This window comes from Triticum aestivum, chromosome 5B (genome assembly GCF_018294505.1).
Source record: "Triticum aestivum cultivar Chinese Spring chromosome 5B, IWGSC CS RefSeq v2.1, whole genome shotgun sequence".
NCBI classification, from domain to species: Eukaryota; Viridiplantae; Streptophyta; class Magnoliopsida; order Poales; family Poaceae; genus Triticum; species Triticum aestivum.
Window position 1 is genome coordinate 676,668,035 of NC_057807.1, and position 71,758 is coordinate 676,739,792.

Below are 71,758 nucleotides of genomic sequence, written 5' to 3' on the forward strand. Positions count from 1 at the left end.
CATCGAATATTTGCCGACGGAGATTTCGGCCGAGGCGAGTTTGTTTTGGCGCCCATCCTGTATGGATCTGGGTGAGAGGCGATTTCGGCCGAGGAGACACTGTGTTTCGGCGCCAACCGTGTATGAATCCGGGTGAGAGGCGGTTATGTCACGTTTGAGTGAAATTACAAACCTGCCCCTATCAAGACCTATTGAAATCGAGCTGGCACGTGTTGCATGTCAGGGACAGGCGGTAATCTCCATCTCCCATCTTTTGGTTTCGGGCGGTTACTGCGAGTTTGGCCGCTTCGTTCAATTTTTTTAGAAAAAGCTTGCACATTTACCGTGACAACTCAATTCCAATCCATTTTGTATTCTATTTTTGTTCGGGCAGGATCCATTTTCGATTGGAATGAAATTCTATATGCATCATTTCTTATAAACTTTCAATAGCACAACAAAGAATTCTGCTCCTTTATATATATAATATGATTTACAAATACAACGATCTCAAAATCATAAGGTTGAATTCAAAAAATTTAAACCAAATTATGTTCTACTAAAATGTATGGATCAGTAATATCAACATATTAAATAACATAGATGCGAGTGAATTCATATGAGTATCCATGTTTGATAGATCAATTTTGGTTCGAGTATGAATTACATATATCATCATCTCGAATTCAAATATTTGGATCCCTTTTATGCTGACATTTTATATACACGCAACTAAATATTTGAATCTCCTTTCATGCCCATCTCTCTCGCATGCTCCTTCATGTAGCTATCACTCTCTTTTCTCCAGCTCACCCACACGCTCACTTCATGTTTCTCCTATTTTCGCAAACATGGTCTCTCGACGTTTCCCTTGAGAAGTGTCACACTCTCCCTATCATTATACATTACACGGTTTCATTATCTCTCACGTCTCTATCATTCTCTGGTATCACTAGGTACCTAAGCATTCTTTTTCACCGCCACACACACACTCTCACTCGTCTTTCACTTTGTCTTTCTCTCTAGGGTTCTCTCACGCACCCTATATGTCTCTAGCTATGACTCCTACCACTAAAAATTACTCTCTCCCACACACACAACGTTTGTTGCAGTCTCCTTTCCATCTTCATCTCGGTTATAAAACTGACATTATTCATTTGTTTACCGATCAGACAAACACTACTAGGAAAAGGGCTATAGATAGGACTGATTCTAATGGCGCACCAGGTAAGCAGTGCGCCACTACTATATACTAATGGCGCACCGGTTGCTCGTGCACCATTAGTGTGGAAGACACTAATGGCGCACCGTGATCATGGTGCGCCACTACTATTGATTTTTTTCCCATTTTTTCATACAAACTAATGGCGCAGGAATGGCAAAGTGCGCCATTACTAGTTAGAACTTGTAATGGCGCATGACCAAGACAGTGCGCCATTAGTATATAATTTTTTTTTACTTTTTTGCAAACCTACTAAGGGTGCACTATGCCAAAGCCCAGTCGTGTTTATACCCGAAGCCAAATCCAAGACCGCGGGCGCAAACGTCACCGCGAAAAATGAGCCATGGGTACTGGCTTCCCAAGTGGACCAATGCTTCTTCATTACTGACCCGCCAAAGCTCAGTCATGTTGTCGTGAGGAGAGGAAAAAGGAAGATCATCGGAATGGATGGAGTAGCCAATGAGCAAGACTTCGACAAGTACGGTGACCCGAAGATCGAACATGACGATGACGATGAAGTAGCAGCACACACCACAAGAAGAAGCAGGACCACCCTACCTAAAGGACGTCCGTTCCACAGAAGAACTCCATTTGCGAAAAAGAAGGGCAAGAAGATTGTGAACAGATAGCTAGCTAAGATCGATTGTATTTAAATCGTAGTCTTCATTTCTCGATTGTATTTCATGGGCACTTTTTGATATCATGAATATTTTTAAATTTCATGGGCACTTTTTGAAATCATGAGGACACTTGATCTCGATCCCCCTCCATCTCGATCTTGATTCCCCCTCCATCTCGATCTCGATCCCCGCACCCTCCCCCGCTCCACCGCCGCCGCCAATGATATTTTCAAGTAAGAAATTTGAACATATTTTTTAAAAAATTATTACTATTTTTATAAAAAAATATTACTGTTATGATTTAAACAAGTTTGAACATATTTAAACACAAATAAATATAAAACAGCATTTAAAATGCATAAAAAATATTGGGGAGCCTGGGAATCGAACCCAGGACCTCCTGGTGTGTGTGCTGCATGCTGACCAGTCAGGCTAGTGGGTGGGTTCTGTTGTAGATAGGGTTAGGTTGTAGATATGGTTAGTGGGCTAGATTAAAACAAAACTCTAATGGCGCACCGAGGGGTGGTGCGCCATTAGAATAGTCATACTTATGGCGCACGATAGGACGGTGCGCCGTTAGAACCCTCCCCCTAGCTATCCTCCCTCCCTCTCGCCAGATCCCCTTCGACCCTCTCTTCGGCCCTCGCCACCAGATCCACCCGCGCGCTGCCCCGACCCACGCCGCCGCCACCCCCGCGCCTCCGTCTCTGTCGCCGCCCCTAGTCAGCCCCTGCCCTGCCCCCCATCGCCGTCCGCTCCCAATCCACCCCCACCCTCGCCTTCACCGCACCCACCCACCCCTTCCCTCGCCTTCCCAGCCCTCGAGCTCCACCGTGCGAGGCGACAGGCAAGGCGGCGGGCAAAATCTGCTTCAACACCGGGCCGGCGAGCCGCGGAACCAGGGTGCGACGGCGCTCGACCCCTCCACCCCCCCACCTCCACCTCTTCTTCCTCGGGTCGCCGCTGTCTTCCTCAACTTCGGCCACCTCTGTTGCTACTAAGCTATCTCAGGGCCTCCTTGCGCCTCCCCGGTGAGCTCCGCCTCCTCTCCCCTCTTCCTTCTCGCGTGCCAAGAAATGCATAGCAATTATTTGCTTCACTTAGTCATTGATGGTCATTCAGTATGAAATTACAACCTACAGGTATTGGTTGGAATGTGTAACTACAATTTACAGGGGAAATGTTTGCAGTTAAGTTATGTGGTTGGAAAGATCATGTGTCATTAGAAACTTGGAAGCTAAAAACATTGCGATCCTCACCATAAGGATGATTATATCTTCCATGCCTGAATAGCTCTGCCTAAATAATAAATAGATAAAGGTAAAACTAAACCATGCTCAGCGATGAGTGATGTCAACTGACAACCAAAGCAAACTTGTTCATCATTACAAAAGCAAACTTGTTCAACATAACAAAAGCAAACTTGTTCAACATAACAAAAGCAAACTTGTTCAACCACATAACTACAAACTGAGACACAGTAGTAGGGGTCATCCCAATACCACAAACAACTCAATATCCCCAGTAGTAGGGGTCATCCCAATGATCCTCCGCCTCTTGCCAGAGCTCCAAACCTTCTTTGGTGATTTCGATTTTCTTCCATGCCTCGTAGGTGACGTACGCATCTTTCGCGGCGTACTCGATGAGCTTGTTTGGCAGTGGGCTATCCCCCCATAGTAGGTGGTCCGATTTACTGTCGATCTTCTGCTTCATGTCCTTGTAGGATGGGTGGATGAGGCTGCCTGCAAACTCAGCCAAAGACTGCCACTTCTTTCCATTGTTTGGAACTCTCCATTTGCACTGCAAGTCAACGTACTTGTCGGGGTTGATCTCTAAACCAGACAACTTCAGCTTATCCTTGTCGCCTCCAATGGAGAAGCCAACAAAGGTGTACAGCTTCTTCTCCTGCAGGAGCGGGCGGAGTTCCTTGGGCTTGCATCAAATTAATCTGGTGCATCAAATTCATCTACTTCAAAAACATCAGAAACTACAGAATTAAAATGGGTTCAGTTGAAGCAAAATTTAGTTAAAATAGCATCTTCAGTTCTGACCAAAATTCAGTTAAAACAGTATGATCACAACAACTACTAAATGATCACAACAACTACAAGACAACATTCTATATGATCAAAATAGCAAGCATAACATCTCAATGATGTATTTTTTTTGCAATCTTTTGCATTACAAGACAACATTCATAACAGCTACTAAATGATCACAAAAACTTCTAGACAACATTCTGTACTTCGGAACTAGTATTGCATCTACTTCAGAACTAGTATTGCATCTACTTCAGAACTTCAGAACTATTGCATCTACTTCAGAAACTTCAGAACTTCAGAACTACTATTGCATCTACTTCAGAACTTCATAACTATTGCATCTACTTCGGAAACTTCAGAAACTTCAGAAACTACTAATTAAAACGAAACTTCAGAACTTCAGAACCAGTATTGCATCTACTTCAGAACTTCATAACTGTTGCATCTACTTCAGAAACTACTAATTAGACAGAAACTTCAAAACTGGATGTTTTTACCATTTGGTTGCTGCGGTGATGTGGTATACCAGGATGAGATCCTCCACGCATAACTGCAGAACTGCAGCAATTTGCGGAGGTTTGTCTTCCCTGGTATACTCGACATCAATGCTGATATTCCGAGGAAGCATGCCGCCGAGCCTCCTCCTCATCTTGCGGATCATCTTGTCGGCTTCGTCTGGATTGCTGGTGCATACGACATCCAACGGCTCCTTCAGGTGGATATCAACCTTGAGTGGCACGGTGTAGTCCCGCTTCTGCTCGGGGACCGGAACGTCATCGTCGACCACAAGTGGCTCCTTGCCAGACGCCTCACCAGGGTGATGCTTGGCAGACGGAGGGGAGTTGTTCCACGATGCCTCCGCCATTCTCTTGGCAGACGGAGGGGAGTTGATCCATGATTCCTCCGCCATTGCCCTCCTGGCCAGCGATGGTGGAGGCAGAGGGGAGTTGCTTGATGCTGGAGGCAGAGGGAGGTAGAGGGAGGAAGATGGAGCGGCAATGGAATGAGGAGGGAGGCAGAGGGAGGAAGATGGAGCGGCAATGGAATAGGAGGGGAGTTACATGGACGTGGGAAGAAAACCCCCTCTGCGTCGTGGGGAGTTGCCAGTGGAGGGGAAACATGGGGAGTTGCCTCGAAAACTCAAACGTCCTGCCCTTTCAAGGGGAGATGTGGGCCCTCGAAAACTTTGGAGGGGAGACGTGGGCCCTCCTGTTTCTAAAACGTCCAGGAGGGGAGACGTGGGCCCTCCTGTTTCTGAAAACTACACCTATATCTGACGAAACTGAAGGTGTTCTTCAGCAGCTGATTAAAATTCAGTTAACAACAACATCAGTAAAATTCAGTTAATTAACTGAAGAAGAGAAGAGAGAAAGTAGAGAGCAAGAGGAGTACTTGCATTAACTGAAACGTTTTACTTTAAACTTGCATGCATTCTTTGCTTGTTTATACATATTCATACTGATGCAGTTACTTGCATGGGCCTGGCTGATGAAGAAAAACTTTATATATATTCATACTGATGTTGACTCTATAAATCATACTTATTGGACATGTTTTATGTGTTGATCCATCAATTGATCACATTGAGAAAGACCATCATGTCTCCGACCATTTTGCAAAGGTCATGTCTCCGACCATCGTGTCGTGATGAATTTGCAGGTACCCCGAGAGGCCCTTGAGTTTGTCGGAATGTTGATTAACTTCCGTTCCGGCAAATTCGGGTACTCCATATGTTCTATTTTCAGCAAAGGTCATGCTGAAATTTTCCTTGCTGCATTAAACCATAGGTGGCAATAGAGCCAAGTGATTAGGCCCAACTTAGAATTCTCCTTAGCATCGATAAACCCTAGATGATAAACCCAACATAGGTGGCAATAGAGCCAAGTGATTAGTGCCAAGTGATTAGGCCCAACCTAGGGTGCCTCGGCATCGATAAACCCTAAATGATGAAAACTTAACTTGGCTGCCCCGGATGCCTCGGTGTCGATGAGAACCTAAATGATGTACGCTTAGGCTTTTAGGGTGCCTCGGCATCGACAAACCCTAAATGATGAAAGCTTAGGCTTTTAGGGTGCCTCGGTGTCGACAAACCCTAAATGATGAGACCATGATCTTGTTCCTTGACAATAACCAACTTTTTGACCAAACTTTTTTCCTATTTAGAGCGAAACATGGCCCACAATGATGAGGCCGGTGGTTCAGGCGGCAAGCAATTCTGGGAGTTGTCCCAGGAGATGGAGGAACAACCTCACTACTATGAGGATGCCGCGGAAGACACCGATCCTGATTACACAACCCCTAGTGGCGTCGGGGATGACATCACTGATGGTGCCGCCGAGGATGCCACCACTGATGATGGCGACGCACACACAGATGGCAGCCAATCGAAGAAGCAAAGGAAGGACCGGCGTCCGAATGCGCTCCGCACCGTCAAGGAGGAATTCACTCAAGTACAAGGGTAAGGTTCCCGGAGTCTACGATGACTGGGAGGAGTGTCGGAGATAGGTTCACGTTTCAGCGGTAACAGTTACAAAGGGTACACCACTAGGGCGGAGGCCGAATCTAGATATGTCCGCTATCTAGCGGGAGAGAGGAGGGAGCGTTGGAGGAACCGGATGAGGCCCAGTTTGATCGCGATGATGCTCATCGTGATGACCACAACTCTCTTTTATGTGATGGTAGTTTAGATGATCGATATCGACTTGTAATGTGAAGACAAACTCAATACTCGCGGTCTTGAGACTTGTAATGTTTTATCTTTGTTCGGTCTTTTGAATTCGGAGACTAATATGATGAATTGTATTCGGAGACTAATCTTCTATTGTATTCGATGAATCTGATGTTGCTGTGTGCTGCTATCTATATTCTGTCCAATAATATATTTTGTAACCTGTGCAAAAATCAGAAAAGCAAAAAAAACCAAATATTCAAAAAAAACAAATATTCATACTAATGGCGCATCAAGGCAGAGTGCGCCATTAGTGTACCAAAGGATACTAATGGCGCATCAAGGCAGAGTGCGCCATTAGTGTGACAAAGCACATGGTTACATATGGCCCCCCGGGAGGCATACTAATGGCGCATGGAGTTACACACTAATGGCGCACTACCAGGTGCGCCATTAGTATACCAGATACTAATGGCGCACCAGTGGTGCACCATTAGTAAAAAATTCTAATGGCGTGCTACTAATGGCGCACCGGTAGTGCGCCATTAGTAGGCAAAACCGGTGCGCCATTAGTAGGCCTTTTCCTAGTAGTGAAACTCTCTCCCCTCCCATTCTCTCTCTCACTCTCTCTCTCTCTCACACACACACACAACTCCTACTTCCACTCCCCTTCCAGACTACCGTCTCTCTCTCACAAACACAAAACTCTCGCTTTCGCACCCCTGACCCATATTTCTCTCACAAACATTGATCGACTAGCCTCCACATAATTTTATACACCCGCACACTCTTGCTTCCACTATCTCATACATGTCTCTCTCGCGCTCCTTCTATCTATGTAGATATTTCGTCCCTTCTTGGGATACGCCCTGTCGATCGTGCACACACACACTATTGCCTCATTTTATGGTGATACCTCTCGCGCACACACTCTTTGTGTCTTTATCACACACAGGCACTCCGTCCTCCTCTCTCCCTCTCTCTCACACACACCACACACACACATGGGCTTTTTGCAACAACTAGCAAGATGCCCATGCATTGCACGGAACATCAAGATGCATTTGTATGAGTAGTTTATCTTGTGGGAGAAAAGGATGAACGAGGGAAGGCCTTATTTGCAAATGTGGAGATGGGTGTGGGCATCTTTTTGTAAAATTGCCATAGTTTCCTTCCTATCCATCAAATATAAATTGGACAACCTATATTGCAGGATGGCGGGCACACCATCATCACCAACTCTGTTTTTTATAAGAGTAGAGATATACCACTTCTCGAATCTTTAAACGAACCACATTTCTCCCTTATCTCATCAAAACCGCCAAAGGAATATATTTTGAGTGAAACATAACATATTTTTACTGATATACGTATTTCAAAACTAGACACTTTTCCATCAAATAAGTGAATATGTATTAATCTACTTTGATCGTGTGGCAATACGCTGGCACATTGCTAGTTATTAAGAAGTATTCAAAGTAGTCAGATTGCTACAGACTGTTCTGTTTTTGACAGATTCTGTTTTCTTTGTGTAGTGTGCTTGTTTTGATGATTCTATAATTTTCTTTGAAGAGTTTTTGCCATAGAAAAGTTGGAATACAGTGGATATAATGCAAAAATAAAATATTAATGGGTTTGCAACAGTACTTATAGTAGTGGTTTGCTTTCTTATACTAACGGATCTCACGAAGGTTTTGTTGAGTTTTGTGTGATTAAAGTTTTCAAGTTTTGGGTGATCTTACGATGGATGAAGTAATAAGGATTAGCAAAAGGCTAAGCTTGGGGATGCCCGAGGCACCCCAAGATAATATTCAAGAAGTAGCAAGCAACTAAGCTTGGGGATGCCCACGAGTGGCATCCCCTCTTTCTTCTAACAACCATCGGTATTTTACTTGGAACTATATTTTTATTCGTCACATATTATGAGTTTTGCTTGGAGCGTCTTGTATGATGTGAGTCTTTGCTTATTCTGCTTTGTGTTTTAAGTCTTGAAACCTGGCTGGACACTCCTTTTTGAGAGAGCCAAAAATTATGCTATGCTTGCTCTTATGCTTCACTTAAATTTTTAGAGCCATGGAATTGCTCTAGTGCTTCACTTATATCTTTTTTAGCACGGTGTGCTTTGTTATTTTTGAAGAAATACTCTCATGCTTCACTTAGATTTATTTGGGAGTTAGTAAAATTTTATGAAATTCTCTCTTGCTTCACTTAGATTATTTTGAGAGAAAGAAATATTATGCTCATGTTCTTCACTTATATTTGTTTGAGCTTATCAAAAGCAACATATGAAAATAGTCCCAAAGTGATAGATATCCAAGGAGGATATAATGAAAACTTTCATGAAGATCATTGGACAAAATAAACTTGATTCTTAGTAATGGTTTTGAGATATGACGATATGATATGTGAGTCATGATGAGTAATTATGCTTTAGTAAGAATATTGATGTTAAGGTTTGTGATTCCCTATGCAAGCACGAAAGTCAATAGTCATGCAATGAAATTTATATCCTACTTGTGGTGCATTATTCGGTGTTACTTATGCTTAATGCTTGGATACGAGATTTTTTGTTTCTTGGTTGGTCGCTTCTCAATCTTTTTGCTAGCCTTCATTTTGCACTAAGTATGATCACTACTTGTGCATCCAAAACCCTTTAAACCAGTTTTGCCATATGAGTCCACTATACCTACCTATATGTGGTATTTCCATGCCATTCTAAGCAAATTTGCATGTGTCATCTCTAATTTTCAAAATAAATTTCTCTTTTGTGTGCTCGTACCGCTCGCGAGGCGGTGAGGGGTGGCCAAAAATTTCCATGCTAGATGTGTTATTCTCACGATGAGTGTTTATTCACTTGTCATTGCACGAGAATACGGCAAAGGTATTAGGAATGCCCAGTCCCAAAATGAAAAATGAAATTACTTTATGTTGTCAAATAATAAATTCCTTGGAAAGTGTTGGTATGGAGGGCACCCGTGGATACGGACAAGCCATGCAAAGTGAAAGCAATGGTGGAAAAAGGAATAAACTTTATTTTCTGTTTGGGGACCGCCTATGATGTATCTAGCATGGAAAGTGTTGGTAGCTCTAAGTCGTTTTCGTTGGTGGGAAAAGTATGCCTCCCAAAAAAAAATTTTGTCTCTTAATTTTCGCTTTGAGCTCCGGCACCTCTACAAATCCCTACTTCCCTCTGCGAAGGGCCTTTCTTTTACTTTATGCAATTTTTATTTTGAATTTGAGTCTCCATCTTCTCTTATAAAGCACCAACTAAGGGGCACTATGATCGTATTTGAGCATTGGTGTAGCTAATATTCGAGTGTGTTTCATGAATGGATCAATGATTGAGCATAATGGGCTAGGGATAACTTGCTTTAGTGTTGATATTTTGAAAGACATGGGTGCTTGTTGGTATGCTTGAGTATTAAAGTCTTCATGTCAAAACTAGACTATTGCTTTGAACCATATAAAAGTCCAAATGTCCATGCTACAAAGAAAAGAAAATGTGATGAACATGTTAGGCAGCATTCCACATCAAAAAATTTGTTTTTATCATTTACCTACTCAAGGACGAGCAGGAATTAAGCTTGGGGATACTGATACGTCTCCAACATATCTATGATTTTTGATTGTTCCATACTGTTATATTATCATTCTTGGATGTTTTACAATCATTTTATAGTCATTTTATATCATTTTTTGGTATTAACCTATTAAAATAGTGCCTAGTGCCAGTTGTTGTTTTCTGCTTGTTTTTTACATCGCAGGAAATCAATACCAAACGGAGTCCAAACGCAGCGGAACTTTTTGTGGATTTTTTTTTGGACCAGAAGACATTCAGTGGGCCAAGAAAGTACCTGAGGGGATCTCCGAGGGGAGCACAACCCACCAAGGCGCGCATACACTAGCATGACCCTAACATTACTACCTTACGTGCATGCTACGGGACTTGCCAACTTCAACAAAAGTATTTCTCAATTTCATAATTATCCACTAGCATGACCCTAACGTTACTACCTTTATATCTCAAAACAATTATCAAGCATCAAATTGATCCTAGCATCCAATTCATTTTCTATGATAGTTTTTATTAATACCCAACTTGGATGCTCATCATTCTAGGACCAAGTTTGTAACCATAGCAAATACCATGCTGTTCTAAAAGACTCTCAAAATAATATAAGTGAAGCACTAGAGCAAAAACTATCAAGCTCAAAAGATATAAGTAAAGCACATAGAGTTTTCTAGCAAATTCTAATCAAATAGGATTCTCCAAAAAAGTGTGTACAGCAAGGATGATTGTGGTAAACTAACAAGCAAAGACTAATATAATTCACGACGCTCCAAGCAAAAACACATATCATGTGGCGAATAAAAATATAGCCCCAAGTAAAGTTACCAATGAACGAAGACGAAAGAGGGGATGCCTTCCCAGGGCATCCCCAAGCTTAGGCTTTTGGCTATCCTTGAATATCTTGGGGTGCCTTTGGCATCCCCAAGCTTAGGCTCTTGCCACCCTTTATTCCATAGTCCATAAAAGCTTTACCCAAAACTTGAAAACTTCACAACACAAAACTCAACAGGAAATCTTATAAGCTCCGTTAGTGAAAGAAAACAAAACCACCACATAAGGTACTGTAATGAAGTCATTATTTATTTATTTTGGTGTTAAACCTACTGTATTCCAACTTCGCCATGGTTTATACCCTTACATACTAGCCATAGCTGCATCAAAATAAGCAAACAACACACGAAAAACAGAATCTGTCAAAAACAGAACAGTCTGTAGAAATTTGTAACTAACGCAAACTTCTGGAACTCTAAAAATCCTACCAAAATAGGAAGTCCTAAAAAATTTGTTTATTGATCATAAGCAAAAAGAATCAATGCAAAATCTCGTTCCTGTGATTTATTGATTTTTTTCTCGTGAGCGCAAAGTTTCTGTTTTTCAGCAGAATCAAATCAACTATCATCATAATTTGTCCTATAGGTTCTACTTGGCACAAACACTAATTAAAACATGAAAACACGTCTAAACAGAAAGTAGAAACAAAATTTAACAATAAACAGGAACAAAAACAAAGAACATAAAGAAAAATTGGGCTGCCTCCCAACTAGCGCTATCGTTTAACGCCCCTAGCTAGGCATAAAAGTGAAGATAGATCTAACGAGTGCCATCTTTGACACTTGGCTCATAAGTAGCCCGCATGATAGATTCATAAGGTAATTTGACTTTCTTTCTTGGAAAGTTCTCCATGCCATTCATTAATGAAAATTGGAATCTAATATTCCCTTCCTTCATATCAATAATCGCGTCAATCGTTCTAAGGAAAGGTCTACCAAGAATAATAGGGCAAGAAAGATTGCAATCTATATCAAGAACGATAAAATCAACGGGCACCAAATTTCTATTTGCAACAATTAGAACATCATTGATCCTTCCCATTGGATTTTTAATGGTGGAATCTGCAAGGTGCAAATTTAACGAGCAATCATCAAGATCATGGAAGCCTAGAATATCACATAAAGTTTTCGGAATCGTGGAAACACTAGCACCCAAATCACACAAAGCAAAACACTCATGATCTTTAATTCTAATCTTTATAGTAGGTTCCCACTCATCATTAAGTTTTCTAGGTATAGAAACTTCCAAATTAAGTTTTTCATCAAAAGATTGCAACAAGGCATCAACGATATGTTTGGTAAAAGCTTTATTTTGACTATAAGCATGTGGAGAATTAACAACGGATTGCAACAAGGAAATACAACCTTTTAAAGAACAATTATCATAATCAAATTCCTTGAAATCCGAGATAGTGGGTTCAATACTATTTAAAGTCGTGACCTCTCCAATCCCACTTTTACCAAATTTAGCATCAAAATCTAAAGACTCCGAATTCTCGAGACGCCTTCTAGGAAAATTTGATTCATCATCAGTCCCATAATCATCAAAATTCATATTGCAAAACAGAGATCTAATAGGGGACACATCAATAACTTTAAGATCTTCATCATTGTTTTCATGGAAACTAGAAGAACATGCTTTTATAAAGCTACCTTTCTTAGCACGCAATCTAGCGGTTCTTTCCTTGCACTCTTCAATGGAAATTCTCATTGCTTTGAGAGACTCATTGATATCATGCTTAGGAGGAGAAGATGTAAGTTTGAGAGAATCAACATCAAGTGAAAGTCTATCAACATTCCTGGCCAAATCATCAACTTTGAGCAATTTTTCTTCAAGCAAAGCACTAAAATTCTTTTGAGAAATCATAAATTATTTCACACTATTCTAAAAATCAGAGGGCATCTTATTAAAATTACCATAAGAATTATTGTAGGAATTTCCATAATTATTAGAGGAATTGCTAGGGAACGGTCTAGAATTAAAGTTTCCTCTATAAGCATTGTTTCCAAAATTATTCCTACCAACAAAATTCACATCCATAGATTCATTATTATTCTCAATCAAGGTAGACAAAGGCATATCATTGGGATCAATAGAAGAACTCTTAGTAGCAAACAATCGCATAAGCTCATACATCTTTCCACTCAAAACATTAATTTCTTCTATAGCATGCACTTTTTTACTAGTAGATCGTTCGGTATGACATTGAGAATAATTAGCCATACTATTATAAAAAAAAGTTTTGTAGCATCTCCTAAAGTGATTTCCATAAACGTGCCTCCGGCGGCCGAATCTAAAAGATTTCTAGAAGCAAAGTTCAAACAGGCATAAAAATTGTGTATGATCATCCATAAATTCAAACCATGAGTAGGGCAATTGCGAATCATCAATTTCATTCTTTCCCAAGATTGGGCAACATGCTCATGATCAAGTTGTTTAAGATTCATTATATCGTTCCTAAGAGTGATGATCTTAGCGGGAGGAAAATACTTAGAGATAAAAGCATCTTTGTACTTGTTCCAAGAATCAATACTATTTTTAGGCAAAGACGAAAACCAAACTTTAGCACGATCTCTAAGCGAAAACGGAAATAACTTCAATTTGACAATATCATTATCTGTATCTTTCTTCTTTTGCATATCACACAAATCAACAAAATTGTTTAGATGAGTAGCGGCATCTTCACTAGGAAGGCCGGTGAATTGATCTTTCATAACAAGATTCGGCAAAGCAGTATTGATTTCACAAGACTCAACATCATTAATAGGAGCAATTGGAGTACTAAGGAAATAATTATTATTGGTATTCGAGAAATCACACAATTTGGTATTATCTTGCGCCATGGCAACAAGTAATCCAACACACAAGCAAACAGAAAATGGCAAGCGAAAAAGAGAGGAGATTGGGAAAGAGAGGGCGAATAAAACGGCAAGGGTGAAGTGGGGTAGAGGAAAACGAGAGGCAAATGGCAAATAATGTAAATGCGAGGGAGATGAGTTTGTAATGGGTACTTGGTATGTCTTGACTTGAGCGAAGACCTCCCCGGCAACGGCGCCAGAAATCCTTCTTGCTACGTCTTGAGCTTGCGTTGGTTTTCCTCGAAGAGGAGAGGGTGATGCAGCAATAGTAGCGTAAGTATTTCCCTCTGTTTTTGAGAACCAAGGTATCAATCCAGTAGGAGGCTTCTCAACAAGTCCCACGAACCTACACAAACAAACAAAGAACTCACAACCAATGCAACAAAGGGGATGTCAATCCCTTCACGCCCACTTGCAAAAGTGAGATCTAATAGAGATAGTATGATAAGATAAATATATTTTTGGTATTTTATAATATAGATGCAGAAAGTAAAGATGCAAATAAAAGTAGATTGGAAGCAAATATGATAAGAGATAGACCCGGGGGCCATAGGTTTCACTAGAGGCTTCTCTCGAGAGCATAAGTATTACGGTGGGTGAACAAATTACTGTCGAGCAATTGATAGAAAAGCGAATAATTATGACATTATCTAGGCATGATCATGTATATAGGCATCACATCCATAACAAGTAGACCGACTCCTGCCTGCATCTACTACTATTACTCCACACATCGAGCGCTATCCAGCATGCATCTAGAGTATTAAGTTCATAAGAACAGAGTAACGCATTAAGCAAGATGACATGATGTAGAGGGATAAACTCAAGCAATATGATATAAACCCCATCTTTTTATCCTCGATGGCAGCAATACAATACGTGTCTTGCAACCCTTTCTGTCACTGGGTAAGAACACCGCAAGATTGAACCCAAAGCTAAGCACTTCTCCCATGGCAAGAAAGATCAATCTAGTAGGCCAAACCAAACCGATAATTCGAAGAGACTTGCAAAGATAACTCAATCATATAAAAGAATTTAGAGAAGATTCAATTATTATCCATAGATAAATCAGATCATAAACCCACAATTCATCGGATCTCAACAAACACACCGCAAAAAGAGATTACATCGAATAGATCTCCACAAGAGAGGGGGAGAACATTGTATTGAGATCCAAAAAGAGAGAAGAAGCCATCTAGCTAATAACTATGGACCCGTAGGTCTGTGGTAAACTACTCACAACTCATCGGAGGGGCAAGGATGTTGATGTAGAAGCCCTCCATGGTGGATTCCCCCTCCGGCAGAATGCCGGCGATGGCTCCAAGATGGCATCTCGCGGATACAAAAGGTTACGGTGGTGGAAATTGTGTTTCGGGTGCCTCCTGGATGTTTTCGGGGTATGTAGGCTTATATAGGAGGAAGAAGTACGTCGGTGGACGCCCGAGGGGCCCATGAGACAGGGGGTCGCGCCCTACAGGGGGGCGCCCTCCTATCTCGTGGAGGCCTCGGCTGCTTCTTGACTTGCACTCCAAGTCCTCTGGATCATGTTCGTTCCAAAAATCACGCTCCCGAAGGTTTCATTCCGTTTGGACTCCATTTGATATTCCTTTTCTTCGAAACACTGAAATAGGCAAAAAAAAATAGCAATACGGGCTGGGTCTCCGGCTAGTAGGTTAGTCCCAAAAATGATATAAATGTGTAAAATAAAGCCCATAAACATCCAAAACAGGTAATATAATAGCATGGAACAATCAAAAATTATAGATACGTTGGAGACGTATCACGCGCACGGGGTGGTGTGAAAGTCTCTGAGTACCCCGTGCACACAAGGCTGACTTAGCCTGTGCGCATGGGGTCCAACGGGCAGAAACGGCCACCCCGGGACAAACACTATAAAAATCCCCCCTTCTTCTTCCGCCATCCCTAACCCTAATGTCTTGTTGAGCTCCACCATTGCTACACCTCATTTTGCTCAATACTCTCAATCCCTCCACCCAAACTTGTTGAAACTTTGAGGATTCGGAGAGCAAGACCCGATCTACATCTTAACCAAACCGAATTGCGTTCCCCACAACATTTCTTTCCCATTGACTTATTACTCTTGGAGCTTGGGCTCCTAGGCGGTTAGAGGTTCCTTCAGAAGCTTCCTTGCTTGTGGTGTGCTCCGGAGAAGTTTGTAAAGGTGTGGTGGTCGCCTTCAAGACCAACCCCGAGTGATTCGAGGCTCATTCGTTGGGGGTGACTCGAAACAGACTACGGTGAGCCTTCGTCGCATTCCACAAGCTTTGGCTCCAGCGACGCTCTAAACGAAGAGTAGCTCTTCCCCAAGGAAGAGTGAACTTCGGGATAAAATCCGCGCCCTCGCCTCACTTGTGGTTAATCCTTTCCCGTACCTTTATTTCCCTTGTATGCTTGTTGGCTTGTTAATTAGTTTGTTGCCTACCATATCTTGCTTTAAGCTTGCTTGTCACATAGGTTGTGTTCACCTAGTTGCATATCTAGTTAACCATATTTATCCGCTAATCCTTAAAATTGACAAGAAAGATTAAAATTTGTAGTCTCCTATGCAACCCCCCCCTCTAATCGACCGTATCGATCCTTTCATCAACGAAATGCGAGGTCGACCTAAGCTGATTTTCTTGAGCTAAGGTTTGGCAGCGTGATGCTCCTGGACTGCCTAGAGCTGTTGGACATGGTGATTTGGCCACAAGAGCAAGTGCCCAATGCAAGTACAGGAGATGTTTGGTGAAATGCTAGGGCCATCTAGTGATCTTTTCTGAAAGTGAAAATTGGCAGGATGATGTCTCTTTGGATGATAGATATGATACTAAAGTTGGTTTGATAAAAATAAAAACATGTTAGTGCAAGTTTTACAAAAGTTCAGTTCTGACCCAAAACTACAGGGGGAGTTATTTGGTGGGCTTATAAGGTGAAATTGGGGTTGTGCTTGTGGACTTAAGGGTTTGGTTGGATGTACTACAAGATGGAAGAGTTTCAGAATTTATTGAGCCATATTTAATGTGGTTGTAGTTCAATGCTCAATCTGGACCAAAATTGAAAAGAGGATGATTTTCTCAAAATTTCCAAAAGGTCATGATGGGTTTTTGTATAAAATTAATTTATTGTCATCATATGACCTCTTATAATTTTTGTGGGAATTTAATAGAATTATTTAAAATAGTTTTAGTGCAACAGGAGCATTTCAAAGTCTGAAAATGCTATTAAAAGGATAGGTTTGGGCAAGTTTTATTATTAAAGTATTTCCTACTGAATTTTTAAAAGTTAGATAAAATGATTTAAGAAAACTTTCAAAGCCCACAATACTTTCCCAAAATATCTATATGGAGGGAAGAATTTTAGAAAACGGAGAAGATTGTGAAATTAACAAATGATCTAATACAATTCAAAACTTTATTTCTAGCCAAATTTTACTTGATAAAAACCTGGTTAAAATTTTGGGGTGTTACACCTTGTCAAGCTCGGCTCGAAACCCGGCAGGGGGTATGATCATGTAGTTAGGAGATGCGAGTGGGGGAACCGAAGCCTAAGGTGACCAAAGGGAATGGAGTGACATGACGGTTCAATGGGCAGGAGCTGGTGACATGGGAGGAAGAAGAGATAAAACGTCGCACATGATCGAAAAGGGTAATTTCCTTATTCTTTTTTTAGGGGGAAAGGGGTGTGCCTAGGTTAACAAGTTAGAGTCGTACTCTAATCAGAGCAAGTACAATAGCCGGCTTATAGCCCGCCTACATGGCAATTTTGCCTATGTGGAGGGAAGAGACATTAGAAGATGACGGAAGTGGGCTCCATGCAAAAGTTTGAATATATGCGTACTTCTACGCAAATACAATAAATATGAAGAAAGAGATATAGAGAAGGTGAAAAAGGTACTACTCTTATAGTTAAACTCATTGTATAATTGATGATTATATATGACATGACAACATCATATAACGAGGAGTTGACTATATAGTATATTAACCATGCTTGAATCAGGAACGACATTCCTCTTTCTCCTACTTAACTATACTGCCACGTTACTTGGCGGTATGAAGAATCATCAGACACAAGATGAAGTGATATGCTTCGTTGGCATTTGGTAATGTGAGCCAAGGAGGGGGTCGAGAACTTGCAATGGGGATGAGTGTTTTTTTTCGAGCTGAGTGCAGTGAGGATCGAGCAGTGGGCCTTCATGATTAGTAGGCAGGCCCATCGTAGCTGAGGTTGCTGTCAGCTCACCCGAGTTCGAGTCCCGATTTGAACCCGCGGTGCTCGCAGAGTTTCTCCTATAAAAAAATGCCAACGAAGGTTAGCCCTTGGGTTGGTCTCATTTTTTTTTAGGCAGGCCCATCGATTCCTTGTCTTTTTTTCTTTCTCTGACGTGAAACGGAAATCCAAGTGGCCCGTGACATGGAAAATCAGGCGATCTTCTTTTACGGATCTGGGCGATTACCTCTGTAACCACGGCCCCCTAAACCGTTGCTCGATCTCCCCCAAATCCCAACCGGCCGATCATCATGCCGCCGTCACGGCCGCCACGCCGCCGCTGCGGCCGCCGCCGGCGCTCGACCACCGCCGCTGGGACGGATCCCTCCGCAGGCGGGAGCAGAGGGTGGCTCGCCGCCCGCCGCAGGCCGTTCAAGCGGCACGGGCCCGAGCACGGCGACCAGGCGCTGCCCCTGGGCGATGAAACCCTGCTCCTCGTCTTCTCCGCCCTCTCCGACGCCGGGGACCTCGTCCGCTGCGCCGCCGCCTGCAGGCGCTGGCGCCGCCTCGTCTCCTCCGACGCCGCCTTCATCTGCCGCCGCGGGCCCCCGCGCTGCGACCGCTTCGCCCGCCGCCTCGCGGTCGGCGTTTTCCTGCACAGCGACCGCGGCCGCGGCCGCGGCCGCCCCCGCCGCGAGGGATTCGTGCCCTTCACCAAGCCCGACCTCTCGATCGCCGACGGCGGAGTGCCGGGCTCGTCGTCGCGCGTCGTCGCGTCCCGCAACGGCCGCGTCGTGATGGACCTCCGCCGCGCCAAGAGCGCCTGCGTGCTGAGGCTGTGCGTGTGCGACCCCATGACCGGCGACGCCCACCTGCTCCCGCCCCTGAGCGGCAAGGACCGCCCGGGGCCGTACGCGTGCGCCCTGCTCACCGCCGACGACGGGCTCCACCTGTACGACGCATGCTCGGCCGGCACGGCCACGTCGACGTCCCCGTCCTCGTACCGCGTGCTCCTCCTCTACAACCACCGCAGCTACACGGCGCTCCGGCGCTACTCCTCGGACGACGGAAGCTGGGGGCCGGAGGTGGAGGTGACCGGCGCCCGGATCGCGAGGGGGCGGCAGCTGGGCGTCAGGGCGCACGCGACGCTGGTGCGGGGCGGCGCGGTCTGCTGGTACGGGCTCGGCATCGCCGTCAACCCCGCCACGCTGCACACGTCCAGCTTTGGCTACACCGTGCAGGCCTTCGAGTCGCCGCCGCGACGCGCCAAGGCCTCCCTCGGCGAGGTGGACCGGCTGCTGGGGCTGATGCCGGACGGGAGGCTGTGCGTGCTGGAATGCAAGGCCGACGCGGTGCGCGCCTACGTGGTCGTCTACGCCGACGTGGTGAGGAACGGCGGCGTGTCGGGGAGGAAGGAGTGGCGGTGGACGCTGAACGCGGAGCTGATGGGCCTGCAGGTGGTGAGGCTGCGGTGGTTCTGCGAGAAGAGCGGCGTGGCGCTCTTCACGGCGAGGAACAGGGGCGGCAAGACGCAGGTGTACGCCGTGGACGTGGAGACGATGCAGGTGGGCAGGGTGGACTGGTCGGGGGACGACGACCGCGACGGCGACGGGGACATGGAGGTGTGTGGGTACGAGATGGACCGGGTGGCCATGCTCGCCGAGCTCGACCGCTCCGCTGAGCTCCATCCTGCTCCTCGGCAGCTCTGATTCAACATTCTTTTCCTTATTTTTTTCCCTTCTTTTTCTACAAAATTTCATTGATTTCTTCAATGACTGCAAATTGTAGTATTTGTATAGGAGTATTACGATGCTTTGCGAAAAATCAGTACTAATACTGCAACCCAAACTGGATCCATTATCGCCACTGTCATTGTTCTCGCGAAAATTGCATCTGGATCTCCAAATGAACCAAGCATCTCATGAATTGTTTGCATATAAAACACCAATGAACTGCTGACTAAAATTGTCAAGTTTTATGGGGGAACAGAAACATCTTTGCAGCAGCATCGAAATATAAGTTCTGAACGTACCCTTATGAACAGTAAAATTGAAATAAATAGTAAAAAAATCAAGAAAACATGATTCTTTTTGGCAACAAACATTGTGAAAAAATAACACTCGTAATGCTCTGTCAAAAACAAAATCAATGCTCCAAAAAGAATAGTTTTTAAAGCATTTTGAGGTGCTGATTTTGTAAGTTTTTTCCTAAACCTCCATGAATGTGATTTCATCATGAAATTTGCATGCACATAGAAAACTAAGCAATGTTTGTTTAAAAAAAATGTGACTTTTACTGTTCACAACAGGAGCATTTGAGCTCGAGATTAGAAGGGACACTTTCGCGCATTTGCCTGGTTTTACGGACCGAACACAATCATCATTCATCAGCGAAGCAAGAACCGAATTGCCTTGTGTTCTGGGAGGGTGCTCTCTGCAATCTTCTTGTCCTACCGCACATTCAAATACTCTCTTTGTCTCAAAGTGTAAGACATTTTTTGACGCTTGCCACGGAGCGAGTATGGTTTGGAAGGGGCATTTGGAGCATTAGAGCATCTCCAATAGAAAATGTATACTTGGAGATATAAAAGCAGGTGATGTATATTTTTAAAAATCAAAAGGTGATTTTTACATCTCCAAAAAGTTCCTAACTTCAAGAGATGATGTATATTTGGTGATGTAAAACTACTACACGAACATATGGTGTATTTGAAGATGTAAAACTAGTTCAACTACTATATCATTTCAAACATAAATTTAAACATAGTAAGTTCATTTGAATCAAACATGGTTTTTAAAGACTTAAAACATAACTAAACATAGTTCAAACTGCTACTACTCTGAGCCTACTCGTCTTCGCTCTTGAACTGCTCCCATAACTCCTCCTTGTTGGGGTCGTCACACTCGTCGTCCTTCTCATCCGAGTCATCCTAGTCCGACTAGACAGGGATTAGTACCATCGAGGGGCCGGCCTCCTCCTCCTTCCTCACTCCCTTCTTCTTCTGCTCGGCCTCGCGCTTTCAGAAGAAGTCGCGCTCGGCCTAGACATACTCCGGATGCTCCCGCATGAACCTCGCCTTGCTGCCTTGTCACTATCGTCGGGAGCAACGAGAACCTCCTCCTCTTCCTCCTCCTTCTCGTCCATCCGCCAAATGTTGTGCTTCTTCGGCCCGATTAGCTCCGCGGTCCACCCAAGTATCGATCTCCGGGAAGTTCATCCCACGCCTCAGCCGGCCGAAACGCCACGCGGCGATTTCATACGCGCGCACGACCATGTCGACGGTCGAACGTGTCGATCCAGTAGCGGTAGCCATCGCACTGGGATTCTACGCTGAAGTTCCTGGACGGCTTCTTCTGCACCCCTAAGAAATTGGTCTTGCTCTTGGACACTTTCTTCGATGGCATGGCGGCGGCGCAGCTACAGTCGAGCGTCGAGTCGAGACGGACGCCGGCGGCCGAGCTTCAAATGCGGCGGGGCAGGCCGGCGGAGCTCGGATTGGGCGAGGGAGCTTCAACTGAGGCGGGGTGGGGCGGCAGTGCAAAAGCGGGACGAATGCAGCCGAGAGGGTGGGGGCTATCGAAGTGCGACGGTACCAGTGACGGGGTGGGGAAGACCGGATCTGACGGCAGTGCGGCTGGCGGCGGGAGGCATAGAGGTGGTTGCACGGTGGGTGAAAAAGAGGGGAACTAGTGGTTGGCACGTGGCTGCGGATTATACATCACCAGGCGGCTGGTGATGCAAATTTTCATCTTCAACTGTTGTATTTTACATCACTTGAATAAGGTAATGTAAATTGTTTTACATCTGCATCATGTGTGCCTCGGAGATGCTCTTAGGAAAGAAAGAAGCTACGGGTGAGGTTTCACAGGCCGCCTCAAGCTCGTTACCAAGAAAAGTGCTAAGTTTTGGTAGCTCAATAGAATTTAACTTCTATGTAGGTGCAAGCAACGCCTTTTGTTTTTACGTCAGAGACGAGGCCACCAAGTTTCAACAGGGGAAAAGTGTTTAGACCGATAGCATTCATCAGAGAAGCATCGGTATAGTTTTTTATTTATTTTATTTTCTGGAGGTCTTGGAAGCCCCAACAAATTATAATCCCCAGAAATTGTCTCCTGAGTTTCAGTCTTTCTTATAAAAATTGTCCCCTGAGTTTTGAAACCCTGTCCTATTCTACTCTATGGTCAGGGCAAAATCACTGCTTTGATCTTCAGTGACAAGTTTAGCACTGAAACTATTTTACGACTGAACCCTCTAATCTACCGCCAAAAACCGTACGTGGCAGTAGAGTAGACGAGCCACCATCATAGTCAACAGTGGTATCCCAATTGATCCGTCTACGCTGAGAAAAGCAAGCATGGCAGCCTGCCTCCAACGGCATCGGCGGTAGACTTCTGGAGGCCATCTCCGACGGAGCCGGCGGCAGAGTCTCTAGGCTACCCTGCAACGGCGTGATTGCCACGACACAATGCACACTGACGCAGCAACTTTCTGACTTTCTTTTTCAAGGGGACATAAACCAGTCTGCAGCAACCATGGAAATATAAGTTCCGCAAGCGCGACAAAAACGGTCGTTTCACTGTGATACAGGAAGGCAAAGTACAGGCCCATCCGCACGGTTTACTGATCAAACGAAATCACTTGCACGCACGCAGGCGGCATGTGTTCAGGATCAGCGAAGCAAGAACCGGACCGCGGCAACAGCATCGCCCTTGTGCTCTCGGAGCGTCCTCTCTGCGATCTTCTTGTCCAACTGCACATTCAGAGATGCTTTAGAAGGGGCATTATTTAGAGCATTAACAGGAAGGAAAAAATAGGTGCAAGCCATGGTTTCAGATGCCACCTCAAGCTCGTTGGCGATGATTTCAACGTCGGTGGGGTTGATCTTGACAGCAGCTAATTCTTTCTCCCTGGTGAAAGGCAAACAGAAACACCCGTTATGTTATAACAATACCATGAGCTGTGAACAACATTTCCAGGAGAATAAGACCAAACCCATTTATCTAAAAATGAGTATACTACATACTTCTCAAGGCCATTGTCTTCGTTTCAGATTGGAGCTGATATGTAATGGAATACTACGGGTGAGTTCAGTTTATGCCAAGTTTGGTGTGCATACCCACGCCTTGGCCAAGATTGGCTAGAAAAATAACTAGAATTGGCAAAAGAGCATTGGCGTGCCAAACAGTTAGCAACTATCTAAACATAGACCAATTTTTTAAGTTATGGTAAGAAAAACTGGTAAGGTACACTTTGGTAATAATCCAAACATACCATCAACCAGAAACATGGAATCCCCAACAAAATAGATAATGGGATATTGCAAACTCGAGCACAAAAATTACAAAGTACTCCCTCCGTTCACAATAATAAGATTTTCTAACTTTTTTCTGAATCGGATGTACATATACATGTTTTAGTGTGTTTGTTCACTCATTTCAGTCCATATTGAAATATCTAAAACATCTTATATTTGTGAACGGAGGGAGTGCACTGATCTAAGTTCCACTGTTCGTGCTAGATTTTCTTTTCTTTCCCGTTCACTTATTTATCCTTACTTGTTTTTTTCTTTCATCAAGTTGGAAACCTATGTGATGACAAGATATTGAGCAAAACTGCAACCTGTCTGCGTCGTTGGATTGTTCTCTTCTTTGTAAAATGCTGACCTATCTGTTAATGGACATTATAAATGAAGCTTAATTTTGTAGCAGGGTAAGCTTTTATTCAAAATGAACATCACATTTAAAATTTCCATGTGCAGTTGCTAGTAACGTCTGTCGTTCAGCAAAAACTAAAAAAGAACAGTGCATTGGTTTATTGCAAGTTTCTTGAGACCAAAAGAATAGCCATGAATATTTTCCACACCAACCTCAGTCTCATGGCATTCCAGTCAGCCTCTTTAGATGAAGCAAGAGCTGCCATGGCCTGTAAAAGAAAGAAAGATATATCAGCATCACCAAGGTACTCCCAAAAACATCTCAATTAAACATACACACTTATCTACGAATCTATCATCTACATCTTACTTCTAGATTTCTAGTTTCCTGATATCCATGTTTTAGCACGGAGTTACTATATTGAGGCTCATTCAACTGGTAGCAGGTGTCTCTTTCAAAGTTATTTAGATAACCCCTTCAAAATCATTTGATTAAAATGCTTATGGATCAGACTGGAAGGTGAACTGTATATCTGCCCAAGCAGCACTTTTCAGAGGCCACACTGATATAACTTATTCAATAATTTTCCAGAATTATAGAAATGGTGGGCGGCGTAGAAATCAAAACGCGAGCTATTCATATGACATGGAAATAATGGATATACTACTCAGGTCAACGGACCTTCGGATAATACTGCAGTTAAGCAGTGAAAACTTGCAATTGATTAGCAATACATCTAATAAAATGTTATTGTCTATCAGAGACAGACAAGCAGAAGTACAGAGATTATATGGTGGGTGGACAGATTATGAGGAGCTGCTACCAAATGTAGGTTGTGTGTACTGCATGCCACCGTCTGATGTCTTGATTACGGAATAGAGATACTGTATCTAACAAAAGCGTTCACTGTTTGAACGTTACACCCAACAGACATGGAACGTACAGTGTGCTCAACCAATAACTAATGGGCCGGGAATCTGATAACAGTTGAAATGATTCTGACTGGAAACAGCAAAGGGAGTAAAAATAACAGTATAAGCATGCATCCAGGAGCAGGCTAGTCATGTATGGAGGATTAAGCTGAAGCATGTCATCCCCACAAAGCAAAGCAGGGGAGGCAAAATAATAATTCGTGACACCGTGCATCCACGCTCCAACAATGTCGACCAGATCCTCCAGCTCGTCGCTCCGATTGCTCACTAATGGGCCAGCGGATCACGAATCTACACCTAATCCTCACTAAATAGGCGACGGAATCTGTGAATCCTCGCTCGCGGGAGCGCGGGGTCGGGGGTTCGAGCAGGACGTACGGATTGGACGCGGGAGGAGTCGAGCTGGCGATCCTCGACGTGGTCGGTGAGCTTGTCGAGGGCCTTGCTCTGCTGCTGCAGGTCCTTGGAGTCGGCCTCCGCCGCGGCGGCAGCGGCGCCGCCCTCCGCCGCCACAGCCGCGGCTGCCGCCGCCGCCGCCGTCTCGTCGACCGCCGCGCCCATCGCCTCTCTCCGACCCGCGCTGTCTAAAACCCTAGCTAGAAAAATTCCCCTTCTCGCTGTCGTGTGTGGTGGGACTGCAGAGAGGGTCTGGGTGCGAAGGGGCTAGAGGGTTTTGTTGTCCGCCGATACGGCGTTGAGATTCGTGCGAGACAGGTCATGGCCAGTTCATTCTTTATTTTTTGGGATTTTTTTTTGTGGAGAGGGAGTTTGGAACAATTGATTTTTTTTCCAAAAGGAGATTACTGTAAGAAACGAAAAGGGGTTCGATTTGGAGGAGAATCTGCTCGTGACATTTTAGAGATGGATTTTTTTTTTAAGAATACGAGATGGATTTCACATGGCATGAAAGTTGTGGGCATGTATTGGAGAGGTGTTTGTTGACATAATGGAACATCATTTTACAGCCGTAATGATATTTGGCAAACGTTCGTCAAGAGCCCAATCCCGACGAATGCTCTAGAACCACCAGATCTGTATATGGATGGTAGCTTTTGAAACTGTCACGCGGACGTTCGCAACTGATATGCCCCCAACGAATGTTCACTGGAATTGACGTCCTTTTATAATTTCTTTAGGAGTTATTCACAATATTTATATATCTTCTCCTCTCGTGGAAACAAAATAAGCGTATGTATAAAAGTAAAAAAAAGATGAGTATTATCGTGGCATTCGCTTACTTAAACTTTATTTATCAACAACATAATAGATAGTGCTCTTTGATGTTTATATTTCACGTCCGTGTCATGAAAAAAAATTAGACTTCGTTTGGGTTTTCAAGAAGCATCAACTCTATTATTAGGTATGAATTATCAAAAAAAATCCTTATTAGGTATGGATACAAAGAGTTATGAAAGAGTCGGTGCTACATAGTTTTTTGTTGTAGTAAAAATAGCACCACCTATAAAAAAGAGAGACATGACGACTTGAGTGTCTGACCCTAACTTTGGATCTGTTGCGAGTGCAACTAATTTACTATTTAAACACGAGCAACACAACCATAGAGTAAGTATTGTTTTTACTTGTTGTGGAGGGGGAGTTTGAAACGATTGATTCCCGAGAAAGGTAAACATACAAGTAAAAACACATGTACAAAAGTGAAAAAAAAACATGAATATTGTCCTGACATTATTTGCTTATATTTGTACTTTATGTGTAGACAACATAATCGATAGTGCTCTTTGATGTTTATATTTCACGTTCATGTGTCATGACAAATTTTCATACTTTGTTTGGAACCTCAACATGCATTAGCTCCTTATTAGGTACGGACATATGAGTGATTAAATAGACAGTGCTATGTAGTTCTTTATTGCAACAAAATTAGCACCACCAAAAAAAGGCATGACGACTCGAGGCACCTGACCCTAACTTTGGGTCTGTTGTTGGTTCTGTTATTTTACTGTTCAAGCAGGAGCAACATAAACATGGAGTAAATATCAAGAAACCGCAATCTTTATGTCACTAGCCACACAAAACTTGAACGGGTTAACAACTTTAGTCACATAACCAAAATTCTCGGGGCAAAAGAAAAACACACAACCCAAAATCTCTTGTTCATCAAACAAACTACAAAGGATTGCCAAGTATTGACCGTGTGGCAGCTCCCACATGGTAATAATGAGATAAAAAAGAAGACCAGTGGTGTTGGTGCTATAGTTATACACAGTCGGGATTTTGCAAAAGGACAAGTAAAGGCCATGGTAGTTGCCTTGTGGGCAACGTGTGTTAGTTTCCATAGTTAGCTCATTGCCAAGAATATAACAATTTCAGTTCCGTGATATACTTGTGAACCGAGCATAGCTCATATGAGTTACCTTTCTTGTGATGGAACCAGTCTGCCAGAGTACAAGCGCTATCTGAACTGTGCAATAAGGTCATCCATAAGTCCCACCGATGCTTGCAACCTTTTCAGATATATTTACAGGGCTTCCGGTGATGTTCGTAAGTGGGAGTCATTCTCACGGACTAAGATTCATTTATGGTGGCTTTGTCAATCGCAAGATTTGTCGGCTCACGCTGTCGATGGTGTTCATCTAAGGTGGAGCATGCGGCGTGTGTATGCGGGCGTCTATGTTCGCGGCGTGCTTTAAGAAAATTTTGAGATACATTCGTGCCTCAGAGGTTGCGATTACATGGTAGACAGCTGGGGCGGGGCCAGCTCTCGCCTACGCCGTTAGATTTTACAGTGAGATTCGTGGAGATTAGTAAAATCCGGAAAAGGTTTTAGGAAAACGGTGCTTCGGGTGACCGACGGCCTAAAGGCCGCCCTCCTTCGTTTTCATTCTCAACAACAAAAAAAAAAGTTTATTATACCTTACGTACTATACTCCTGTAGAAAACATGCGACGATGAAACCAAAGCGGTTCCACGCGACAACTCTGATGCGCGCGGTGAAAGCTCCACGAAATCGGATCCAGACGGAAACATTTCCCGGCAAGTCCACGAGACGAGACCTCGGCCGCCACGCACGGCGCCGCGCACACCACCGAGCGCCCGCGCCGCACGCACGAGGCGCGCGCAACAGTCCAAGGAGGAAACGCGCTGACCGCACCGCACCGCGCCTCCATCCGGCCGGACCGAAAAGGCGCAGAGAAACGACGGCCGCCCAATTACTCCGCCCGCCCGTCCCCCACCGAGCAGCGCACCGCGTCGCACCGAACCAAACCAGCCCGACGCACGCCACCACTCCCCCCCACTCTCTCCCCTCCCTCCCCTTCCCCACCCGGCGGGCGGCCTTTTCCCCCAATTCTTTTCCCCTCCCCTCCCCTCCCCTCTTCTCGTACGCGGCCGATTGCGACCCCGCCCCACCCCGCCCCACCCGCGCCCGCGCGCGCATCGCATTTCCTGCTCCGCCGCCGCCGCCCGCGCGCATCGGGGGCGCCCCGGTCGGCGATGTGGCGGTGCTATGCTGGGCGGGCTCCTCAGGTTCCTCTCGGCGTGCGGCGGGTCCTGGCAGACCTCGCCCGCGCCGCCCCACGCCGCCGGCCCGCCCTCCGACCCCGCCTCGGACTCCTCCGCCTCTGAGGGCCGCGACGGCCTGCTCTGGTGGCGCGACCTCGCGCGCTGCGCCGCCGGGGACGCCTCCGCCGCGCTCGTCCAGGCCAACCACACCCTCGAGGACCAGTGCCGCCTCCACTCCGCCCCGCCCCTCGGCACCCTCCTCGCCGTCCTCGACGGCCACGCCGGCCACGCCGCCGCCCGCTTCGCCTGCGACCACCTCCTCCCCGCCCTCCTAGGTACCCATCCGCATTCGCTCCCCTCCTTCCTCCCCCTTCTGTTACATACGAGTAGTAGTATATTCTTCCACCCGCACGGCCGCACGCGCGCACGGATTGGTATGGGGGAAATGGATGGGATGGATTGCGGCGACGAGAGCCAGAGCTAGCTAGCTAGGTTTGATCTAATGATCTGCGTGCGTTCCCGTGCAGAGGCCGCATCCGGCCCGGGCGGCGTCACGGCGGACGCCATCAGGGACGCCTTCGCGGCCACGGAGGCGGCCTTCATCGCGCAGGTCTCCAGCCAGTGGGACACCAACCCGGACCTCGCCACCGTCGGCTCCTGCTGCCTCGTCGGCGTCGTGCACGACCAGACCCTCTTCGTCGCCAACCTGGGGGACTCCCGGGCCGTCCTGGGGAAGAAGGTGGGCCGCTCCGGCCAGATCGTCGCCGAGCAGCTCTCCACCGAGCACAACGCCAATCACGAGGCTGTCCGGCAGGAGCTCATGGCCCAGCACCCCGATGACCCGCAGATCGTCGCGCTTAAGCATGGGGTCTGGAGAGTCAAGGGCATCATACAGGTCGGTTTTTATCTTTAAGGGGTTTGGTTTCGCGTCGCTGTATTCGTAATTCGTTTGCAGCCTATATATATGTGTGTTTGGTGCTTACGTAGTGGGTTGGTTATGCAGGTGTCGCGGTCACTCGGTGATGCATACCTGAAAGACGCAAAGTATAACACGGAACGGATCAAACCAAAGTTCAGAGTCTCTGAGCCATTCAGCAGACCTATAATGAGTGCCGAACCAACGATCGTCTCGCGCAGCCTTGAACCAAGTGACTGCTTCGTCATATTTGCTTCAGATGGCTTGTGGGAGCACTTGACTAACCAGGAAGCTGTGGAGATTGTTCACAACAATCAACGCGCTGTAAGATCCCACTCAGCATTTTCCTCTCTATATTTCTTTTAGCTTTCTGTTATTGCCTAGGATGATCTTAAATCGACCAAGTGTGAAATGCTATGAGTTTCCTTTTGCATTATAAGTAGGACTTTAAATGTATTCACCAGACTAAATGTGTATCATGGCGTACTGTTTCTCATACTTCCATTTACCTAAGCAAAGGATAATTTATAATCTGAATTTTGTGTACTAGAAATCCGAATGATGTTCTCATGTTTTGTCGACACCAGCATGAATAGTTAAGTACAGACAGGGTCCTCACTATGAAACTAATAATTGTTGTTTGCTGGTGATGGTAACATGCTGGATGTGGAGTATTTTCTGGTGTCCGACTGCGTCAGTGGTTTTGGATTCTCACAATTACAAGCTGGCAAAATTTCCAAGTCAAGGGTTTCCCCTTGAATGCTTTGAGTTAGAACCATCTTATTACCATAGGAAGTTTGAGGCATCTCCTATGATGTTTTGCACCCACTTAGATAGATAAAAAAGTTAGCTGTGCCTATGGCTTATTCCCTTCTGTATTGCCGGCACAATCATTCATGTCATGATAGCTATTGTAATTATGTAAATTCTCTACTGTATTATTGTAGGTCCACATGGACCATACCAATAATAAAATGTCACTGCCTACATGGAAGCAACAGCAATTTTGTGCTATTCTTCAAGCATTGGGGATTCATAACTTGCTGTAGTAGCTTGACTGAGGTCTCTTTAGCCACTTGTTTTCTTGGCTGTATATATTTGTGTTTGATACCATGGATATTGAATGTCCCACAAGCTTGCATTTATTGCTATTCCAGACATAATGTGGATGCATAAGTGTGCCATGGGTGAAGCTACTAAGTAATATTTTTTGGGATACTTTATTGCAAAAAAAAATAGTACTTGTTGGATACTGTTGACAGTTTGACATGGTAGCTTTACCAAACTAGTTGAAGTTGGCTCACTCAGCATAGCTGCAAGGGTGATTTTGATGTCTCAGCTGTAGGTAAATGGTTAAAACTGCTTGGATTAATTTTCTGTATCATGACTGGCACACTCTGTCTTTGTTCAGGGGAGCGCAAGAAGGCTCATAAAAGCAGCACTCCAAGAAGCAGCGCGGAAGCGTGAGATGCGGTACTCAGACCTCATGAGGATCGACAAGAAAGTCCGCCGGCATTTCCACGACGACATCACTGTCATCGTCCTATTCATAAATCACGAGCTGTTAGCCAAAGGAAATGCGCAAGTGCCGCCCCTTTCCATCAGATCCGCCTTAGACCACTGATCATGAACCACTTCACCCATGGATGCTCAGTTCCTGTGAGCAGAAATCGCCTGTGAGATAGACGGCTTCTTCAACAACCAGCCCCTGTGAACAGTGCAGAAATCGCCCGCCTGCAGCAGTTTTCTTTTCCTCGCCTTACTTTTCTCTTGGTTTTGCACATAAAATTTGACTACTTGTTAAGTTGCCAGTTTTCCCCAATGCTGCGGGGTTCCCCCCTCGTATCGTATCGATGTCGGATAAATGTGGATAGTCTTCAGGCCTGGAGATTTGCCTAGAGTTTATGGGGGAGCCTCTTCTTCCTTCCTAGAAAAGATGTTGATGAGGGAGCCTTGTTAAGGATGTTGTAACCGTAAATTGATTGGTTCTCGCAGCTTACAATAATCTGTTGTTATCTCTGCCCACTGCCCCACGATGAGATTTTAGTATACTTCACAATCTTGTTGTCTCATCTGGTTGTTGCAATTAACTGGAGACTGGGGAGCAATGAAAAAAAAAGTGCCCTAAATTATGTCTGTCACTGATATGTTCATCCTCTGGGCGTGTCAGGTAACGCCGCTAGCCGCTTGAAAAAGAGTGGAACATGATCAGCGGAGTTGTTGATGTGTTTGAGATGTACCTGCCGAACCAGTTGGAATTTGAACTTCTGAACTACTCCCTCTGTTCCTAAATATAAGCCGGTTTCGACAAAACGACTTATATTTAGGAACGGAATGAGAGGAAAATTTACGGCAGAACCCAAGCTATGGTGAAAACCAATTGAAAACTGAAGTACTATGTTACTGCCTCTAGTAGTGATCTAAAATGTGTTATAAGTATTAGTTTACGGAGGGAATAATTTTTTAAAAAGTTTATGAAAACATGGAGCATGTTGGGTTGGTGTTGTCCTAGTAATGTGCAAATTTTCAAATTCAAATTCAAATTCGTTTAGGAGAAGCTCTTAACAATTTATCACCTCATTTTCTTACTGAAAGTTTTTTTTTGAGAGGTTCTTACTGAAAAAGTTGTGGAAATGCCACCGTTAGCCCAAAATGGTGCTGGGCTGCGGCCCGGCCCCACCCGTCACGGACAGAGGCGGAAAACCCCGCGCTCGTCTTCATTCTCCGGAGTCTTCCCGCCCACTTCCCCTCCCCTCCCCTCCCTTGGTCTAGGGTTCCATGGAGCCAGCCGCCGTCACCGCCTCCGCCTCCGCGGACGGGGGCGCCTTCCTCGAGTTCGTCGACTACGCCATCTCGGTCATCACCTCGTCCGGTGGCGACGGCAGCGAGTCCCCCGGCGCGGGGCCGGCGCCGGCGCGGCCGCCGTGGGGGTGGACGGTGGCGCAGGTGCTCAAGTCCTGCCGCGCCTACTCCAGCGGCGTCACCGCCGCCATCCTCCTCTCCGACCTCTTCCAGGTCTGTCTGATTTGCCGCCGCCAACTGACTCCCCATTTCTATTAGCTCGAATTTGAAAGCAAGCGCACCAGTTCATGGAAGGATTTGAACAATGTGTTGGTAATTAGTACTCAACTTCACAGGACATACACAAAATAAAAATTATGTGTACCAAAAGTGGATCTAATTGGTTGTATACTCATCCGTATACAGGGAAAGATTGCCCTATCTACCTTATAATTACCAGTTTGGATGTACTGTATAGTGGTTACTTAGTTACTTGATGTACTGTATAAGTCCTGCCTTTTGGCTGTTCCACATATATAAACATGATGCAAATCTATGTGCTTACATTGTATTTACTATTTTATCACCACTTCTTCTACCAATTGGATTGGAGTTTTCTTGTGTGTTTTCATGAAATATACGGATGCCTTATAGGGCTAAACATTTGCTGCTTTTGATAGTCCTGGACAGAGCAGCGTAAATCTCTTACCGCAAAGACGAAGGTTGAAGTGACCAGCCTTCTAAACACAAGGAGTAAGAGAAGGAGGCTTCCCACGACTGTCACAATCGATTCTATCCATGAGAAGAACTTCCTTTCTCCCAAGAGTGTCCTTGAGGCAGTCGTCATCGATGTTTTCGTTCTTCCTGGTATGCTTAAGCACCTTGTAATCTCCTCCATCCAATGAACGAAATATGTGTGTGTTAGAAATTCCTTGACTGGTTTTAGAACATATAAGCTTTAAAGAGATATTTGCTTAAGAGGACGGCAGGCTAGTAGTCTAGTACTTCTCTAGAACTGTCTCAGTAAGTGAACATAAGCCCAATATGAGAGCAGAATCCCCTTCAGGCTGCTGGCAGTTCTGGAAGCACATGAAATGAGTCGGTGTTCCTGCCCTTGTCCCCATCAATGGCACTCGTAGGGTGATCTGCAGAAACAACGCAATCCCCTGGAGAGCCCACATCACTCCTGGCCTTTGGCACCACGCCGATGCTTGGCGGGTTTGCCCTGCCTCCGGGCTCCATTACCTTCAATCACCCATGGTCTATAAGCTTAAACTCTGGTTCTTGTCTCAATGAAAATCCAGGTGGGCAGTATCTCCCTCCTAGTGACCATTCGGAAAAAGAATAAAAACAGCCCCCCTCCCATTTATCACAACTTCCATGATTAATTGGTGATATCCATTCATTCAACATTATCCGTGATTAAACACCATAATTTTTAAAGCATTTACTATTTGAAAGGCCATTTTGTTACATGAATTCTAATCTGCATTTTCGACGGCGCCTCCTCAATTTTGCGTCTTTCTTGTAGGTACAAATATATACATGCTTACCTTGGGAGACATGTGGAGTACATCCACTATTGATCTGTATCTACACCGAAGGTAGGTCTGACTAATTGCTTAGTTGATGTTCCATTTTGTTAGACTGATATCATGGTAAAAGTCATTAACAAATGCATAAAGGAAATGTGAAATGGACGAGGATCGATTTTGCATTGGCCTGACTTTCATTTATATGCGGGCTCTCAAACTTCCATGCCAGGTACTACAACTATATAGGACAACATTGTATCTTGAAGAAGGGTCGAGAAGTTGTGCTCACAGGATGTTGTCTTCGCACAGCTGTTGTTGAGGGATCTGGCCATGCTCGTATTTTGCCAACAGAATACATGGTGATATTACTTGATGAGGTGACCATCCAAAGCTTTTAGGTTGTATAAAGGAAGTACTGTTCAAAGATACAGTTTTATGCAACTTGTCAGATTATATGCTGCTGTTTAATTGCATTTTGATCTCTTAAGTGACTCTTCATACCCTGATAGTTGACTAGAAATTAGAAAAAGTTTATCATAATGTGAAACCATGCCATCTCCACTTATGAGATCAACTGCGATATTTTATTTTGATCCCTTAAAGACTCTTCATACCCTGATAGTTGACTAGAAGTTAGAAAAAGTTTACCATAATGTGAAACCGCGTCATCTCCACTTATGAGATCAACTGTGATATTTCATTTCTGTATAGAAAAATAGTTAAGCTTAAGCTGTTATAATGTGAAACCATGTCATCTCCACTTATGAGATCAACTTCCATGCACATTCTTCACTAGGAGCTTACCTTTGCTTTATATAGGAAAAAGATGAAGATGCCATGCTACTTGCTGCACAGTTTTGCACATATTCTTTCTCCTCCATGATGGAAGAGAAAAGTAGAAATGATGTTGTATACTCATTTTATGCCAGGTAAAATAAGATATCTATTACTTCTCATTAGTGATCTCTTTAGATAGTGCTTGCTGGTATAGTTTCTCGTAGACTTGATCAGGTTTGATTGAAGCTTCTGCAAATGTTTGTAATTATTTTCCTATTTATTACACTACTGGACATGTAAGATTCTAGCAGAAACAAGCTTGTTTAGCATTCGGCTCGGTAAAATATGCTCTGCTTGTAAAGGCGAGGGTAAAAGATAGCAGCAAACTTAATCTGAATGCTCGCTAGCTCTTTTGTGCTCAGCTCTCCACTATTGCCATGAACAGGACTCAACAGCTGAAGGTTCCTTCTGAGTATTATATGTAGAATCACTCAGACCATCGAAGCCAATTGCTTTACTGGTGAAAATGTATAGGGGAATTCATCATTTAGTGGTATTAGAACTCTGTAAATACATGTTCGCTCTGTGGTAGACTCTTCTTTGATGGTGAGAATAAAAAGGAAGAAATTTACTACTCGCAATAAAATTGAATTGGATGAACTGTAAAAGCTGACTTTATTAGAGAAAGGTTCAGAACCCACCCTTTCTTTCTTGCAGGATTGAGAAGATTGAGACCTTGGAACCTTTTGGATGTACAGAAAGAAAGCAGATTGTGCTTGTAGATAATGATGATGAGAAGATCAAATTTATTTTATGGGGAGAGCAGGTTTCACTTGCAAATCTTTTCAGGTTCATTTCACTCTATACAAGTTTCAACTGTTTAAGTCAAGCTATAGCAAGCTAAACATTCTCTTTCAGTGTAGGGAGCATGCTTGCACTGGACAGTCCTTATATTTCCAATTTTGCGCACAATAATCATGAGGAGCCTCAGGAATTGTGTCTTGAGTATGGTAGTGCAACACAGGTTTACTTGGTGCCAATTGCTCAACACGAGGAACAGGTTGGTTGGAATATCTTGGTGCTACTTTTTTCTGCAGTACTGTTGACCAAGACATAGAGACTATGTGATAGGTATTCCTCACACCTACTCAAGTAAGGAGCCAAGGACCTCGCCTGTCATGTGTTCCAGTCGATAATATGGCTTCGCAAGTAACATTACCACGTGACTTGCATGGTGCAGTTGACTTCAGCAAATATCCGTTTCGAGTATGTAACCTAATCTTCATTTGTTTCTGTTTCTTTTCAGAAGATAACTTTTGCCAGCCATTGTGTTGCTTGCAATCCGATTACTTCTTGATTTAGTTCTCTCACCACTGATTCTGCTGAAGCTTTAATTTGTATTGAGTTATAGTGTGAATCCTAATATTACTATGTAACCTAATGTGTTGAGTCTACCGTAATGAAAAAAAATATATTTAATGTTGTATAAGGTGTTACATGTCATAATATGTTTAGTTCCTGTGAGTTCTGTTTATTTGCCTCTTCTGCTTTCAATCCATGGACACATGCAGATGCAACATTATGTAGAACCACAAACTAGGTGTAATCTGATGTTCCCTTGGTAGAACCTGCTTTGAGAAAATAATACGCAATGTTTCACCTTGGTAGAACCTGGTTTGAGAAAATAATACCCAATGTTTCATGCTTTCCACTATCTTTTTGGTGATAATTTTGTGATTATGTAAATAAAGGGAAACTGTTAAACACTTCGGATCCCCCATCCCTCACCACACTCCCTACATCATACAGTTCGATACAACTTGTGGTATATCTTGTACCTTTGCACGTGTGGTGTAAGTTCCTGCAAGTACTTTTTTTTCTGGTAGTTGTATGACATGCCTCATTTTTAGGCGTATGTAAGTGATCTTCATGGTAAAATGGTGGGAGTTAGTCTGTTTGGCACTGTAACAAGTGTTTGCAAAGTAAGCACATCTGGGACTACATTCTATTTGGAGATAGAAGATGCAACAGGAGTTGTTCTGACGAAGCTTATCTTTACTGGACACTGGTACCACTATCTGTTGTTGTTCTTACCTATTATTGTTTCCAATGTCGATTCCATTGGTTCTGCCATGCATTTGAAACCATTATATTGTATGAATACCTCTGCAGGTCATTAGGTAGAGTTGGAGTTGGTCATATGGTGTACATTTCTGGTCTGACTTGTAGTTTGAATAAAACAAACATGTAAGCAGCGTGTTCTTTTATATTTCATCTATATGCATCTCTATGTTGTATTTATTGCCACAATGTGTGCAAAGTTCTGGTTGATGGGTTATTTTATTTTTGTATCATCAGCCTTGAAGTCTCATGGAGCGAAAAGGAGCCAGGATCGCTGTTTGTTAACTTGAGCTTACTGCCAGCGTTGTTGAATTCAACATGCCTGCATAATATATCACTCTTGTCAGATCTGCCCCATTCAGCAAACAGAACACATGTAACTCTTTCCCACTAGACAATTACAGCTACAAGATCTCTTCTAAAGCATTTCAAGTTTAGATACTAACATACTTCAGGAAACAACCACTGACCATCAGGTTGAAATCTGTAAACGTGCAATAAAACCAGTCACCAGATACCATGTTTTTTTTACTGATGTTTCTAAGAACTTGCTGCATTCTTCAACTGCAGTCAATTCTTTGTGCTAACAGCCTGCATTTATTTGATATCTTCTTGTACAGATATGCCGTGTTCGACTTGACCACATCGATTGCGACAGTTTAAAGTTGTCGTTATTCCACAATCTGTGTGGTTATGTTGTGGATGAACTGCCAGATGGGCTTCAGTGTTCCTTCTGTAAAGTGGCCTGCCAGAATGGATGCACGCCTGGCTTTCAGTTGCACTTGACCATTGCAGACGACAGCGAGAAGGTCTTTGCATGGTGTGTTGGTCAAACGGCTGTAGAGTTCCTTCAAATATTCCCTGACGAGTATATGGAACTCCCTGAGGTATTAACTCGTGAACTTGTCCCACCACTCATATAATATACCCAACATGTGAGGTACTTCCTCCGTCCCACAATATAAGACGATTTTGCGAGCTAATAGTGCTTTTCAACATCCCCTTAGAATATTTTACCAATAACTTCTAAGGTGGAAAGGTGGTAGCATTTCATGTGTAGCTTATGGTTGCATGAGTGCTTCTGATTTTTCCAAAATGACAGCAATAGTGTCCTCATTTCTTGAGCAAAAGCATGTTTTGTTAATCATATCGCAACATGAAATCATGTGCATAAAACATCATTCCCGTAATTGGAGCATTGCCTTTTGTGGCCTCATTTGCCATCTAGCGGAGACGCATGAGGCGAATATTCAGTACTGTTCTTACTGAAGTTTTTTCTTTCTGATGATAAACCACCAGGACGAACAGGCGATGTATCTCTTCACCCTCCAGAACGAGAGCTTCACGGTCGCCATCGCCAACACCAGCAAGCGGGTCGATGGGTACGCCGAGAACGCTGAGGCCCTCCCGGTGTGGGAGATCGTGAGAGCTCAGAGATGTGAATGAGCCCGGAAGACGAAATATTTGTGTTGCAAAGTTTGCCATAGAACCTGTTATACGAGGCTCGGGAGTCGGGATCGATCATGGCCTTGCCCGTCGTGGTCATCCGTTGAGCATGTTATGCAAGCAGAGTGTTCACGCATCTGCCGCTGGGAGCCATTGCGTTTTACATCCTTGACGAACATTGTCTACTGAAGGTTCTCTGCTCGGATGGCGTGTGGTTCAGTCCGGCAAAAGATGTGATTAGCCTTTTCGTGACATTGCTTTGTGGCTGTGGCTTCTACTTCCTTTCCTATTCCTCGAGGCACCCACTCGTGTAGTCGAGTGACCAGCCGGGATCCTATTTGGCGCGTGGGCCGTTGGTTAGCGACCGCGCGCGCACGGCTGGGTTCCTGCTGCATACGTTTCGGCTGGCCCAACTAATTCATTGGTTTTTTTTTCTGTATTTTCATTTTCGTTTTTCTCTTTATTTTGTGAACCATTTTCATATTCATAAACATTTATTAAATCATGATTTATTTGGAAATCATGAACATGTTTCAAATTTGTGAACATTTTTTTGAATTCATGCATATTTTTCAAATTCATGATTTAAAAAAAAATTGCATGTATATTTTCTAAAATTGTGAGCATTTTTTTGAAACTCGTTAACATTTTTGAATTGATGTTTTTTTTGAAATTTTTGAATAATATTTAGAAAATCACGTTTTTTCCCACTTTTGTGAACATTTCTTGAATTCACGCATGTTTTTCAAACTACGTGATTTTTTAATATGTGAACACTTTTTGAATACGCGAACATTTAGTAAATATTCCTAGAATTTGTTAACATTTTGTAAAAGTTCATGACCTTGTGAACATTGTTTTCAAAGTTGTGAACATTTTTTAGATATATGAACATTTTTTAAAAATCTTGAACATTTTTTGTGTCCTTGAACATTTTATTTTCAAAATTCACACTTTTTTGAATTTCTGGAACCTTTTTGTAATCCCAAATTATTTTAAAGAAGAATAAAACAAAAATAGGAAATAGGTAAGAGAAGGAAAAATGAAAAAAATGGCGTCCAGTCCCGTAAATGGGCCAGCCCAATGTGGCGCGACGGGGAAGGGAGGGCGTGCGTTGGCTCGTTCGCTAGCATGCACCGCACTAAAATAGGAGCTCCCGGTGACCAAAGCTACCTATTGTTGAACACTTCCATGGGCCCAAGTCGATCTTCTACTTTTACTCCACATACCCAGCGCCACTTCATTTGAGCTTAATAATTGCGTCGAAATAAGCTCTAATGAGGGAAGTGATGTGGTTATCTCTCACCGGGTAGGCCCATAGCGACGTAAGCTCAGATAAGGCCTATGGAGGCCCAACCCCACATTTATTTTTATGGGATAAAGGGAGTTTTTATTGCAAATTTATAGTGTTACGGTCGAGAGACCACAAATCCTCAATGTGAAACCGAGTTTAACCACACAACAGTAGTTCTTTCGGAGCGGCTATAGTCGACAACTCTATTTTAGCTACGGTGAATTTTCTGAGATAAAAACTCCCCACTACTCATCAAATCCTTAATTTCTAGAACTAAATGACCATAAGCTGAGCGAACCAAAGCATTGTTTGATAGGCTGGCTAGTGCTTCTGAAGAGTCCGACTGAACGACAACGAAAAGGGTCGTATGATGGATGCCCAACCCCAAATTCATTGTGGCAAACATAAGACAACATATCAGTGCTGGTTGCTAGCACTAGTAGAAAAGATGGCTTTTGTTCAGGCCGGATAAGCCCATTAGTCCCGGTTCAGTCATGAACCGGGACCCATTGGGGCATTGGTCCCGGTTCGTGAGGCCAGGGGGCCTGCTGGGCCTCGTGGGGGCATTGTGACGGTGTCCTGGACTAGGGGGTACTCACCACGTCGTCTCCCGATCAATTAGATTGGGCCGAGGACCCTCATGGCCGTATACTCATGGGCTAGTTCGGACAGTTGCCGCATACAAGGAAGATTCCACAAGACTTGGTGATCAAGACAAGGACTCCTCCTCCACCGGCGTATTCGGCTAGGACTCTTGTTATCCTAGGCCTCTGGTGCATTATATAAACCAGGGCCGGGCTAGTCGATAGATCAAGATATACACAATCATAACCATAGGCTAGCTTCTAGGGTTTAGCCTCTACGATCTCGTGGTAGATCAACTCTTGTACTACTCATATCATCAAGATCAATCAAGTAGGAAGTAGGGTATTACCTCCATAGAAAGGGCCCGAACCTGGATAAACATCGTGTCCCCCGCCTCCTGTTACCATTAGCCTTAGACGCACAGTTCGGGACCCCCTACCCGAGATCCGCCAGTTTTGACACCGACATTGGTGCTTTCATTGAGAGTTCCGCTATGTGATCGGCAAAAGGATCAATGGCTCGACTGCAGATCAATTGCAACGTCGACTTCTTCGTCACCGGCTCGACTAGTCACCTTGGCTTAACCAAGGGACTGCGCCCTACCTTCGATCATTATGTTCGGATGAGGGCCTTCATCAACATCAACTCCGATCTGTATGATGATCATGGAGAAGTTATCCTCGGAGCCCGGGGGCTCAACGTCTACATTGCCCCCGGGCGACCGTGCTGTTTTCTGGACATCCAACTTGTCCGCCGCCACCACCTCCTCGAGTGTCGTTTTAACGATTGCTTCGATGGGATTGTGCGGAATTGAGTCTACAACAACCCTGGAAAATTTCGTCGAGTTCCGATGGAGGAATCTCTGGCAATCTCCGAGATATCGCAGCCCTGTCAAATCTGGACGGGGATCTGGACGAGTTTAGGGCGTGGTCTCCAGAGCCCAGCTCGGAGGTTCTTTGGAAGAACCAACCGTTCATTTGCTGCGGAATTCCCATATCTACCACCTCTCAAAATTTCGGCTCGATCCGACCGTCCAAACTCCGGGAACCTTCCGATTAGTGCATCACTTTTTGGATCTGTTTTCTACGCGAGAACGAATCCGACCTGAATTCATCTTTTTTATGAACGGATTTCAGACATCCTTTTTGAAGGAAGTTTTGTATGGGGTATTGTGTTTTGTTCCCAAACACATCCCGCTAATTTTAAAGTCTTTTCCAATATGATCTTCACCATCACGCTGGTGTCAAACCAGCCCGACAACGTTGCTCTACGGGTGCCGACCTGCGCTAGACACGTCGTCCCTTTGTTAAGCCGAGCTCAACTTCTTCGGATCATCATCTCGGCAAGCCAAACAAGAGTTCGACATCGCGAAAGATAAATCGTCACCAACATCGCCGCCCCACGGATTACACGGAGCGGGCACACCGGCATCGCCGCATGGTCACTTCATCAAGCCAGCATTGACCACGTCACAAGTTACGACCTGCATTGGCATGGCCGAACCGTTGCTTCATCGAGACGATGTCCATCACGCTGAACTACTTCAACACCTCGGCTGACATGGCAGCTGCAACATCTCCTCACCGACCTGCTCCGTCTCCTCGTCTGGACCGGGGGCTTCGTCATCCCTTCATCGACCTATTCCGGAGACTTCGGCGTCGTCAACCGACCAACTTCGTCACGTTAGCTGGACCGGGGGCTTTGCCTCGGCAAGCCAACCTTTGCCAGCGTCGCCATGCCGCCGCTCCATCGCTCACCAGGCAATGGGTGTGCGGATCAAGTCAGAAATTTCGGGAGTAACCCTTTTTCAGATTGCTACAACAGATAAACCAGGTGCTATTAATCCTAGTAATTTTTTTGCTTGGCTTTATTTTTTTTGAAAAATTATTACTCTGGTTTGTTCCATCATCTGTACACAGGTCTATCAAATGATGGCCGCATTAACGATGGTTGCGTGATGGTTCGGTCCATTTCCCGTCTGTAGTTCGGCGAACGCCACATCTGGAGCTCGGACCGCCCTGCAAATTCAGGCTTCATCAGGCCTTCACTGCGTCACGCCGACGCCCCGCATCGACATTGGCTTCGGCACCAGGCCACATCTCTTTAAATAAATTATTTTTGCGTAAAGCAATTATGCAAGGATTATATATATATATATATATATATATATATATATATATATATAGGGTGGGTCTATTATGATAACACCCCCTTAAGACCTTATTCTGCACACCCGGTGCTTATTCTGCTAACACTTTAGAACCGCACGGTACTCCTAAACCGAATCTCATCCCACCCAACTAACCGAGCCACAAACAGAAGAAAAGAAATTAAAAACCACCACCCACCCCACGCACCCCACCTCCCTTCCTCCCTCCCAGATCCACCTTCTGCTGTGGCAGGCGCGCCGCTGCGCCGCCCCGTACTCTTCCCTCGTCGGTGCCGCACCTTTTTCGCCCAACCCGCGGCCTCCTTCTCGGCGCCGCCGCGCACCTGGCCATGCGCATCTCCGGGGAACAACCTCCTCAGCTCACGCGCCTCCCTCTGCCTCCGTCCTCGCGCCGCCCCGTGCGTACCTCCACTCACCGCTCCACCGGAGTGCGCCAGGATCCTCTGGCTGGATCAGGCAGCGACGACATCCCCTCCCCCACCCCCCACGCTGGATCCAGCCGAATCCAGCCCCGCCGCACGCATGGCCTCCATTCGCCGATGAGATCCATGCGAGTTTCCACCACCACCATCAACATGTCGTCGGAGCCGTCAACTACACAGCTAGGCGTGCCGAACCGCATCGTGTTCCCCGCGCACTGCAAGTCCAGGGCATCTGGGCTGCAAGGAGAGGAGGAGGGGCTGATTTAGTCTCAAGGGAACTTCAACAGGGGGATGCGGAGGAGTTCAGTCCCGCGGTGGACGCCGGCGGGAGGAGCGTGGCGGAGGAGATCGTTGGGGCGGGTGTGTGTGGATCCGGCCACCATCGCGCGCCCCATCTCCTGCGGGAGGAATCCGCGCTTTGGAATGGGAGGGATGGGAGGAAGGGAAGGCCACGAGGGCGCCGGGATGAGCAGGGAGGGGACGAGCGAGCGGTTGGTAGGACACAGAGGGGCGGGGCCGAGGTAGCGAGGGAGGTGGGGGAAGAGTTGCGGGGGTTGGTAGCCAGGGCCCGACGCCGGGCGGCGCGGGGTCAAGGGATCATCGGCCGGCACGGGATCTGTGCGGCCGTGCATTACCAGGAGGGGGCCGTGTATGCTCTAATCTGAAGAAGGAGGTGGAGTACAGTTCAGAAGCTTTCGTTTTGTACATTTTCAAGTGCGTTGATGCAGTTCGTTGAGGGCGAGCTCTCGCGGTCTCCGGCATGTGTCGTGCAGTGCCGTGCACGCGTTTGTGCAGTCTGGTGGCGGTGCCGATGTAAGAAGTGCGGTGAGCAGTTTGTCGCCAATCAACCCCCTCCTACTCCGTTCGAGCTCCTTGCCGTGATCCGGCCGTGGGCTCCTCAATGGCGCCGGAGTGGACAGATGATGAGTCCAGGTTGGCGATGGCTCCGGTTGCCCAGGGCGAGGGGCCCCTCTATGCTGCTCATTAAAGTTTTGTTTTGCAGCTCACTGAAGTTTGCTTTGCAGCTGGCTTGCTGGTGCACTGCATCGGCAACGCCTTCGTGCAGTTGAAGCAATGTGTGCGTGCAGTACGTCCGACGAGTTCGTGTGGTTCAGCGGCTAAAAGCATTTGCATTCCCGCTATGTTAATGTGTGCGGTTCAGTGCATTTTATAAAAAGTGCAGTAGGGTTGTATTTTGTGTGTGATTGTAGTGTGGAGACAGAAAAAAGGACTATTTGTGTGGATTACTCAGTTTGTAAAAATCTTTTCTTTGTAAAAGCAGTGCGCTCAATGAATCGAAGAAGTACATTTTTCAAAGTTCATTACTAAAATATGTATAAAATAAAAGAAATAATGAAGTTCGCTTGCCCGTTTGATGCGGTGTGGTTTTCAGTTTAAAAGCAGCGCGGTTTCTTCCTTGTCTTCAAAAATTTATGTCCCACAAAAAAGAAATCATGCAGTCCATTAGTTCGTCTGATGCAGTGCGGTTTTTAGTCTAAAAGCAGTGCGGTTTTCTTCCTTGTCTTTAAAAATTTACGTCCCACAAAAAAGAAACCATGCAATTTTCTTACCTTTCTGATACAGTGCGGTTTTTCGTTCGATGCAGTGCGGTTTTCAGTCGGATGAAGTACGCACGTCGATTTGGGTGTCGCGAAAAACAGAGTGCCCACATTTTGGTAATTTGAAAACTGGTCTTAAACCGTAAAGAATTAGAGAGAGTGTTCTACATGAAAGAGGTGCGTATCATCGATATCTTTCCAACGGCGTATGATTTGAATTATTCCGACCAGCCGTTCGTAAAAATTTCGCAAAAAAACAGTCGCTGCCTCTCGAAGTCAGCCACACGATTTTCAAAATTAACTAAAAATTGTAAGGAATCTCAAAACCATTTCAACATATGAAAGTTGCGCCTTGTCTGTAGCTTTCCAACGGCGTATCATATGTCTTGTTTCGACAAACGGTTAGAAAACTGGAGCAAAAACAGTACCGAAAATTTCAAAAAATTTGAAAAACAGAGTTCCGCGATTTAGTAAATTTGAAACTGCTCTTAAACCGTAATGAACTAGAGAAAGATTTATATATGAAAAAGATGCGCCTCGACGATATCTATCCAACGGCGTATCATTTGCTTCGTTCAGACAAGCGGTTTAGAAACAAACGCGAAAAAACGCTCGCTGTTACTCGTCATCCGCCACACTATTTTCAAAACTGCTCTTAAACCGTGTGGAATCTCGAAAAGTGTTCAACATGTCGAAGTTGCGCCTAATCCATAGCTTTTCAATCATATATTATACGCCTCATTCCGATAAACGGTTAAAAAATTAGAGCGAAAACAGTACCAAAAAATAACGCATGCAGTTTTTTCCGACGAGAAGTTCACTAGTCTCTATTGCAGTGCTCGTCGTCAAAATGATGCAGTGCGCTTCTGTTGAGCGTGCAGTGCCGAAGTGATGTGCAGAATAGTTATTCTGCTAATATTAGCAGAATAGACCGTCTATATATATATATATATATATATATATATATATATATATATATATATCTTTCCTGGACCGCACTGTTTTATGTGTGCAGGTAGTCGATTTTGACTGCGCGGTCACTACTCCGGAGTGCCGAACTCCTTGCTCGGACACCTCAGGCTTGGGGGTTGGGACCTCGGTCATGCCGAGGACTGCGAACCTTGTCGGATCTGTCACATATCAATGGGCGTCTTCATCCCACCACAAGCCCGAATCACATCATCAACACTAAGCACATTAACCAGCTAAGTCGCTTTCATGCTCAAAGACTTTCTGTTTTGAATTTTATTCGGTTCGACCAAGCATTATACTTTTTTGGCAAAAAGTTATTTGTGACAAAATTCCTTGTCAAAACTTTGTTTGTGACACACAAATTCAAATACCCCGTTTACTTGGGGGGCTTCCTTTATGAAGCCTTTCCTCTTGCATATGATTATACTTGTACGGCTTCGTTCCTTGTTCGTGTATTATGCCACAATATGCACCATATTGACCTAAGTGTTCCGCAAGCTGGGGTTGCCTGGCTCCTGTGCTTACCCCTACGTTCCCGATTGTTCGGCTAGGGAGTAAAGGGAGCACCTCTGTGATTATCACGACTGGGTCATCCGAGCTTGGACCTCAGACTGGGTGAAGCCGAAAGCTAGCGCTCTTATTGTTTTCAATCATGGTCGGCACACAACTGAACTCATGAGTACAAAAAATCTATTGCACAAGTCTCAAAATAATAATGAGCAACCGAAGAAAGGTATCGGTGGAGGTACTATTTTCTTCGAAGATGCTTCTTACACTTCGTCAGTAATATAGCATAAGTTCCCTGGGCGTGCTTTGTCTGTTACAGCCTTATGGACTAATTGCCTGGTTATCGGAAACACCGTCGATATTCTCGACAGGTGGAGTACATAACACTTTTCGGTCCTTGACCGAAAAGGGAGAAGCCGACGGTCGGTTAAGACGCGTTTAAAGTTCAGGTGAACACATATATGATATAAGTACTTCGGTACACACAATCATTATAACATAAAATTCTTTTCCCCAAGTCAATTGGGGGCTCTTAAAATTTACATGAGCTGTTTATAGTAAATGTGCAATGTTGGACACCTTTAGAGATTTGGAAAAAAACATTCTCGGATATTGTTATATATACATCGGTTTCAAATTGTGTCTTCGGTCAATAGTTGGGTTGCCCGACTCCGGTGTTTGCCTCCTACGTTCCGCTTTGTTCGGCTAGGTGTGCAAAGGGATAACCACTGCGATTGTGCTTCCAGCTCGTATGGTTAAGCACCTTAGTGGAGAAAGCCGAAAACTGACTGCCATAATAAGCATAAACTGGTCAGCGATCCGATGATTATGTTAAATGACAGGCCGTTCATAACATTGGCCGAAGTGTTTACGGCTTGACCTCGGTTGTCGCCGAACACTAATCGGGGGCTTCTAACTAGGTTCCCCAGTTTAAATCTCCTATGACTAAGCGAAAGTTATAAAGCCCGCATATCTGATTGCCTCGTTTCCGATAGCACAACCGCCTTCGGGCACCGAGACGTCGGCTAAGGGTTGTCTTGTTATTACGGAAACACCCTGCGTAGTATCTACAAAGGGGTAGAAGCCGACGATGGGCCACTTTCAACTGATAAATGGTCGCAACGGAGTCAAAATAAATATATCATCGGCATTTGTATTTAATATACAAGGGTCGCCTTCCGTAATCATCATTATAAAGCCACAAATATAATTTGACTTAAGATTTTTTGCATAGCTGGGTTGCCTGGCTCCTGTGCGTACCCCTACGTTCCCGATTGTTTGGCTAGGTGGTAAAGGGAGCACCTCTGTGATTATTGCTACTGGGTCATTCAAGTTAGTACCTCAGACTGGGTGAAGCCGAAAGCTAGCAATCTTAAAGGATCACATTGGTCGGCAACGATGGAAGTGAAATTTTTGGTTCATTAATACCATAGAATTCGGGAACTTCCCCGAACTAAATCCTCAGTATTTTCCTCCCACATTGATCGGAGGTTTGATGATCATGATAAGCATGACAACCGAAAGAAATGAACCGATAGCGGGACTATTTTCTTTGAAAGATGTTTCTTACGTTAAAAAGTACTATAACATATCTCTCCGCGTAGCTTTGTTTATAAAACCGTATGGCCGGATTGCCTTGTTTGCCGTAAATCTTTGACCTCATAAAGGCTTTGTAAAGTAGGACACACACTCCTCGGCTGCTGGCCGAAGAGGTTGAAGTCGATGGTCGGTCAACAAAGTTTTGTACAATGCGGATCCGAGCATTAATGATGTCGAGTACTTGGACATAGAATCATTACACATAGTTTGTGATTTTACTTCAGAGATCAATCCTTAATTCGGCCACCCGTGCCCACATTAAGGCTCGGGGGCTACTGGGCTTCATGCTTATCATTTACAAATATTAAAGGGGTACATCAATCCCCTGATCTAGTGTTGCCACCCGACCAGTGTCTTGGGGCTACTGCATTGCCTATTCAATGCAGAAAATTAAAAGTGCTTAGTGTTCGGCTTGACCAAACTATGGGAAAACGCGTCTTCGGACAACAATAGATACCATCTGGACCTATCTGGCGTCAAGCTAATATATTGTGGCAACTTCTCAAGACCCTCTCTCAAGGGCCCGTTCGCCGATCACTATTATTATCTCTAATATATTACACTACGTTTCTATTCCTACATATGCTGCCGAGCTAGGAATTGATCCTCAGGCCGATTTCGCGCATCGACCTGAGTCTCTGGGACTATTAGGAACAACGGTTTCATGTTTTCCTTCAGGTGCATCTCAGGTTTTAGACTGACACACACCTTGAGGGCTACTAGATATACATATACTGGTTATATATCTCGGCAGAGAATAAATTGCACCAGTCAAAAATCAGCCCGCGGTTGGGGTGGTGTACCACCTCGGAAGCAGTCCGACATAAAGCTCGAGCGCCAGTGGCTAGCTCCATAGAGGGCATTTCTGGCATTAAGCTCGGCTAAACTCCTTAAACTTTTTTGAATCAAGATGATCTATGACATCTCGGATACAGTCCGGCGTTGGAGCCAGGATACATTCCGGCGTTGGAGCCCGAAAGCAGTCCGACATTGGTGCTCGGCTGCAAAAGATACCTCGAATGCAGTCCGGCATTGGAGCTCGGACGCAAGAGGACACTGCCGCCCGGGAACAACTTCAAACCCGAGGTGTGGCATAAAAACAACAAGGTATTAATAAAGGCCGGAAACTTAAAGGGGCTCCTCGGTTACCCGACGTGTAAACTCTTTGGATGCACTTCGGTGATCCTCAAGATCGAAAATGAGAAGATTTGTTGAACCAGTTTTAAAGACCGACGACCGAAGATGAAGAACAGTTCGGAAGAATCAAGGAGCGTCCCCAACATGAACACTGGTTCAGGGGGCTACTAACTGTTGGAAATATGCCCTAGAGGCAATAATAAAAGCATTATTATTATATTTCTTTGTTCATGATAATTGTCTTTATTCATGCTATAATTGTGTTATCCGGAAATCATAATACATGTGTGAATAACAGACACCAACATGTCCCTAGTAAGCCTCTAGTTGACTAGCTCGTTGATCAATAGATAGTCATGGTTTCCTGGCTATGGACATTGGATGTCATTGATAACGGGATCACATCATTAGGATAATGATGTGATGGACAAGACCCAATCCTAAACATAGCACAAGATCGTATAGTTCGTTTGCTAGAGTTTTTGCAATGTCAAAGTATCTCTTCCTTCGACCATGAGATCGTATAACTCCTGGATACCGTAGGAGTGCTTTGGGTGTATCAAACGTCACAACGTAACTGGGTGACTATAAAGGTGCACTACAGGTATCTCCGAAAGTATCTATTGTTTTATATGGATCGAGACTGGGATTTGTCACTCCGTATGACGGAGAGATATCACTGGGCCCACTCAGTAATGCATCATCATAATGAGCTCAAAGTGACCAAGTGTTTGGTCACGGGATCATGCATTACGGTACGAGTAAAGTGACTTGCCGGTAACAAGATTGAACGAGGTATTGGGATACCGACGATCGAATCTCGGGCAAGTAACATATCGATTGACAAAGGGAATTGCATACGGGGTTGATTAAATCCTCGACATCGTGGTTCATCCGATGAGATCATCGTGGAGCATGTGGGAGCCAACATGGGTATCCAGATCCCGCTGTTGGTTATTGACCGGAGAGCGATCTCGGTCATGTCTACATGTCTCCCGAACCCGTAGGGTCTACACACTTAAGGTTCAGTTACGCTAGGGTTGTAGGGATATGTATATGCAGTAACCCGAATGTTGTTCGGAGTCCCGGATGAGATCCCGGACGTCACGAGGAGTTCCGGAATGGTCCGGAGGTAAAGATTTATATATGGGAAGTCCTGTTTCGGGCATCGGGACAAGTTTCGGGGTTATCGGTATTGTACCGGGACCACCGGAGGGGTCCCGGGGGCCCACCGGGTGGGGCCACCCATCCCCGGGGCCACATGGGCTGTAGGGGGTGCGCCTTGGCCTGCTTGGGCCAAGGGCACCAGCCCCACATAGGCCCATGCGCCTAGGGTTCAAGGGGGCAAGAGTCCTAGGAGGGTAAGGCACCTCCTAGGTGCCTTGGGGGGGAGGGAAACCCCCCTTGGCCGCCGCACCCCCTAGGAGATTGGATCTCCTAGGGCCGGCCACCCCCCCTTGGCACCCCTATATATAGTGGGGGAGAGGAGGGACTTCATACCTTGAGTCCTTGGCCTTTGGTTGCCTCCTTCTCCCTCCCCAACACCTCCTCCACCTCCTTATTGCTTAGCGAAGCTCTGCCGGAGTACTGCAGCTCCATCAACACCACGCCGTCGTGCTGCTGCTGGTGCCATCTCCCTCAACCTCTCCTCCCTCCCTTGCTGGATCAAGAAGGAGGAGACGTGGCTGTTCCGTACGTGTGTTGAACGCGGAGGTGCCGTCCGTTCGGTGCTAGGATCTCCGGTGATTCGAATCACGTCGTGTTCGACTACATCATCCCCGTTCTTTGAACGCTTCCGCTCGCGATCTACAAGGTATGTAGATGCATCTATTCACTCGTTGCTAGATGAACTCCTAGATGATCTTGGTGAAACGAGTAGGAAAATTTTTGTTTTCTGCAACGTTACCCAACAGTGGCATCATGAGCTAGGTCTATGCGTAGTTCTTCTTGCACGAGTAGAACACAATTGGTTGTGGGCGTAGATTTGTCAACTTTCTTGCCGCTACTAGTCTTATCTTGCTTCAGCGGTATTGTGGGATGAAGCGGCCCGGACCAACCTTACACGTACGCTTACGTGAGACCGGTTCCACCGACTAACATGCACAAGTTGCATAAGGTGGCTGGCGGGTGTCTGTCTCTCCTACTTTAGTTGAAGCGGATTCGATGAAAAGGGTCCTTATGAAGGGTAAATAGAAGTTGACAAATCACGTTGTGGTTTCACGTAGGTAAGAAAACGTTCTTGCTAGAACCCTACTTCAGCCACGTAAAACTTGCAAACAACAATTAGAGGACGTCTAACTTGTTTTTGCAGCAAGTGCTTTGTGATATGATATGGCCAAAGTTGTGATGAATGATGAATGATCTATATGTCATGTATGAGATGTTCATGCTATTGTAATAGGAATCACGACTTGCATGTCGATGAGTATGACAACCGGCAGGAGCCATAGGAGTTGTCTTTATTTTTTGTATGACCTGCGTGTCATTAAAGAACGCCATGTAAACTACTTTACTTTATTACTAAACGCGTTAGTCATAGAAGTAGAAGTAGTCGTTGGCGTGACAACTTCATGAAGACACGATGATGGAGATCATGATGATGGAGATCATGGTGTCATGCCGGTGACAAGATGATCATGGAGCCCCGAAGATGAAGATCAAAGGAGCTATATGATATTGGCCATATCATGTCACTACTTTATATAATTGCATGTGATGTTTATTATGTTTTATGCATCTTGTTTACTTAGAACGACGGTAGTAAATAAGATGATCCCTTACAAAATTTCAAGAAGTGTTCTCCCCTAACTGTGCACCGTTGCTACAGTTCGTCGTTTCGAAGCACCACGTGATGATCGGGTGTGATAGATTCTTACGTTCACATACAACGGGTGTAAGACAGTTTTACACAGCGAAAACACTTAGGGTTAACTTGACGAGCCTAGCATGTACAGACATGGCCTCGGAACACGGAGACCGAAAGGTCGAACACGAGTCGTATGGAAGATACGATCTACATGAGAATGTTCACCGACGATGACTAGTCCGTCTCACGTGATGATCGGACACGGCCTAGTCGACTCGGATCGTGTAACACTTAGATGACCAAAGGGATGTCAAATCTGAGTGGGAGTTCATTATAATTTGATTAGATGAACTTAATTATCATGAACTTAGTCTAAAATTTTACAATATGTCTTGTAGATCAAATGGCCAACGTAGTCCTCAACTTCAACGCGTTCCTAGAGAAAACCAAGCTGAAAGACGATGGCAGCAACTATACGGACTGGGTCCGGAACCTGAGGATCATCCTCATAGCTGCCAAGAAAGATTATGTCCTACAAGCACCGCTTGGTGACGCACCCGTTCTCCCTGCAGAACAAGATGTTATGAACGCTTGGCAGGCACGTTTCGATGACTACTCCCTCGTTCAGTGCGGCATGCTTTACAGCCTAGAGCCGGGGCTCCAAAAGCGTTTTGAGAGACATGGAGCATATGAGATGTTCGAAGAGCTGAAAATGGTTTTCCAAGCTCATGCCCGGGTCGAGAGATATGAAGTCTCTGACAAATTCTTCAGCTGTAAGATGGAGGAAAATAGTTCTGTCAGTGAGCACATACTCACTATGTCTGGGTTACATAACCGCTTGACTCAGCTGGGAGTTAATCTCCCGGATGATGCGGTCATTGACAGAATCCTCCAGTCGCTTCCACCGAGCTACAAGAGCTTTGTGATGAACTTCAATATGCAGGGGATGGAAAAGACCATTCCTGAAGTATTTGCTATGCTGAAATCAGCAGAGGTAGAAGTCAGAAAGGAACATCAAGTGTTGATGGTCAATAAAACCACTAAGTTCAAGAAGGGCAAGGGTAAAAAGAACTTCAAGAAGGACGGCAAGGTAGTTGCCGCGCCCAGCAAGCAAGCTGCCGGGAAGAAGCCAAAGAATGGACCCAAGCCCGAGACTGAGTGTTTTTATTGCAAGGAAAGTGGTCACTGGAAGCGGAACTGCCCCAAATACTTAGCGGACAAGAAGGCCGGCAAAACCAAAGGTATATTTGATATACATGTAATTGATGTGTACCTTACCAGTAATCGTAGTAACTCCTGGGTATTTGATACCGGTGCCGTTGCTCATATTTGTAACACACAACAGGAGCTGCGGAATAAACGGAGACTGGCGAAGGACGAGGTGACGATGCGCGTCGGGAATGGTTCCAAGGTCGATGTGATCGCCGTCGGCACGCTACCTCTACATTTACCTACGGGATTAGTTTTGAACCTCAATAATTGTTATTTTGTGCCAAGTTTGAGCATGAACATTGTATCAGGATCTCGTTTAATTCGAGATGGCTACTCATTTAAATCCGAGAATAATGGTTGTTCTATTTATATGAGAGATATGTTTTATGGTCATGCTCCGATGGTGAATGGTTTATTCTTTATGAATCTCGAGCGTAATGCTACACATATTCATAGTGTAAGTACCAAAAGATGTAAGATTGATAGTGATAGTCCCACATACTTGTGGCACTGCCGCCTCGGTCACATAGGTGTCAAACGCATGAAGAAGCTCCATGCTGATGGACTTTTAGAGTCTCTTGATTACGAATCATTTGACACGTGCGAACCATGCCTCATGGGAAAATGACCAAGACTCCATTCTCAGGAACAATGGAGAGAGCAACCAACTTATTGGAAATCATACATACTGATGTGTGCGGTCCAATGAGTGTTGAGGCTCGCGGTGGCTATCGTTATGTTCTCACCCTCACTGATGACTTGAGTAGATATGGGTATGTCTACTTAATGAAACACAAGTCTGAGACCTTTGAAAAGTTCAAGGAATTTCAGAGTGAAGTTGAGAATCAACGTGACAGGAAAATCAAGTTTCTACGATCAGATCGTGGAGGAGAATACTTGAGTCACGAGTTTGGTACACACTTAAGAAAATGTGGAATAGTTTCACAACTCACGCCGCCTGGAACACCTCAGCGTAATGGTGTGTCCGAACGTCGTAATCACACTCTATTAGATATGGTGCGATCTATGATGTCTCTTGCCGATTTACCACTATCTTTTCGGGGCTATGCTTTAGAGACTGCCGCATTCACTTTAAATAGGGCTCCGTCGAAATCCATTGAGACGACACCGTATGAATTATGGTTTGGGAAGAAACCTAAGCTGTCATTTCTAAAAGTTTGGGGATGCGATGCTTATGTCAGGAAACTTCAACCTGAAAAGCTCGAACCCAAATCGGAAAAATGCGTCTTCATAGGATACCCTAAAGAAACTATTGGGTATATCTTCTACCTCAGATCCGAAGGCAAGATCTTTGTTGCCAAGAATGGGTCCTTTCTGGAGAAAGAGTTTCTCTCGAAAGAAGTAAGTGGGAGGAAAGTAGAGCTTGATGAAGTATTACCTCTTGAACCGGAAAATGGCGCAACTCAAGAAAATGTTCCTGAGGTGCCTGCACCGACTAGAGAGGAAGTTAATGATAATGATCAAGATACTTCTGATCAAGCTCCTACTGAAATTCGAAGGTCCACGAGGACACGTTCCGCACCAGAGTGGTACGGCAACCCTGTCTTGGAAATCATGTTGTTAGACAACGGTGAACCTTCGAACTATGAAGAAGCGATGGCGGGTCCGGATTCCGACAAATGGCTAGAAGCCATGAAATCCGAGATAGGATCCATGTATGAAAACGAAGTATGGACTTTGACTGACTTGCCCGTAGAACGGCGAGCCATAGAAAATAAATGGATCTTTAAGAAGAAGACAGACGCGGATGGTAATGTGACCATCTATAAAGCTCGGCTTGTCGCTAAGGGTTATCGACAAGTTCAAGGGGTTGACTACGATGAGACTTTCTCACCGGTAGCGAAGCTGAAGTCCGTCCGAATCATGTTAGCAATTGCCGCATTTTATGATTATGAAATTTGGCAAATGGACGTCAAAACGGCATTCCTTAATGGTTTCCTTAAGGAAGAATTGTATATGATGCAGCCGGAAGGTTTTGTCGATCCTAAAAATGCTGACAAGGTGTGCAAGCTCCAACGCTCGATTTATGGGCTGGTGCAAGCATCTCGGAGTTGGAACATTCGTTTTGATGAGATGATCAAAGCGTTTGGGTTTACACAGACTTATGGAGAAGCCTGTGTTTACAAGAAAGTGAGTGGGAGCTCTATAGCATTTCTCATACTATATGTAGATGACATACTTTTGATGGGAAATGATATAGAACTTTTGGACAGCATTAAGGCCTACTTGAATAAGAGTTTTTCAATGAAGGACCTTGGAGAAGCTGCTTATATATTAGGCATCAAGATCTATAGGGATAGATCAAGACGCCTCATAGGTCTTTCACAAAGCACATATCTTGATAAGATTTTGAAGAAGTTCAAAATGGATCAGTCCAAGAAAGGGTTCTTGCCTGTTTTGCAAGGTGTGAAATTGAGCTCAGCTCAATGTCCGACCACGGCAGCAGAGATAGAAGAGATGAGTGTCATCCCCTATGCCTCAGCCATAGGTTCTATTATGTATGCCATGCTGTGTACCAGACCTGATGTAAACCTTGCCGTAAGTTTGGTAGGAAGGTACCAAAGTAATCCCGGCAAGGAACACTGGACAGCGGTCAAGAATATCCTGAAGTACCTGAAAAGGACTAAGGAAATGTTTCTCGTTTATGGAGGTGACGAAGAGCTCGTCGTAAAAGGTTACGTCGACGCTAGCTTCGACACAGATCTGGATGACTCTAAGTCACAAACCGGATACGTGTATATTTTGAATGGTGGGGCAGTAAGCTGGTGCAGTTGCAAGCAGAGCGTCGTGGCGGGATCTACATGTGAAGCGGAGTACATGGCAGCCTCGGAGGCAGCACATGAAGCAATATGGGTGAAGGAGTTCATCACCGACCTAGGAGTCATACCCAATGCGTCGGGGCCGATCAAGCTCTTCTGTGACAACACTGGAGCTATTGCACTTGCCAAGGAGCCCAGGTTTCACAAGAAGACAAGGCACATCAAGCGTCGCTTCAACTCCATCCGTGAAAATGTTCAAGATGGAGACATAGAGATTTGTAAAGTACATACGGACCTGAATGTAGCAGATCCGTTGACTAAACCTCTCCCAAGAGCAAAACATGATCAACACCAGAATTCCATGGGTGTTCGATTCATCACAATGTAACTAGATTATTGACTCTAGTGCAAGTGGGAGACTGTTGGAAATATGCCCTAGAGGCAATAATAAAAGCATTATTATTATATTTCTTTGTTCATGATAATTGTCTTTATTCATGCTATAATTGTGTTATCCGGAAATCGTAATACATGTGTGAATAACAGACACCAACATGTCCCTAGTAAGCCTCTAGTTGACTAGCTCGTTGATCAATAGATAGTCATGGTTTCCTGGCTATGGACATTGGATGTCATTGATAACGGGATCACATCATTAGGATAATGATGTGATGGACAAGACCCAATCCTAAACATAGCACAAGATCGTATAGTTCGTTTGCTAGAGTTTTTGCAATGTCAAAGTATCTCTTCCTTCGACCATGAGATCGTATAACTCCTGGATACCGTAGGAGTGCTTTGGGTGTATCAAACGTCACAACGTAACTGGGTGACTATAAAGGTGCACTACAGGTATCTCCGAAAGTATCTATTGTTTTATATGGATCGAGACTGGGATTTGTCACTCCGTATGACGGAGAGATATCACTGGGCCCACTCAGTAATGCATCATCATAATGAGCTCAAAGTGACCAAGTGTTTGGTCACGGGATCATGCATTACGGTACGAGTAAAGTGACTTGCCGGTAACAAGATTGAACGAGGTATTGGGATACCGACGATCGAATCTCGGGCAAGTAACATATCGATTGACAAAGGGAATTGCATACGGGGTTGATTAAATCCTCGACATCGTGGTTCATCCGATGAGATCATCGTGGAGCATGTGGGAGCCAACATGGGTATCCAGATCCCGCTGTTGGTTATTGACCGGAGAGCGATCTCGGTCATGTCTACATGTCTCCCGAACCCGTAGGGTCTACACACTTAAGGTTCAGTTACGCTAGGGTTGTAGGGATATGTATATGCAGTAACCCGAATGTTGTTCGGAGTCCCGGATGAGATCCCGGACGTCACGAGGAGTTCCGGAATGGTCCGGAGGTAAAGATTTATATATGGGAAGTCCTGTTTCGGGCATCGGGACAAGTTTCGGGGTTATCGGTATTGTACCGGGACCACCGGAGGGGTCCCGGGGGCCCACCGGGTGGGGCCACCCATCCCCGGGGGCCACATGGGCTGTAGGGGGTGCGCCTTGGCCTGCTTGGGCCAAGGGCACCAGCCCCACATAGGCCCATGCGCCTAGGGTTCAAGGGGGCAAGAGTCCTAGGAGGGTAAGGCACCTCCTAGGTGCCTTGGGGGGGGAGGGAAACCCCCCTTGGCCGCCGCACCCCCTAGGAGATTGGATTTCCTAGGGCCGGCCACCCCCCCTTGGCACCCCTATATATAGTGGGGGAGAGGAGGGACTTCATACCTTGAGTCCTTGGCCTTTGGTTGCCTCCTTCTCCCTCCCCAACACCTCCTCCACCTCCTTATTGCTTAGCGAAGCTCTGCCGGAGTACTGCAGCTCCATCAACACCACGCCGTCGTGCTGCTGCTGGTGTCATCTCCCTCAACCTCTCCTCCCTCCCTTGCTGGATCAAGAAGGAGGAGACGTGGCTGTTCCGTACGTGTGTTGAACACGGAGGTGCCGTCCGTTCGGTGCTAGGATCTCCGGTGATTCGAATCACGTCGTGTTCGACTACATCATCCCCGTTCTTTGAACGCTTCCGCTCACGATCTACAAGGTATGTAGATGCATCTATTCACTCGTTGCTAGATGAACTCCTAGATGATCTTGGTGAAACGAGTAGGAAATTTTTTGTTTTCTGCAACGTTACCCAACACTAACGGTGTCCTGGACTAGGGGGTACTCACCACGTTGTCTGCCGATCAGTTAGATTGGGCCGAGGACCCCTATGGCTGTATACTCATGGGCCAGTTTAGACAGTTGCCACATACAAGGAAGATTCCACAAGACTTGGTGATCAAGACAAGGACTCCTCCTCCACCGGCGTATTCGGCTAGGACTCTTGTTATCCTAGGCCTCTGGTGCATTATATAAACCAGGGCCGGGCTAGTCGATAGATCAAGATATACACAATCATAATCATAGGCTAGCTTCTAGGGTTTAGCCTATACGATCTCATGGTAGATCAACTCTTGTATTACTCATATCATCAAGATCAATCAAGCAGGAAGTAGGGTATTACCTGTTGGGGAATGTAGTAATTTCAACAAATTTCCTACGTACACGCAAGATCATGGTGATGGCATAGCAATGAGAGGGGAGAGTGTTGTCCACGTACCCTCGTAAACCGTAAGCGGAAGCGTTATGACAACGTGATTGATGTAGTCGTACGTCTTCACGATCCGACCGATCCAAGTACCGAACGTACGGCACCTCCAAGTTCAGCACATGTTCAGCTCGATGACGATCCCCGGACTCCGATCTAGCAAAGTGTCGGGGATGAGTTCCGTCAGCACGACGGTGTGGTGACGATGCTGATGCTCTACCAGCGCAGGGCTTCACCTAAACTCCGCGACGATATGACCGAGATGGAATATGGTGGAGGGGGGCACCGCATACAGCTAAGGAACGATCCGTAGATCAACTTCTGTTGTGCCTAGAGGTGCCCCCCTGCCCCCGTATATAAAGGAGCAAGGGGGGAGGGGGCAGCCGGCCTTGGAGGGGCGCGCCAAGGGGAGTCCTACTCCCACCGGGAGTAGGACTCCCTCCTTCCTTGTTGGAGTAGGAGAAGGGGGAAAGAGGGGGAGAGGAGGAAGGAAAAGGGGGCTGCACCCCTTGTCCAATTCGGACCAGAGGGGGGCTGCGCGCCTCCTTCCTTTCGGCCTCTCTCCTCTATTCCCGTATGGCCCAATAAGGCCCATATACTCCTCGGCGAATTCCCGTAACTCTCCGGTACTCCGAAAAATACCCGAATCACTTGGAACCTTTCCAAAGTCCGAATATAGTCGTCCAATATATTGATCTTTATGTCTCGACAATTTCGAGACTCCTCGTCATGTCCCCGGTCTCATCCGGGACTCCGAACTCCTTCGGTACATCAAAACTCATAAACTCATAATATAACTGTCATCGAAACCTTAAGCGTGCGGACCCTACGGGTTCGAGAAGTATGTAGACATGACCTAGAACTATTCTCGGTCAATAATCAATAGCGGAACCTGGATGCCCATATTGGTTACTACATATTCTACGAAGATCTTTATCGGTCAAACCGCATAACAACATACGTTGTTCCCTTTGTCATCGGTATGTTACTTGCCCGAGATTTGATCGTCGGTATCCAATACCTAGTTCAATCTCGTTACCGGCAAGTCTCTTTACTCGTTACGTAATGCATCATCCCGTAACCAACTCATTGGTCACATTGCTTGCAAGGCTTATAGTGATGTGCATTACCGAGAGGGCCCAGAGATACCTCTCCGACAACCGGAGTGACAAAACCTAATCTCGAAATACGCCAACTCAACATGTACCTTCGGAGACACCTATAGTACTCCTTTATAATCACACAGTTACGTTGTGACGTTTGGTAGTACCCAAAGTGTTCCTCCGGTAAACGGGAGTTGTATAATCTCATAGCTACAGGAACATGTATAAGTCATGAAGAAAGCAATAGCAATATACTAAACGATCAAGTGCTAGGCTAACGGAATGGGTCATGTCAATCACATCATTCTCATAATGATGTGATCCCATTAATCAAATGACAACACATGTCTATGGTTAGGAAACATAACCATCTTTGATTAATGAGCTAGTCAAGTAGAGGCATACTAGTGACTATATGTTTGTCTATGTATTCACACATGTATCATGTTTCCGGTTAATACAATTCTAGCATGAATAATAAATATTTATCATGAAATAAGGAAATAAATAATAACTTTATTATTGCCTCTAGGGCATATTTCCTTCATTACCTCCATAGAGAGGGCCCGAACCTGGGTAAACATCGTGTCCCCGCCTCCTGTTACCATTAGCCTTAGACGCACAGTTCGGGACCCCCTACCCGAGATCCGCCGATTTTGACACCGACACATTGGTCCCGGTTCGTCTGGCCCCTTTGGTCCCGGTTGGTGGTATGAACCGGGCCCAATGGGCCTCGCTCTTGGCCCACCACCATTGGTCCCGGTTGGTGGCTTGAACCGGGACCAAAGGGTGTCCTTTAGTCCCGGTTCAAGCCATGAACCGGGACCAATGATGTGCCTATATATACCCCCCGTCGGCGAGCAGAGCACCCCACACTACTCTGTTTTTTCTGGCCGAGCTCACCTCCTATGCACATGAGGTGTTCGATGGAATGCCCGAGCCACACTACTTAAGCTTTCTCCTCTCCAAGCTCGACCTCCAAGCTCCATTTTCCTTAATATTTGTCTAGGTTTAGCGGTCCGTCACGTCCCGTCCCCATCTTCACCGCCGTCGATCGCCCGCGCCGATCTCATCACCGGCACCACCGTGGTGAGCCTCTTGTTCTTATCTTCTTTCTAAAAGGAAAAAAAATTCTTACTTGTATGTTTAGATAGATACTTGTATAATTTTCTTACTTTTATTATTGCTTCTTATTATATAGTGCGATGGTTTTGGTATCCGCCCCCGTCGGCCCTCGCCCTGTCTATGATTCGGATGTGGTATATATTATCTTTTATAACTATTTGGTTCATTTATTGTTTATGACAATTATGCCGACCAACGTGACATAGATTTTATTTATCTAGGAGGTATATCAACCGGAAATTCCAACCGACCCTATTGTCGAGAGGTTAAATTTAGTTGAAGAAGAAAACAATTTCTTGAAGGAAAAAAAATTGAGGAGGAGAAGATGATATTGGAGTTGCATGTTGCGGATGTCGTCGATGATCATAAGATCAAGATGGATGCAATGTGCTTGAAGATTAGAAAAATTAGAAAATATGCCATTCATACCGAGGCTTGGTATCATTATGCCGTTGGATCAATTGTTACCTTGGTTGCGATTATGATTGCATTTGATTTCGCATTGAAATGGTTTACATAGTTTCAATGTATGGTTCAATTAGTTAGATGCTCTGGAGAGCTATATGTTGTTCAATATATCGATCTTTACATCTCGACAATTTTGAGACTCCTCGTCATGTCCCCGGTCTCATCCGGGACTCCGAACTCCTTCGGTACATCAAAACTCATAAACTCATAATATAACTGTCATCGAAACCTTAAGCGTGCGGACCCTACGGGTTCGAGAACTATGTAGACATGACCTAGAACTATTCTCGGTCAATAACCAATAGCGGAACCTGGATGCCCATATTGGTTCCTACATATTCTACGAAGATCTTTATCGGTCAAACCGCATAACAACATACATTGTTCCCTTTGTCATCAGTATGTTACTTGCCCGAGATTTGATCGTCGGTATCCAATACCTAGTTCAATCTCGTTACCGGCAAGTCTCTTTACTCATTACGTAATGCATCATCCCGTAACCAACTCATTGGTCACGTTGCTTGCAAGGCTTATAGTGATGTGCATTACCGAGAGGGCCCAGAGATACCTCTCCGACAATTGGAGTGACAAAACCTAATCTTGAAATACGCCAACTCAACATGTACCTTCGGAGACACCTGTAGTACTCCTTTATAATTACCCAGTTACGTTGTGACGTTTGGTAGTACCCAAAGTGTTCCTCCGATAAACGGGAGTTGCATAATCTCATAGTTACAGGAACATGTATAAGTCATGAAGAAAGCAATAGCAATATACTAGACGATCAAGTGCTAGGCTAACGGAATGGGTCATGTCAATCACATCATTCTCCTAATGATGTGATCCCATTAATCAAATGACAACACATGTCTATGGTTATGAAACATAACCATCTTTGATTAATGAGCTAGTCAAGTAGAGGCATACTAGTGACTATATGTTTGTCTATGTATTCACACATGTATCATGTTTCCGGTTAATACAATTCTAGCATGAATAATAAACATTTATCATGAAATAAGGAAATAAATAATAACTTTATTATTGCCTCTAGGGCATATTTCCTTCAGTCTCCCACTTGCACTGGAGTCAATAATCTAGTTCACATCCCTATGTGATTTAACACCAATATTCACATCTGCATGTGATTAATACCCATAGTTCACATCATCATGTGATCAACACCTAAAGGGTTTACTAGAGTCAATAATCTAGTTCACATCGCTATGTGATTAACACCCAAAAGAGTACTAAGGTATGATCATGTTTTGCTCGTGAGAGAAGCTTAGTCAACGGGTCTGTCATATTCAGAGCCGTATGTATTTCGCAAATATTCTATGTCCACAATGCTCTGCACGGAGCTACTCTAGCTAATTGCTCCCACTTTCAATATGTATCCAGATTGAGACTTAGAGTCATCTGGATTGGTGTAAAAGCTTGCATCATTATAACTTTAATGACGGGCTCTTTTATCACCTCCATAATCGAGAAACATCTCCTTAGTCCTCACTAAGGATATTCTTGACCCATGTCCAGTGATCTACTTATTAGATCAAAATTGTATTCCTTTGCCAAACACAGAGCAAGGTATACAATAGGTCTGGTTCACAGCATATCATACTTTCTAGAACCTATGACTGAGGCATAGGGAATGACTTTTCATTCTCTTTCTATTTTCTGCAATGGTCGGGTCTTGAGTCTTACTCAACTTCACACCTTGTAACACAGGCAAGAACTCCTTCTTTGGCTGTTCCATTTTGAACTATTTCAAAAATTTATCAAGGTATGTACTCATTGAAAAATCTTATCAAGCGTCTTGATCTATCTATATAGATCTTGATGCTCAATGTGTAAGCAGCTTCATCGAGGTCTTGCTTTGAAAAACTCTTATTCAAGTATCCTTTCATGCTATCCAGAATTTCCATATCATTTCCAATTAACAATATGTCATCCACATATACTATTAGAAATGCTACAGAGCTCCCACTCACTTTCTTGTAAATACAGGCTTCTTCAAAAAGTCTGTATAAAACCATATGCTTTGATCAACTCATCAAAGCGTATATTCCAACTCCGAGTTGCTTGCACCAGTCCATTGATGGATCGCTGGAGCTTGCACATTTTGTTAGCACCTTTAGGTTTAACAAAACCTTCTGGTTGCATCATATACAACTCTTCTTCCAGAAATCCATTCAGGAACACGGTTTTGATATCCATTTGCCAGATTTCATAAAATGTGGCAATTGCTAACATGATTCAGACAGACTTAAGCATCGCTACGGTTGAGAAAGTCTCATCGTAGTCAACCTCTTGAACTTGTCGAAAACCTTTTGCAACAAGTCGAGCTTTATAGACAGTTACATTACCATCAGCGTCAGTCTTCTTCTTAAAGATCCATTTATTCTCAATGGCCTGCTGATCAACGGGCAAGTCAACCAAAGTCCATACTTTGTTCTCATACATGGATCCCATCTCAGATTTCATGGCCTCTAGCCATTTTGCGGAATCTGGGCTCATCATCGCTTCCTCATAGTTCATAGGTTCATCATGGTCAAGTAATATGACTTCCAGAATAGGACCACCGTACCACTCTGGTACAGATCTTACTCTGGTAGACCTACGAGGTTTAGTAGAAACTTGATCTGAAGTTTCATGATCATCATCATTAACTTCCTCACTAATTGTTGTAGTAGTCACAGGAACAGATTTCTGTGATGAACTACTTTCAAATAAGGGAGCAGGTATAGTTACCTCATCAAGTTTTACTTTCCTCCCACTCACTTCTTTCGAGAGAAACTCCTTCTCTAGAAAGGATCCATTCTTAGCAATGAATGTTTTGCCTTTGGATTTGTGATAGAAGGAGTACCCAACAGTTTCCTTTGGGTATTCTATGAAGACGCACTTCTCCGATTTGGGTTCGAGCTTATCAGGTTGAAAACCTTTTTCATATAAGCATCGCAACTCCAAACTTTAAGAAACAACAGCTTAGGTTTACTGCTAAACCATAGTTCATACGGTGTCATCTCAACGGATTTAGATGGTGCCCTTTTAAACGTGAATGCAGCTGTCTCTAATGCACAACCCTAAAACGATAGTGGTAAAACCGATAAGAGACATCATAGATCGCACCATATCCAATAAAGTGCGGTTACGACGTTTGGACACACCATAACATTGTGGTGTTCCAGGTGGCGTGAGCTGTGAAACTATTTCACATTGTTTTAATTGAAGACCAAACTCGTAACTCAAATATTCGTCTCCGCGATCAGATTGTAGAAATTTTATTTTCTTGTTACGATGATTTTTCCACTTCACTCTGAAATTCTTTGAACCTTTCAATTATTTCAGACTTATGTTTCATCAAGTAGATATACCCATCTGCTCAAATCATTTTGTGAAGGTCAGAAAATAATGATACTTGCCATGAGCATCAACACTCATTGGATCGCATACATCGTTATGTATTATTTCCAACAAGTCAGTAGCTTGTTCCATTGTTCCGGAGAATGGAGTTTTTAGTCATCTTGCCCAAAAGGCACGGTTCGCAAGCATCAAATGATTCATAACCAAGTGATTCCGAAAATACATCTTTATAGAGTTTCTTCATGCGCTTTACACCGATATGACCCAAACGGCAGTGCCACAAATAAGCTGCACTATCATTATCAACTTTGCATCTTTTGGCATCAATATTATGAATATGTGTATCACTACGATCGAGATCCAACAAACTATTTTCATTGGGTGTATGACCATCAAAGGTTTTATTCATTTAAACAGAACAACAATTATTCTCTGATTTTAAATGAATAACCGTATTGCAATAAACATGACCAAATCATATTCATGCTCAATGCAAACACCAAATAACATTTATTGAGGTTCAACACTAATCCCGTAAGTATAGGGAGTGTGCGATGATGATCATATCAATCTTGGAACCACTTCCAACACACATCATCACTTCACCCTCAACTAGTTTCTATTTATTCTGTAACTCCTATTTCGAGTTACTAATCTTAGCAATCGAACAAGTATCAAATACTCAGGGGTTACTATAAACACTAGTAAGGTACACATCAATAACATGTATATCAAATATACCCTTGTTCACTTTGCCATCCTTCTTATCCACCGAATATTCAGGGCATTTCTGCTTCCAGTGACCATTTCCTTTGTAGTGTAAGCACTCAGTTTCAGGCTTTGGTCCAGCTTAGAGCTTCTTCGCCGGAGTGACAACTTGCTTGCCATTCTGCTTGAAGTTCCCTTTCTTTCCCTTTACCCTTTTCTTGAAACTAGTGGTCTTGTCAATCATCAACACTTGATGCTCTTTCTTGATTTCTACCTTCGTCAATTTCAGCATCACGAAGAGCTCGGGAATCGTTTTCGTCATCCCTTGCATTATAGTTCATCACGAAGTTCTACTAACTTGGTGGTGGTGACTAGAGAATTCTGTCAATCACTATCTTATCTGGAAGATTAACTCCCACTTGATTCAAGCGATTGTAGTACCCAGACAATCTGAGCACATGCTCACTAGTTGAGCGATTCTCCTCCATCTTTTAGCTATAGAACTTGTTGGAGACTTCATATCTCTCAACTCGGGTATTTGCTTGAAATATTAACTTCAACTCCTGGAACATCTCATATGGTCCATGACGTTCAAAATGTTTTTGAAGTCCCGATTCTAAGCCGTTAAGCATGGTGCACTAAACTATCAAGTAGTCATCATATTGAGCTAGCCAAACGTTCATAACGTCTGCATCTGCTCCTGCAATAGGTCTGTCACCTAGCGGTGCATTAAGGACATAATTCTTCTGTGCAGCAAAGAGGATAAACCTCAGATCACGGATCCAATACGCATCATTGCTACTAACATCTTTCAACACAATTTTCTCTAGGAACATATCAAAATAAACATATGAAAGCAACAACGCGAGCTATTGATCTACAACATAATTTGCAAAATACTACCAGGACTAAGTTCATGATAAATTTAAGTTCAATTAATCATATTACTTAAGAACTCCCACTTAGACAGACATCTCTCTAGTCATCTAAGTGATTACGTGATCCAAATCAAAGGGCAATAGCTCCAGTGTTGTCACAGAAGAGTTTGATCGGCCCCGACGCATTGGGTATGACTCCTAGGTCGGTGATGAACTCCTTCACCCATATTGCTTCATGCGCTGCCTCCGAGGCTGCCATGTACTCCGCTTCACATGTAGATCCCGCCACGACGCTCTGCTTGCAGCTGCACCAGCTTACTGCTCCACCATTCAACATATACACGTATCCGGTTTGTGACTTAGAGTCATCTAGATCTGTGTTGAAGCTAGCATCGACGTAACCCTTTACGATGAGCTCTTTGTCACCTCCATAAACGAGAAACATGTCCTTTGTCCTTTTCAGGTACTTCAGGATGTTCTTGACCGCTGTCCAGTGTTCCTTGCCGGGATTACTTTGGTACCTTCCTACCAAACTTACGGCAAGGTTTACATCAGGTCTGGTACACAACATGGCATACATAATAGATCCTATGGCTGAGGCATAGGGGATGATGCTCATCTCTTCTTTATCTTTTGCCGTGGTCGGGCATTGAGCCGAGCTCAATCTCACACCTTGCAGTACAGGCAAGAACCCTTTCTTGGACTGATCCATTTTGAATTTCTTCAAAATCTTATCAAGGTATGTGCTTTGTGAAAGACCTATGAGGCGTCTCGATCTATCCCTATAGATCTTGATGCCTAATATATAAGCAGCTTCTCCAAGGTCCTTCATTGAAAAACACTTATTCAAGTAGGCCTTAATGCTGTCCAAAAGTTCTATATCATTTCCCATCAAAAGTATGTCATCTACATATAATATGAGAAATGCTACAGAGCTCCCACTCACTTTCTTGTAAATGCGGGCTTCTCCATAAGTCTGCATAAACCCAAACGCTTTGATCATCTCATCAAAGCGAATGTTCCAACTCCGAGATGCTTGCACCAGCCCATAAATGGATCGCTGGAGCTTGCATACTTTGTTAGCATTCTTAGGATTGACAAAACCCTCCGGCTGCATCATATACAGTTCTTCCTTAAGATGCCCGTTAAGGAATGCCGTTTTGACGTCCATCTGCCATATCTCATAATCATAGTATGCGGCAATTGCTAACATGATTCGGACGAACTTAAGCTTCGCTACGGGAGAGAAAGTCTCATCGTAGTCAATCCCTTGAACTTGTCGATAACCCTTAGCGACAAGTCGAGCTTTATAGATGGTGACATTTCCATCCGCGTCTGTCTTCTTCTTAAAGATCCATTTGTTTTCTATCGCTCGCCGATCATCGGGCAAGTCAGTCAAAGTCCATACTTTGTTTTCATACATGGATTCTATCTCGGATTTCATGGCTTCTAGCCATTTGTTGGAATCTGGGCCTGCCATTGCTTCTTCATAGTTCAAATGTTCACCGTTGTCCAACAACATGATTTCCAGGACAGGGTTGCCGTACCACTCTGGTGCGGGACGTGTCCTTGTGGACCTACGAAGTTCAGTAGCAACTTGATCTGAAGTACCTTGATCATCATCATTATTTTCCTCTTCAGTTGGTGTAGGCATCACAGGAACATTTTCCTGAGCTGCACTACCATCCCGTTCGAGAGGTAGTACTTCATCGAGTTCTACTTTCCTCCCACTTACTTCTTTCGAGAGAAAATCCTTTTCCAGAAAGGATCCGTTCTTGGCAACAAAGATCTTGCCTTCGGATCTTAAGTAGAAGGTATACCCAATGGTTTCTTTAGGGTATCCTATGAAGACGCATTTTTCCGACTTGGGTTCGAGCTTTTCAGGTTGAAGTTTCTTGACATAAGCATCGCATCCCCAAACTTTTAGAAACGACAGCTTAGGTTTCTTCCCAAACCATAATTCATACGGTGTCGTCTCAACGGATTTAGACGGTGCCCTATTTAAAGTGAATGTAGCTGTCTCTAGAGCGTATCCCCAAAATGATAGCGGTAAATCGGTAAGAGACATCATAGATCGCACCATATCCAATAGAGTGCGATTACGACGTTCGGACACACCGTTACGCTGAGGTGTTCCAGGCGGCGTGAGTTGTGAAACGATTCCACATTTTCTTAAGTGTGTACCAAATTCGTGACTTAAATATTCTCCTCCACGATCCGATCGTAAGAATTTTATCTTTCAGTCACGTTGATTCTCTACTTCATTCTGAAATTCCTTGAACTTTTCAAAGGTCTCAGACTTGTGTTTCATCAAGTAGACATACCCATATCTACTCAAGTCATCAGTGAGAGTGAGAACATAACGATATCCTCCGCGAGCCTCAACGCTCATTGGACCGCACACATTGGTATGTATGGTTTCCAACAAGTTGGTTGCTCGCTCCATTGTTCCGGAGAACGGGGTCTTGGTCATTTTGCCCATGAGGCATGGTTCGCATGTGTCAAATGATTCATAATTGAGAGACTCTAAAAGTCCATCAGCATGGAACTTCTTCATGCGCTTGACACCAATGTGACCAAGGCGGCAGTGCCACAAGTATGTGGAACTATCGTTATCAACTTTACATCTTTTGGTATTCACGCTATGAATATGTGTAACATTACGTTCGAGATTCATTAAGAATAAACCATTGACCATCGGGGCATGACCATAAAACATATCTCTCATATAAATAGAACAACCATTATTCTCTGATTTAAATGAGTAGCCATCTCGTATTAAATGAGATCCAAATACAATGTTCATGCTCAAACTTGGCACTAAATAACAATTATTGAGGTTGAAAACTAATCCCGTAGGTAAATGTAGAGGTAGCATGCCGACGGCGATCACATCGACCTTGGAACCATTCCCGACGCGCATCGTCACCTTGTCCTTCGCCAGTCTCTGCTTATTCCGCAGCTCCTGCTGTGAGTTACAAATGTGAGCAACGACACCGGTATCGAATACCCAGGAGTTACTACGAGTATTGGTAAGGTACACATCAATCACATGTATATCAAATATACCTTTAGTGTTGTCGGCCTTCTTGTCCGCTAAGTATTTGAGGCAGTTCCGCTTCCAGTGACCCTTCCCCTTGCAATAAAAGCACTCAGTTTCAGGCTTGGGTCCATTCTTTGACTTCTTCCCGGCAACTGGCTTACCGGGCGCGGCAACATCTTTGCCATCCTTCTTGAAGTTCTTCTTACCCTTGCCCTTCTTGAACTTAGTGGTCTTATTGACCATCAATACTTGATGTTCTTTCTTGATTTCAACCTCAACTGACTTCAGCATTGAAAATACTTCAGGAATGGTCTTCACCATCCCCTGCATATTGTAGTTCATCACAAAGCTCTTGTAGCTTGGTGGGAGCGACTGAAGGATTCTGTCAATGACCGCCTCATCCGGGAGGTTAATGTCCAGCTGGGACAGGCGGTTGTGCAACCCAGACATTTTGAGTATATGCTCACTGACAGAACTATTTTCCTCCATCTTACAACTATAGAACTTGTCGGAGACTTCATATCTCTCGACCCGGGCATGAGCTTGGAAAACTAGTTTCAGCTCCTCGAACATCTCATATGCTCCGTGTTGCTCAAAACGCTTTTGGAGCCCCGGTTCTAAGCTGCAAAGCATGCCGCACTGAACGAGGGAGTAATCATCAGCGCGAGACTACCAAGCATTCATAATGTCTTGGTTCTCTGGGACGGGTGCATCACCTAGCGGTCCTTCTAGGACATATTGTTTCCTGGCAGCTATGAGGATGATCCTCAGGTTCCGGACCCAGTCCGTATAGTTGCTGCCATCATCTTTCAGCTTGGTTTTCTCTAGGAACGCGTTGAAGTTCACGTTGACATGAGCGGCGGCCATTTGATCTACAAGACATATTTGCAAAGGTTTTAGACTAAGTTCATGATAATTAAGTTCATCTTATCAAATTATTATAATGAACTCCCACTCAGATTAGACATCCCTTTAGTCATCTAAGTGTTACACGATCCGAGTCGACTAGGCCGTGTCCGATCATCACGTGAGACGGACTAGTCATCGTCGGTGAACATCTCCATGTTGATCGTATCTTCCATACGACTCGTGTTCGACCTTTCGGTCGCTGTGTTCCGAGGCCATGTCTGTACATGCTAGGCTCGTCAAGTTAACCCTAAGTGTTCTGCATGTGTAAATCTGTCTTACACCCGTTGTATGTGAACGTAAGGATCTATCACACCCGATCATCACGTGGTGCTTCGAAACGACAAACTTTCGCAACGGTGCACAGTTAGGGGGAACACTTTCTTGAAATTATTATAAGGGATCATCTTATTTACTATCGCCGTTCTAAGTAAACAAGATGCATAAAACATAATAAACATCACATGCAATTATATAGTAGTGACATGATATGGCCAATATCATATAGCTCCTTTGATCTCCATCTTCGGGGCTCCATGATCATCTTCGTCACTGGCATGACACCATGATCTCCATCATCATGATCTCCATCATTGTGTCTTCATGAAGTTGTCACACCAACGACTACTTCTACTTCTATGGCTAACGCGTTTAGCAATAAAGTAAAGTAATTTACATGGCGTTCTTCAATGACACGCAGGTCATACAAAAATAAAGACAACTCCTATGGCTCCTGCCGGTTGTCATACTCATCGACATGCAAGTCGTGATTCCTATTACAAGAACATGATCTCATACATCACAATATATCATTCATCATTCATCACAACTTCTGGCCATATCACATCACATGACAATTGCTGCAAAAACAAGTTAGACGTCCTCTAATTGTTGTTGCATCTTTTACGTGGCTGCAATTGGGTTCTAGCAAGAACGTGTTCTTACCTACGAATAACCACAACGTGATTTTGTCAACTTCTATTTACCCTTCATAAGGACCCTTTTCATCGAATCCGCTCCAACTAAAGTGGGAGAGACAGACACCCGCCAGCCACCTTATGCAACTAGTGCATGTCAGTCGGTGGAACCGGTCTCACGTAAGCATACGTGTAAGGTTGGTCCGGGCCGCTTCATCCCACAATACCGCTGAAGCAAGATAAGACTAGTAGCGGCAAGCAAGTTGACAAGATCTACGCCCACAACAAAATTGTGTTCTACTCGTGCAATAGAGAACTACGCATAGACCTAGCTCATGATGCCACTGTTGGGGAACGTTGCAGAAAATTAAAATTTTCCTATGGTTTCACCAAGATCCATCTATGAGTTCATCTAAGCAACGAGTCATGGGAGAGAGATTGCATCTACATACCACTTTGTAGATCGCGCGGAAGCATTCAAAAGAACGGGGTTGAAGTAGTCGTTCTCGTCGTGATCCTATCACCGGAGATCCTAGCGCCGAACGGACGGCACCTCCGCGTTCAACACACGTACGGTCAGCGTGACGTCTCCTCCGTCTTGATCCAGCAAGGGGAAAGGAGAGGTTGATGATGAAAGCTCCAGCAGCAGCACAACGGCGTGGTGATGGTGGAACAGCAGCACTCCGGCAGGGCTTCGCCAAGCACATGACGGAGGAGGAAGAGGTGTAGCAGGGGGAGGGAGGCGCCAGAACTTCAGGGTGTGGCTGCCCCGTAGGCCCCCAGGGGGGCGCCGGCCCTGGGAGATCCAATCTCCCAAGGGGGCGGCGGCCATGGGGGGTGGAGTACCCCCCAAGCCAAGTGGGGCGCCCCCCCACCCTAGGGTTTCAACCCTAGGCGCAGGAGGTGGGCCAAGGGGGGTGCACCAGCCCACTATGACCTGGTTCCCCTCCCCACTTCGGCCCTTGGGGCCCTCCGAGATGGGTGGCCCCACCCGGTGGACCCCCGGGACCCTTCCGGTGGTCCCGGTACAATACCGGGTGACCCCGAAACTTTCCCGATGGCCGAAATATCACTTCCTATATATAATTCTTCACCTCCGGACCATTCCGGAACTCCTCGTGACGTCCGGGATCTCATACGGGACTCCGAACAACATTCGGTATACTGCATACTCATATTCATACAACCCTAGCGTCACCGAACCTTAAGTGTGTAGACCCTACGGGTTCGGGAGACACGTAGACATGACCGAGACGGCTCTCGGGCAATAACCAACAGCGGGATCTGGATACCCATGTTGGTTCCCACATGCTCCTCGATGATCTCATCGGATGAACCACGATGTCGAGGATTCGAACAACCCCATATACAATTCCCTTTGTCAATCGGTACGTTACATGCCCGAGACTCGATCGTCGGTATCCCAATACCTCGTTCAGTCTCGTTACCGGCAAGTCACTTTACTCGTACCGTAATGCATGATCCCGTGACCAAACACTTGGTCACTTTGAGCTCATTATGATGATGCATTACCGAGTGGGCCCAGAGATACCTCTCCGTCATACGGAGTGACAAATCCCAGTCTCGATCCGTGTTAACCCAACAGACACTTTCGGAGATACCTGTAGTGCACCTTTATAGTCACCCTGTTACGTTGTGACGTTTGATACACCCAAAGCACTCCTACGGTATCCGGGACTTACATGATCTCATGGTCTAAGGAAGAGATACTTGACATTGGAAAAGCTCTAGCAAAACGAACTACACGATCTTGTGCTATGCTTAGGATTGGGTCTTGTCCATCACATCATTCTCCTAATGATGTGATCCCGTTGTCAATGACGTCTAATGTCCATAGTCAGGAAACCACGACTATCTGTTGACCAACGAGCTAGTCAACTAGAGGCTTACTAGGGACGTATTTGGTCTAAGTATTCACACGTGTATTACGATTTCCGGATAATACAA

The 71,758-nt window shown here is 44.8% G+C and overlaps 4 protein-coding genes across 4 annotated transcripts; 3 read left to right on the plus strand and 1 right to left on the minus strand.

Moving 5' to 3' along the window:
* Nucleotides 1-18,169: 18,169 nt before the first annotated feature.
* Nucleotides 18,170-19,857, plus strand: LOC123117589 (uncharacterized). The gene is made up of 2 exons (XM_044538312.1): nt 18,170-19,385; nt 19,458-19,857. The coding sequence occupies exons 1-2, from the start codon at nt 18,312-18,314 to the stop codon at nt 19,707-19,709; spliced, it is 1,326 nt and encodes a 441-aa protein (XP_044394247.1). The 5' UTR covers nt 18,170-18,311; the 3' UTR covers nt 19,710-19,857.
* Nucleotides 19,858-22,473: 2,616 nt separating this feature from the next.
* Nucleotides 22,474-25,246, minus strand: LOC123114123 (huntingtin-interacting protein K). Its single transcript, XM_044535490.1, has 4 exons — nt 24,965-25,246; nt 23,867-23,922; nt 22,841-22,907; nt 22,474-22,750 (listed from the first exon to the last, which is right to left on the minus strand). Exons 1-4 carry the CDS (start codon nt 25,145-25,147, stop codon nt 22,670-22,672), a joined length of 387 nt encoding a protein of 128 aa, XP_044391425.1. The 5' UTR covers nt 25,148-25,246; the 3' UTR covers nt 22,474-22,669.
* A 2,673-nt stretch (nt 25,247-27,919) lies between these two features.
* LOC123114126 (probable protein phosphatase 2C 36) lies at nt 27,920-30,983 on the plus strand. The gene is made up of 4 exons (XM_044535492.1): nt 27,920-28,383; nt 28,576-28,943; nt 29,052-29,288; nt 30,376-30,983. Exons 1-4 carry the CDS (start codon nt 28,053-28,055, stop codon nt 30,586-30,588), a joined length of 1,149 nt encoding a protein of 382 aa, XP_044391427.1. The 5' UTR covers nt 27,920-28,052; the 3' UTR covers nt 30,589-30,983.
* Nucleotides 30,984-31,665: 682 nt separating this feature from the next.
* LOC123114124 (uncharacterized) lies at nt 31,666-37,876 on the plus strand. Its single transcript, XM_044535491.1, has 13 exons — nt 31,666-31,979; nt 32,426-32,612; nt 33,277-33,349; nt 33,510-33,657; nt 34,100-34,209; nt 34,775-34,906; nt 34,976-35,117; nt 35,189-35,323; nt 35,968-36,125; nt 36,230-36,304; nt 36,416-36,554; nt 36,799-37,065; nt 37,478-37,876. Exons 1-13 carry the CDS (start codon nt 31,743-31,745, stop codon nt 37,622-37,624), a joined length of 1,950 nt encoding a protein of 649 aa, XP_044391426.1. The 5' UTR covers nt 31,666-31,742; the 3' UTR covers nt 37,625-37,876.
* Nucleotides 37,877-71,758: the final 33,882 nt, after the last annotated feature.

What these genes read in the sequence shown, in the direction of transcription:
- LOC123117589 (XM_044538312.1), top strand. Translation starts at nt 18,312, where the DNA reads ATGCCGCCGTCACGGCCGCCACGCCGCCGCTGCGGCCGCCGCCGGCGC. An exon ending in TGGTCGTCTACGCCGACGTG is followed by an intron (nt 19,386 to 19,457) that starts GTGAGGAACGGC and finishes ATGGGCCTGCAG; the next exon opens with GTGGTGAGGCTGCGGTGGTT.
- LOC123114123 (XM_044535490.1), bottom strand. Translation starts at nt 25,147, where the DNA reads ATGGGCGCGGCGGTCGACGAGACGGCGGCGGCGGCGGCAGCCGCGGCT. An exon ending in TGGAATGCCATGAGACTGAG is followed by an intron (nt 22,908 to 23,866) that starts GTTGGTGTGGAA and finishes GCCTTTCACCAG; the next exon opens with GGAGAAAGAATTAGCTGCTG. An exon ending in TCATCGCCAACGAGCTTGAG is followed by an intron (nt 22,751 to 22,840) that starts GTGGCATCTGAA and finishes CTGAATGTGCAG; the next exon opens with TTGGACAAGAAGATCGCAGA.
- LOC123114126 (XM_044535492.1), top strand. Translation starts at nt 28,053, where the DNA reads ATGCTGGGCGGGCTCCTCAGGTTCCTCTCGGCGTGCGGCGGGTCCTGG. An exon ending in GAGTCAAGGGCATCATACAG is followed by an intron (nt 28,944 to 29,051) that starts GTCGGTTTTTAT and finishes TTGGTTATGCAG; the next exon opens with GTGTCGCGGTCACTCGGTGA. An exon ending in TTCACAACAATCAACGCGCT is followed by an intron (nt 29,289 to 30,375) that starts GTAAGATCCCAC and finishes GTCTTTGTTCAG; the next exon opens with GGGAGCGCAAGAAGGCTCAT.
- LOC123114124 (XM_044535491.1), top strand. Translation starts at nt 31,743, where the DNA reads ATGGAGCCAGCCGCCGTCACCGCCTCCGCCTCCGCGGACGGGGGCGCC. An exon ending in CGATGTTTTCGTTCTTCCTG is followed by an intron (nt 32,613 to 33,276) that starts GTATGCTTAAGC and finishes TCTTTCTTGTAG; the next exon opens with GTACAAATATATACATGCTT. An exon ending in CTTATCTTTACTGGACACTG is followed by an intron (nt 36,126 to 36,229) that starts GTACCACTATCT and finishes ATACCTCTGCAG; the next exon opens with GTCATTAGGTAGAGTTGGAG.